Source organism: Schistocerca nitens, chromosome 1 (assembly GCF_023898315.1).
Source record: "Schistocerca nitens isolate TAMUIC-IGC-003100 chromosome 1, iqSchNite1.1, whole genome shotgun sequence".
Taxonomy (NCBI): domain Eukaryota; kingdom Metazoa; phylum Arthropoda; class Insecta; order Orthoptera; family Acrididae; genus Schistocerca; species Schistocerca nitens.
The window spans coordinates 261636782-261708870 of record NC_064614.1 but is presented as its reverse complement, the minus strand read 5'-3'; positions in this window follow the sequence as shown (position 1 = coordinate 261708870).

Below are 72089 nucleotides of genomic sequence, written 5' to 3'. Positions count from 1 at the left end.
CGAGCGGTTCTAGGCACTTCAGCCTGGAACCGCGCTGCTGCTACGGTCGCAGGTTCGAATCCTTCCGCTGGCATGGATGTGTGTGATGTCCTTAGGTTAGTTAGGTTTAAGTAGTTCTAAGTCTAGGGGATTGATGACCTCAGATGTTAAGTCCCATAGTGCTCAGAGCCATTTGAATTTTGAACATGGTTGTTACAGGTACAAACGAAGCTGGCAAATAGAGGACAATAAAATCATCAAACAGTCCTAGTACATTCAGACCCAGGAAACAAGATTTTTCCTACACAAAGGAATTAAAGTCATCAGCTACCAGTGGGCATTGATTTATACACTACTGGCCATTAAAACTGCTACACCAAGAAGAATGCAGATAAAGGGGTATTCATTGGACAAATATATTATACTAGAACTGACATGTGATTACATTTTCACGAAATTTGGGTGCATAGATCCTGAGAAACCAGTACCCAGAACAACCACCTCTGGCCGTAATAACGGCCTTGATACACCTGGGCATTGATTCAAACAGAGCTTGGATGGCGTGTACAGGTACAGCTGCACATGCAGCTTCAACACGATACCATAGTTCATCAAGAGTAGTGACTGGCGTATTGTGACGAGCCAGTTGCTCGGCCACCATTGAAAAGACGTTTTCAATTGCTGAGAGATCTGGAGAATGCGCTGGCCAGGGCCGCAGTCGAACATTTTCTGTATCCAGAAAGGCCCGTAAAGGACCTGCAACATGCGGTCGTGCATTATCCTGCTGAAATGTAGGGTTTCACAGGGTTCGAATGAAGGGTAGAGCCATGGGTCGTAACATATCTGAAATGTAGCGTAATATTTGTCCAAAGTGCCGTCAATGCTATCAAGAGATGACCGAGACGTGTAACCAGTGGCATCCGATACCCTCACGCCGGGTGATACGCCAGTATGGCGATGACGAATACACGCTTCCACTGTGCGTTCACCGAGCGAGGTGGCGCAGTGGTTAGCACAGTGGACTCGCATTCGGGAGGACGACGGTTCAATCCCGTCTCAGGCCATCCTGATTTAGGTTTTCTGTGATTTCCCTAAATCCCTTCAGGCAAATGCCGGGATGGTTCGTTTGAAAGGGCACGGCCGATTTCCTTCCCCGTCCTTCCCTAACCCGATCTTACGCTCCGTCTCTAATGACCTCGTTGTCGACGGGACGTTAAAACACTAATCTCCTCCTCCTCCACTGTGCGTTCACCACAATGTCGCCAAACACGGATGCGACCATCATGATGCTGTAAAGAGAACCTGGATTCATCCGAAAAAATGACGTTTTGCCATTCGTGCACCCAGGTTCGTCGTTGAGTACACCATCGCAGACACTCCTGTCTGTGATGCACCGTCAAGGGTAACCGCAGCCATGGTCTCCGAGCTGATAGTCCATGCTGCTGCAAACGTCGTCGAACTGTTCGTGCAGATGGTTGTTGTCTTGCAAACGTCCCCATCTGTTGACTCAGGGATCGAGATGTGGCTGCACGATCCGTTACAGCCATGCGGATAAGATGCCTGTCATTCTCGACTGCTAGTCATACGAGGCCGTTGGGATCCAGCACGGCTTTCCGTATTACCCTCCTGAACCCACCGATTCCTTATTCTGCTAACAGTCATTGGATCTCGACCAACGCGAGCAGCACTGTCGCGATACTATAACTGCAATCGCGATAGGCTACAACCCGACCTTTATCAAAGTCGGAAACGTGATGGTATGCATGTTTCCTCCTTACACGAGGCATCACAACAACGTTTCACCAGGCAACGCCGGTCAACTGCTGTTTGTGTATGAGAAATCGGTTGTAAACTTTCGTCATGTCAGCACGTTGTAGGTGTCGCCACCGGTGCCAACCTTGTGTGAATGCTCTGAAAAGCCAATCTTTGCATATCGCAGCATCTTCTTTTTGTCTGTTAAATTTCGCGTCTGTAGCACGTCATCTTCGTGGTGTACCAGTTTTAATGGCCAGTAGTGTATCAATGGCGAAAGTTGAAAATTTGTGCCGCATGGCATTCGATCTCGGGTCTCATGCTTTCAACTGGTCCCATTGCTACAAATTAGTGCCCACTGGCAGCTAATGTCTTTAATTTCATTGTGTCTTGATACATAAGCCGCAGGATCAAAGAGGTGTCTTTGCTTATGTACATGACCGAAAGAACAGATACCGTTATTAAGGCGATGAAGGCCAATGATGCCTTCAGTTCAGATGCACACCAAGCTCTAACTCTTACAGGAAACGGCGAGACGCTGCGTATGATGAGGCTAATGAGTAGGAACACTACATCAGATGAGAGGTACTCTTGGGTAGTCCGTGCGATTGTGGTGACCACTGTGTCCGGATGGTATAGTGGTCAGTGAAACTGCTTAGCAAGCAGAAGACGCTGGTTCGTATCCCAGTCCAGCACAAATTTTCAACTTGCCCCACTGACATAAAAATGCTCACTGACAGCTAATGGTTTTAATTCCTTTGTGTTGATTCATAGTGGCTGCAGAGTCAAAAGGTGTCTGTTCTTTCGGAAATGCTCTAAAAAACAGACATCACATATACAGGGTGAACATTAATAACACTGACAAACTGCAGGGTCTGATTTCTAGCTGGAGACGGGGCAAAAAAGGTTCTATGAACATGTGTCCAGAAATGCATCATTGCCACGATAGATGGTGCCGAAGAATGTATGTTCCTCTAACCACGTTCCGTCTGTTCCTTTTGTGTTGCAGGCTGTGTGATTGGAAGCAGCAAAATCGTTCGCTATTCTTGCAGGGAACAAGCCGAAATGATGTTTGTGTACGGCCATGCAGATGGAAACGGTCGAAAGGCGGCACGGCTATACCAAAACAAGAACCCTGGCGAAGATGAACGTTATCACATTTTAAGCCCATTTTGGGAGTTTGTGTAATCGTGGCTACTTTCAGACAGACGAATGTACAGGGAGGCGGCGGATTGTGCCAGATTTGGAGGACCGGGTTCTACGGGATATTGAGACGAACCCTGTCTGAGCGACTATGTGGAGAAGTAGCTAGTAGATGTAGCTAAATTTTGCAAATAAAACAATTTTTTTTCACTGCAATTTAGACTTCGAGACCGATCGGAGACTGAAATAAAAAGCAGCCCTCGTTTATTTCGCAAGCTGCCTTACGATGTGTGCTGGGGAGTAGTTTGTGTACTTCTCGTCCTCCTTTTCTGTTTCCAGTCTCGAACGATTCCGGAGAACAATGATTTTTTCGTAAGCCTGAGTTTGGCTACGAATCTCTTTGATGTTCCTTTCGTTTCTTTCCCACGAGATGTACTTGGAAGGAAGGAATATTTTGGTTGACTCTTCTAGGAACATTCGTTTTAATTGTAAATGTCACCGTCATACGCCTCTATTGCAGCACTCGAGTTGACTGAGCATGTCCGTGACACTTCCGCGCTTCCTAAATGAACATGCAACGAAACGTGCTGCTCTCTTTTGGATCTTCTCTGTTTTCCCTTTCAGTCCTATCTAGTACGGATCCCAGACTGACGAGCGGTATCCAACTATTGGAGGAGCGAGGGTATTATGAGGTACCTACTTCATAGGTGAACCGCATTTCCTTAGGATTCTCTCAATAAATCTCTGCCTGGTATCTGCCTTAGTGTGATTAGTTATCGGTGGTCTTTCCACTTTAAATCGATCTGCAAGCATGCTCCTAGCCATTGTGTGGATGTCACTGCTTCCAGCGATTGCCCTGCAATAGTGTAATCAAATGCTAACAGATCTTACCGTTCCTTTATGCGCAGTACGCTGTATTTATTTATGATAAGGATGAACCGTCAATCCCGGCACCAAGCATCGCCGCTCCGCAGATTCCATTCTACTTTCTCACAATGTTTTAGTGTTGTGACTACTCCGTATATAATGTCATCACCCACGAACAGCCTCAAGAAGCTTTCGATCTCGTCCACCAGGTCATTTGTACACCGACGGAAAAAAATCGCAACACCAAAAATAATTATTACACAGTAATGAAATTTCCCGAATACATTTATCTATGTAAAATATTTAAGTGATTAACATTGCGAGATCACAGGTTAATGAAAGTGTGAGATAAGGCATTGAAAATGTGAAATACTGTTACATTAATAACCGGCGCAATTGCCAGAATGTTGAACTCAGGCCTACAAACGCGCATGCATTGCATTGTACGGATGCCGGATGTCATGTTGTGCCTGTTGAACTTGATCGGTCAATAAAGGGACGGTTAATGCTGTTTCTGGATGACGCTGGAGCTGTCGTCCTATGATGTCCCATATGTCCTCGGATTTAGACGGATCTGGTGACTGACAGTCTGTAGAGCACGATGCCTTAAAAGAGCGCTATGTGGGTGACCGTTATCATGTTGATAAACCCTCCCTGGAATGTTGTTTATGAATAGGAACACAACAGGTCGAATCACCAGAGACTGACGTACAGATCCGCAGTCAGGGTGCGTCGGATAACCACGAGAGTGCACCAGCTGTCAGACGAAATCACAGCCCAGACCATAACTCCAGGTGCAGGTCCAGTGCGTCTAGCACATAGACCGGTGGTTGTAGATCCTCAACTGACCTCCTTCCAACCAACACAGCCGTCACTGGCACCGAGGCAAAACTAACTTTCATCAGAAAAAACTAACAGACCTCCATCCTGTCCTCTAATGAGCTCTCGCTCGGCACCACTCAACTCACAAATGCGGTGGTTTGGGGTCCGTGGAATGCACGGTACAGGCTGTCTGGCTCGGAGCTGTCCTTGAAGTAATGCAGTTGTAAGAGTTCGTTACGTCACTGGGGTGCCAACTGCTGCGTAATTGCTGTTGCAGACGCAGTACGAAGCGCCAGATCCATACACCGAACACAATAGTCTTCCCTCTCTGTAGTGGCACATGGGAGTCCAGAGCCCAGTCTTCTTGCGAGCGTGCATTCTCGTGACTACCGCTGCCAGCAATCATGTTCAATGGCTACAGTCCTGCAGTGTCTTTCTACGATATCGCAGAAGAAAAGAATGGTTCCAATGGCTCTAAGCACTATGGGACTTAACATCTGAGGTCATCAGTACCGTAGAACTTAGAACTACTGAAACCTAACTAACCTAAGGACAACACACATACACCCATACCCGAGCAGGATTCGAACCTGTGACCGTAGCAGCTGCGTGGTTCCGGACTGAAGCGCGTAGAACCGCTCGGCCACAGCGGCTGGCTATCGCAGAAGAAACATCCAGCTTCTCGCAGCCCTATTACACCACGTTGTTCACAGGGCGGTGTTGATAGTGGTATCTTTTTCCCCTTAAAGGTGTTCTTGACTAACATCAACTCACCACGTCTGATTTCAAAGGTAACTATCGCTCACGACCGTTACAACCTGATTTGCATCCCCATAATGGCGCTACTAGCTCTACTCTTGTGCGATTGGCGCGAAATCTGAATAGATATCATCTTTAAGGTGTAGAAACACACTTACCAACTTCCATTTACGTCGCACAATTCCATCTTTGTGCTGCGATTTTTTTCCGTCAATGTACTATTGTGTACTGTGATGAGCTTAGAACACTTCCTCGGTTTATGCAGCTACTCAATTTTCCCATCACTAACAATGAGGAGGATCTTGAGATGCCACTTGAAATTTGGCTCAAATACGAAATTGCCAAAACCTGAAACTTTTTGCTAATTTTTAATAACGGTAGGATTTCATGAACTTTAATTTACGTTTCTAAAATCGAGAAACATCATCTGAAAAATGTTTCTGGCTATTTCTGATGATAGATGTATTGAACGCTGATGCATTTGTAGTATCTCGACACCATTATAAGAAGCCGGTCTTCAATATGGGAGACATACAGAAGATTCAGGCTGCCAAAGCAGCATTATAATATTATTGGCCAATATCACCAATATTGAAACTTACTGGGAGATTGTACCAACAATTCATTTACAAAATGCTTTAGAGGCAAAATAATGCTTTCCCGGTATTTTCAATAAATTCCAGACATACTGAATTTAATTAACTTTGTCACTCATGCTGGATAAATTTTTCCAGTACAAGACATGCTGTAGTGAGATATCAACACGCTTCGTGTGATTAACCAATGTACAGGAAAGAACACAGAATGAAGGTATTCACTTACGTTTTCAAATGGTAACAGTGTGTTTTACGTATCTAACTAAATATCGGTCTTTTCGATGTAATTGTTCCAAGAAATATGTCGTAAACTTACTTACTGCCGTTTTATTAACAATATCTGACCATAGTTGTAGAATCTAACTGAAACTGTAAGTCAACAACAAGTGAACAATGATTCGATTAAGCAATAAACATTTTATAGTACTGATATAAACCTACATCCGTCATGTGGATGTCCAGAGCAACTAAAGAATGCTATGCAGAGACAGGAATTGGATAAAATATGGGAACACCGCCAAGCCTCCGGGTTGCACCATTGTATCTGACAACGAAAGGCACCTGTACAAAATCCACAGTAAGATGCAAATATCGTTCATAGTCAGAACAGTGTTCTGTGTAGTTGTGAGTGGATTATGTCATCATGATGGGTGCTTCCGTAACCAAGGTAGCCTAAGAGTTTAATGTTTAAAGGGGAATCGTATTGATGAAGATTTACACCGCGTACAGGGAACGCGCATAAAAATGACTCGTTAAGCCACAACGCGGACGAAAGTATGTTGAGTGTTCGTGACGGAAGGTCATTCAAGAGGACTGTGGCGAAAAATAATAGGACAACAGCTGCAAAAACTGTAGAATGGAATGTCGCACTCGCGAACCATGTCAGTATAAAGGCAATATGAAGGGAGCTCCATAAGAAGGGAATTTCAGGGCCAGCTGGAATTCAAACATCACTCATCTCTGGTGCAAATGCCGGGAACGGAAAAGGTGGTACTCAAGCCATGAAACCTGGGTTACGGAGCAATGGAAGAATATCATTTGGTAGGCTGAGTGTTGTTGCACACTGGTTCCAACTTCTGGCCGAGCTCAGATCCGAGAGTGAATCACGACGGTGGTTCGGCGATGGTTTGGGCAACCGATGGTTACTCTGCAAGTTCGCATTACTGGCAAAAAGTATGTGACTATTTTGGCTGATTAGAACCATCCCGTGGTACAACGTCTGTTCCCCAAGTGTGATGCTGTGTTCCAAGGCGACAAGACCCCTTTCACAAGGGTCGCACCGTGCAGTACTGGTTTTGTGAGCACGAGGATGAACTGCCGAATCTCTCCTGACCACCACAGTCACGAGATCTCAATACAATTCAGCCTTTGTGGTCACCTTTGGACAACGGTGCGTGATCGCTGTTCACCTCCAGCATCGTTACCGGAACATGGCACTACTTTTCAAGAAAAATGCCATAAGGTTAGGTAGTGATAAGCCACGCGGCTGCAGTTTGACATCTGTAGCCCTCGACACACAGAGAGATAGATATGGAACTATACTACGTCACAGTGAACAGCTTCAAAACTACAAGCCTTTAATGCTGATTTGTCAAACGCAAAATAAAATAAATTTTAAATCTCTGTATTATTCTTTACTAGATCCTTAGAATATTGTTAAATTGTTAAATAAAATAATAGAGTGTAAGTATATTAAAATGTTATGAGTGTTAACCATAGAGCAAACTGTAGCACTATGTACGACTGTGTTTTAGCATCTAAGCTGTTTATGAAACCAATCGTATACCTATTTAAAATCTGGTTTCGCAGGACAGAGCGGATCAGGTTGTGGAAAGGGGCCCAAATCAGTTGCTGTTTGTTGCACAAACATAGAAACTTTATTTTGCTAAAACATTTAATCACACATGCCCTTAAAGGGATTCAGAAACAATACGGCTGAAGGCCTTATCTTAAAATATTTCACATAAAGTTCGACTGAAGGCTGTATACTGAACATAGAACAACTCAAGGCTTAAGGCCTGGATAACAAAATTAAGAGAGAGAGGAAAATTTTCAAATCATTTTTCAAATTTTGATTTAGGACGGCTGAAGGCCTTATCTTAAAATATTTCACGTAGAAGTTCGGCTGAAGGCCACATACTGAACATTGAAACAAACTAAATTAATACACGGCTAAAGGACTCGCACAGTACTTAAGACTAAAAGAAAATCACAATCCAAAACAACAGAACAGTGGTGCTCAGAAGTGGTCCAAGGGTCGGCCTGGGGAGGAAACTCTAATATAAATTTAGATGAGACAGGCAACCAAGCGTAATACTAAATAATCGGATGGCAACCCGACCTAGGGACGGCTGAAGAACCAACCAACAACCTAATCAATTCCCTTCCACCCGACTAACGGCACAGCAACCAAAAATATCAGCGAGGATGTAGCAGCACTACGTCTTGACAACTGGCGTCTAAACACAGAAACACAGTCAAGGCACAATAACTACTCAAAAAAAATATGAACAACACCAAGGCTGTCGAACTACACGAGGTACGGATAGCAACAACACGGCGAGGAAAAACATACTGCGGAACACTACGCTAATGCCCTCGCCGCGGAGACTTCCTCGCTGCTCTGTCCCAACCGACCGACTGCCTACTCCAGTACGCAGACAGCATTAACACAACTGCTCAGTCGAAATTACACAAGCTAGACACAGTTCCAGGTAAACACTTCCACAAGAACTCGAACAATCGTAAAAGCAATCACTGTGGAACAACCGGGACGAAAGACAAGTCTACACACACAGAGAGCCGAATCGGTCGGCGACCAAATATACGTCGTCCGATGAGACGACCCACCGAACGACCAACCAAGGTCGTCCCCACTCAAGTCATGTGTGTCAGCAACAGTCGGGCGAGTCTTGGCTGTCCAGACTTCACTGCAGCTCCATCCCGACTCAACTCCATGTCCGTTCAGAACTCTGAGACACGGCGACCCGGGCACACAGGCTCGGACCCAACCATGCAGAGGTAACTCTTGCCCATTGGCCTCACGACATCTCTGCACAAGGAAGGAACCGACCCACGTCCGGCAAGATGACCAACTGACGAGGCCCAGAAACGGTCAAAAGACCAAATACACGTCGCCCGAGGAGACGACCAACCGAACGACCAACCCGCGATCGTTTCCGCTCCAGTCTACTTCCGTCGGACAGTGCATGTCTGTCGCAAGCGGTCAGCGAGTACTGGCTGCCCGGACCCCACTGGCGCTGCGTCCCGGCTGAATCCTCGAAACACGACGAGCCGGAAATACTAACGGTCTCTTCAAAGATAATACTCACGGGCAAGCAAGCCGGAAACTTAGTGACGCCAGTAAAAGAATAAGAAACGAGGCGACAGTTCCGTAAAGAGAAGCTGTTAAGCAAGAAACGGCATGAACACGAGCAGCGCACGGCTCAATATTATTACCTAATACAATGCTCCTAATTTTCGGATGAGGCGATTGCGAATTGGGGTTATGTATTCGTGGTCACATACTCTTTCAGAGGATACCTTTCAGTCATCGTTAAATATTAAGCACCGTCTAGGAAAACTAGTAAAACACAAAACACACTGAACGTGTCTTCTAGTAAGTTTTCTGTCGTAGCCGTTCTTTAAAACATCGACAGTACTGAAGTACCCATTTGGAAAACTTCGAACAACGACGACAGTAATCTGTTGTGGAGTGCATTTACGAATGGCTACGAGACATACCTTGGGTGCGTCAACATTACGTTAGCGTCTGTGGATTATTCCCCACCCACCGCTGTCTGCCCAACAGGAAGTACGCAGTTCATTCAACATTCTGCCAACTATCCTGAATTAATTTGTTTCAGAAGGTGTCATTGTTGTCCTAAAAGTAAAATGAAATTACAAGCATATAGAAATTCATTTTTTACATCTCTGTATAAGACTTTCATCGCCTGCGAAGGTCTTTCTCTCTTTTAGAATGGTCAGTTCGGGATTAATGCTGTTAAGAAAGTTGAATTTGAGATAGGTCACGGCCAGTGTCGGTTGGTCACAGTCAGTGTGCTCCCTGCCGCCGTTGGATAAGCAGCTGCAGCAGCAAGTCGTATACTCCTAGCTCACTCATTTCTTTAATTCTTAATTTCTTTGCGTGTTTTTGGTACTTGCATTGTTTGATACATAAGTTTCGGGCGTATTATAGTATTTCAGAGTTGTAGCATCGCTTTTTAGTACCTGAATAGTGTAAAATCGCGTAGTCTCCTTCCGCTGTCGAGCAGTGTGTCAGCAGTGCGCAAGTAGCAGCATTACTGCATTTACTAGGCAATCTTTCTATTTTAATAACCGTTTAAATTTTGTCGATTTGTTTGCGCTCTCTGTAGATCAGTTCAGACGTTCTTTGCAAAACAGTTTTTAGCATGGATAGGGACTGCAACTGCTGTGTTCGGATGCAGGCTGAGTTGGCATCCCTTCGCTCCCAGCTTCAGGCAGTGTTGGCTTCGGTCACACAGCTTGAGGCTGTTGCCAATGGGCATCACTGTGGGGGTCCGGATGGGGGTTTGTCGGGGACGGCCAGCTCGTCCCACGCAACCCCCGATCGGACTACGACTGTGGTTGCCCGGGATACTGCCCGCACTGAGGCTGATCCCTCACCTGTGGTAGAGTGGGAGGTCGCCTCAAGGTGTGGCAGGGGGCGAAAGACATTCCGGAGGGCTGAACGGAAGGCCTCTCCAGTTTGTCTGACGAACCGGTTTCAGGCTCTGTCTCAGGCTGATACTGATCTTCGGCCTGACATGGCTGCTTGTCCTGTTCCAGAGGTTGCCCCTCAGTCTGCAAGATCCGGGCGGTCGCAGAGGGTGGGCTTACTGGTAGTTGGGAGCTCCAACGTCAGGCGCGTAATGGAGCCCCTTAGGGAAATGGCAGCAAGAGAGGGGAAGAAAACCAATGTGCACTCCGTGTGCATACCGGGGGGAGTCATTCCAGATGTGGAAAGGGTCCTTCCGGATACCATGAAGGGTACAGGGTGCACCCATCTGCAGGTGGTCGCTCATGTCGGCACCAATGATGTGTGTCGCTATGGATCGGAGGAAATCCTCTCTGGCTTCCGGCGGCTATCTGATTTGGTGAAGACTGCCAGTCTCGCTAGCGGGATGAAAGCAGAGCTCACCATCTGCAGCATCGTCGACAGGACTGACTGCGGACCTTTGGTACAGAGCCGAGTGGAGGGTCTGAATCAGAGGCTGAGACGGTTCTGCGACCATGTGGGCTGCAGATTCCTCGACTTGCGCCATAGGGTGGTGGGGTTTCGGGTTCCGCTGGATAGGTCAGGAGTCCACTACACGCAACAAGCGGCTACACGGGTAGCAGGGGTTGTGTGGCGTGGGCTGGGCGGTTTTTTAGGTTAGATGGCCTTGGGCAAGTACAGAAAGGGCAACAGCCTCAACGGGTGCGGGGCAAAGTCAGGACATGCGGGGACCAAGCAGCAATCGGTATTGTAATTGTCAACTGTCGAAGCTGCGTTGGTAAAGTACCGGAACTTCAAGCGCTGATAGAAAGCACCGAAGCTGAAATCGTTATAGGTACAGAAAGCTGGCTTAAGCCAGAGATAAATTCTGCCGAAATTTTTACAAAGGTACAGACGGTGTTTAGGAAGGATAGATTGCATGCAACCTGTGGTGGAGTGTTCGTCGCTGTTAGTAGTAGTTTATCCTGTAGTGAAGTAGAAGTGGATAGTTCCTGTGAATTATTATGGGTGGAGGTTACACTCAACAACCGAGCTAGGTTAATAATTGGCTCCTTTTACCGACCTCCCGACTCAGCAGCGTTAGTGGCAGAACAACTGAGAGAAAATTTGGAATACATTTCACATAAATTTCCTCAGCATGTTATAGTCTTAGGTGGAGATTTCAATTTACCAGATATAGACTGGGACACTCCGATGTTTAGGACGGGTGGTAGGGACAGAGCATCGAGTGACATTATACTGAGTGCACTATCCGAAAATTACCTCGAGCAATCAAACAGAGAACCGACTCGCGGAGATAACATCTTGGACCTACTGATAACAAACAGACCCGAACTTTTCGACTCTGTAAGTGCAGAACAGGGAATCAGTGATCATAAGGCCGTTGCAGCATCCCTGAATATGGAAGTTAATAGGAATATAAAAAAAGGGAGGAAGGTTTATCTGTTTAGCAAGAGTAATAGAAGGCAGATTTCAGACTACCTAACAGATCAAAACGAAAATTTCTGTTCCGACACTGACAATGTTGAGTGTTTATGGAAAAAGTTCAAGGCAATCGTAAAATGCGTTTTAGACAGGCACGTGCCGAGTAAAACTGTGAGGGACGGGAAAAACCCACCGTGGTACAACAACGAAGTTAGGAAACTACTGCGAAAGCAAAGAGAGCTTCACTCCAAGTTTATACGCAGCCAAACCCTCTCAGACAAACAGAAGCTAAGCGATGTCAAAGTTAGCGTAAGGAGGGCTATGCGAGAAGCGTTCAGTGAATTCGAAAGTAAAATTCTATGTACCGACTTGACAGAAAATCCTAGGAAGTTCTGGTCTTACATCAAATCAGTAAGTGGCTCGAAACAGCATATTCAGACACTCCGGGATGATGATGGCATTGAAACAGAGGATGACACGCGTAAAGCTGAAATACTAAACACCTTTTTCCAAAGCTGTTTCACAGAGGAAGACCGCACTGCAGTTCCTTCTCTAAATCCTCGCACAAACGAAAAAATGGCTGACATCGAAATAAGTGTCCAAGGAATAGAAAAGCAACTGGAATCACTCAACAGAGGAAAGTCCACTGGACCTGACGGGATACCAATTCGATTCTACACAGAGTACGCGAAAGAACTCGCCCCCCTTCTAACAGCCGTGTACCGCAAGTCTCTAGAGGAACGGAGGGTTCCAAATGATTGGAAAAGAGCACAGGTAGTCCCAGTCTTTAAGAAGGGTCGTCGAGCAGATGCGCAAAACTATAGACCTATATCTCTGACGTCGATCTGTTGTAGAATTTTAGAACATGTTTTTTGCTCGAGTATCATGTCGTTTTTGGAAACCCAGAATCTGCTATGTAGGAATCAACATGGATTCCGGAAACAGCGATCGTGTGAGACCCAACTCGCGTTATTTGTTCATGAGACCCAGAAAATATTAGATACAGGCTCCCAGGTAGATGCTATTTTTCTTGACTTCCGGAAGGCGTTCGATACAGTTCCGCACTGTCGCCTGATCAACAAAGTAAGAGCCTACGGAATATCAGACCAGCTGTGTGGCTGGATTGAAGAGTTTTTAGCAAACAGAACGCAGCATGTTGTTATCAATGGAGAGACGTCTACAGACGTTAAAGTAACCTCTGGCGTGCCACAGGGGAGTGTTATGGGACTATTGCTTTTCACAATATATGTAAATGACCTAGTAGATAGTGTCGAAGTTCCATGCGGCTTTTCGCGGATGATGCTGTAGTATACAGAGAAGTTCCAGCATTAGAAAATTGTAGCGAAATGCAGGAAGATCTGCAGCGGATAGGCACTTGGTGCAGGGAGTGGCAACTGTCCCTTAACATAGACAAATGTAATGTATTGCGAATACATAGAAAGAAGGATCCTTTATTGTATGATTATATGATAGCGGAACAAACACTGGTAGCAGTTACTTCTGTAAAATATCTGGGAGTATGCGTGCGGAACGATTTGAAGTGGAATGATCATATAAAATTAATTGTTGGTAAGGCGGGTACCAGGTTGAGATTCATTGGGAGAGTGCTTAGAAAATGTAGTCCATCAACAAAGGAGGTGGCTTACAAAACACTCGTTCGACCTATACTTGAGTATTGCTCATCAGTGTGGGATCCGTACCAGATCGGGTTGACGAAGGAGATAGAGAAGATCCAAAGAAGAGCGGCGCGTTTCATCACAGGGTTATTTGGTAACCGTGATAGCGTTACGGAGATGTTTAATAAACTCAAGTGGCAGACTCTGCAAGAGAGGCGCTCTGCATCGCGGTGTAGCTTGCTCGCCAGGTTTCGAGAGGGTGCGTTTCTGGATGAGATATCGAATATATTGCTTCCACCTACTTATACCTCCCGAGGGGATCACGAATGTAAAATTAGAGAGATTAGAGCGCGCACGGAGGCTTTCAGACAGTCGTTCTTCCCGCGAACCATACGCGACTGGAACAGGAAAGGGAGGTAATGACAGTGGCACGTAAAGTGCCCTCCGCCACACACCGTTGGGTGGCTTGCGGAGTATAGATGTAGATGTAGATGCAGATGTATTTGAACTCAGTATGCAGAAATGTGTTACGGAAATGGTGGTCCTTGTCCTACACTTTTCAATATACCCTGAGCGACCCGTTGACGATGAGTGCAGTCTAGTAATACCTAAAAAGGTTACTATATTCTCCTAGTCTATCATTCACTATATTCTGAAACTAGCATAAATCATAACCTTGAATATGCGTCAGACTTCACTTACACTAGAGACAATGTAAGTGTCAATAGAGATACTTACGCTATGATAAGAACCTATAACTGCGGACAGATACGACGAACCACTCAGATATTCCTGACTAAATAGAAATTCATGTTATGGTTCTTCAGGGCAATACCTGCCCCTTTGTTTTTACTACAAAAGAAACGAAAACTTTACGCTTGCGGATTCAGAAACTTCGAGGGCGCAGTAATTACACTCCTGAAGGGTATTTCAGATAACGAGTGATAGTTATTAATCATCATCATCATCATTGTTGTTGTTGCATTAACAGGCCTTTAAGGCCTACAGCAGAGAAAGAAAAGAAATAACCACACTACAAAAAGAAATAAAATACGAAAAGAAATAAATATTGTGTAACAGGTAAACGGAATAAACAAAGAAAGCACTAGACCGATCATCTGCCACTTGGTGCCCAGCCGTGAGCTGTTGCCGGTGGACGCTTGGAGATGTTGACGAATTTGGAGGATATCAACTAAGGGCACTGTAACAGGTTACTTTGCGTATTCCCTTAGTTAATAATATTTATTATTATTACTGTTACAAATTCTATGAGAAAAAGAGCAACGGAGAGGAGGAAGAGAAGGAGGAGGAAGATGATAATGAAGAAGACGATGATTTTGAAGTGAAAAGATTATGGAATCTTACTTTCCTCAAATGAATTTACATGTCTGGATGATCCCTATTGTATAGAAATTGTGTTAATTCCTACCTCCCCCCCCCCTCCCCCAATTCCCTCTCATTGAGTTAATGTTGCCACTCAACTTACATCTGCGTCAACGAGGCGTTAAACCACAACCTACCAGAATTTTCTCATTTTGAGAATATCGAAGGAGCGATCTGTTTTACTTGCTAAAAACATTCGACAGCCTCAGCCAATATCGCATAAATATTTCTTTATTTAAGAGTTTGCTGTCATCTTCAGGTCTTAAAAATCTTTTTGTTGTGAAACGAGTTCATTTTACTTTGGGCCTCTCTCCAAGTTGTCTTGTGGATAAAAGTCAACACATTATAAAATGTTTTTCATAACTAAAATATTTAAAAATATGTAGAACCTTGTACAAATGGCTATGCAAATAGTATGTATGACTGAAGTACAACTTTGTACGGGAGTGAATCATGGACTTCAAATAAATCGGGAAATAACAGATTCGAAGCGTTTGAGGTGAGCCACAGAAGGATGCCTAAAATTAAGTGGACTGACAGAATAAGAGCTAGGAGGTACCTCGTATAGTCAACGAGGACAGGAACGTGTAGAAAACACTGACCTGAAGGAAGAACAAAATAACACTATATGTGTAAGGGGTCCGGGATTAGATTCAATGTTAGTATAGGAAGCAGTAGAGAACAAAACTTGTAGGTGATGACAGAAATCGAAATACATCAAGCACATCGAGAACGTTGGCCTACATGCTACTCTGTAGCGACTGGCACGGGATTGGAAATCATGGTGGCTCCCATCAAAGGAAAACATTGGCCAAGTGAGGGTAGGACATGCGCGCTGAGGGTTCTGTACAGTTTAACCATCCTGCGAATCCAGATTCTCTACGATTTTGCCTGTTATCGATATCGGTACTGACGAGAATTCGTACCGAGAATACCATGGCTGTATCAAAATCTCTACAGTAAGTCTTCAGACTATCCCGGACATACAAAAAGAAGCAAGCAGGCGCATTCAGTTTATATATGGAGAGACAGAGGGTTTCATAAAACATTTTATGTTTGCATGCAATAATTTTCGTCTGTTATGCTTTTGACGGATTATGAATGCAATGTATGTTCAAATGGCAAAATATATATTTTTATGTGATGTACTTACTACAAGTCAAAGAGCTACAGAGTTTTTACTTTGCTTGCTCTGTGGCACTTTACTTCTTACGGAATTCCGTGACTCTAGGGCAACGGAAAACACAGTATAGGTGTTCATGAATGAATTTGCGGGTATCAAAGTAAGCGACGTAAACGGCCGAACCTTTTATTCTACTTACTTAGAAGCTTAAATTTTTCACACCGCCAAGGGACGATAGACTTTAGTATGTGACATAAATTTGATCTAGGTACGCCAACCTGTTCTAGAAAAAAAGGGGTCGTGAAACACGAATAGATGGGTAAAGGGACCATAGATTTTGGTGTTACATGAATTTGAACTTGATACGCCAAACGTCCAGAGAAGAAGGGTCTTAACAGACGAACAGACAGACATATGGGTACAAAATATTATTTTCGTGTCATAATTACAAATTAGAAATTTTCCAACTTTTTTTCCTTTACTTGTACTGCGAAGCCTTGCTTCTTGCTTCTAAGTCAACGGAAAGAAACCTATAGGTTTCCATGAGTGATTTTTCCAGTACCAAAACATGTGACGTAAATGCCCGTATCATTTGAGAGCTTACATTTTTTTTACCTCCAAGAGACCACAGACCTTTGTATGTAACACAAATCTGAAACAGATACTTCTACTCCATTCTGCCACAAAGGGTTCTTAACAGACGAACAGACAGCTGGATAACAAAACGATCCTATAAGAATTCCGCTTTTATAGACTGATTCAAGGAACAATAAAAATAAACTGTAACTGTGAGAGGACTTCAAATATATCTCTTGAACAGAGTAAGACATCTCTGTACACGTTTTCCCCCGCCCCCTGTAACATTCCGTTCCAAATTCACTTCGTTGCTAACTACTTGATCTCGATGTTGTTAACTGGGAAATACTCTCGGATAATACCCTTCTGTATACTGACACGCAACCAGCAGATGTGTTCCGTGAGATACAGACCTTCGTAAGGTAATCGTGTAAAGGGCTCTGTAGCCCGCTCCGCCGTTTTGCTTCGTTACCTCCGGAATCTCGTGTTACCCGCCTTGGGGAGTCACATATTGCACTTACTTCTGGGGTCGCCCGTCAGGAGTTACCCACAACGCAATCCAGAGAGCCGCGGCACTCACAGGTCCTCAGATGCACACTTATATCGCTTTACAATACACTGTCAACTCACATTGTTACGAGTACCTCCTACAAGCGGGAGCTGCAACAGCAACATTCTCCACCATCTACTGGTTGTGTCATTTCGATGGAATATTATCGCGATATTACTCGGTACCAAGCTCCATGTGGACGCACACTAAAAACAGTTGCCTACTAATCCAGCTCACGTTAATATTCTCACAAAGATTTCCTCCTCTCAGGGGAGTGAGTATATGTTGAAGGGCGATTGAACAGTATCCTGTAGCAAATGAACGTGACTTGTTGCACAACAATAAGCATCTGAAAGATCTACTAGAAACCGTCACTAACTAACTGAAGGTGCATCCAAGTGTCCCAGAATCGTAGTTTATCCGAGTATCGGTGGAAACTCTTTGATCATAATGTGGAATAACACCGTACAGAAACTGCGGGAACACCTGGAGACAGCAGAGCTCCAGACAGCTACCATCATCAGTGTGAGACACTTTCAGTCTTAATGTGCTGTAGTTGTAGTAATCCCAGTCATAACAGTGAGAATCAACAACGTACGTGGTTCAAAACCGGTTTAGTGTGTTTAAAGTAAGGACTAACACGTCGAGTGTTCATTGTTTACTCCCTGCCCTCCACAAACACACACACACACACGCACACACACACAGACACACACACACACACAATTACTCGCGTAAGCGGGCCTCTTCCTATATAGAGTGAGGTATCATAGCTGTTAATGAATTTCTGTTAATGTATTGACTCGCTTTAGCAAGGAACGTAATTCTTATCCCTGTTCAATCTTCATTACATAAATTTTTCATGATTTCTTTAAATCGTTTAAGCCTTCCTTTGAGAAGACGCGGCCAGTCCCAATTCCTGCTCAGTCGCAGCTGATGCTTTGCTACGATACGCGTTAATACTATCACCCTTGCTATCGTGTTATTTTTTCTGAATTTTATGATACCGATACATCCTACGACCTGTCATGAAGCGGAATGATTATCATGTGCGATTTTAACGCATCAGATTTACGTAAAAATGGTCCATTAAGGCCACCAAGCGATGTTCAGAAACCTGGAGTCCAGATCGAAATATTAAGACGCTATCAACTTACAAACATGTACGTAGATATTTCTTCCAGTGTTGAGAGTTTTTAGTTCAGGGTCTGCCTACAAACCAGTCTCAATAAACAAGCGTATTGTTTCTGTGATACCAACACCATCAAGTTCCAAATTCAATATAACAGGTCGTCAAACATATTCAGCAACATACATAGAAAGCATGTTAGTGCTTGATGGTTCTAACGGATTTAAATTCGATACAAAATGCTTGAATGTACGACGCTTTTATTTATAGGAACGTCGCAACGCCAGATAATTGTAAGAAAATGCTAGAAAAGCTGCAGCGAATTAACACTTGTTGGTTAATGTTTAACACACTTCGGCCATGTGACTATCATTTCACATTCATTTTCACACAATTGCAGCTTCGGCTCTTCAGCCATTAATTAATTACCATCCCAATTAATTATTAACCTATCGTAATTAGTCAAAATGAATGCCATATCACACATGGTAAGACCACTGATATTTTCTATAGACATAAATGACCTGGCGGACAAGATAGGCAGCAATCTGAGGTTGTGTGCTGATTATGCAGTGGTGTATGGGAAGGTGTCGAAGTTGAGTGACTATAAAAGGATACAAGATGACCTAGACATGATTTCTATTTGGTCTGATGAATGGCAGTTACCTCTAAATGTAGAAAAATGTAAGGTAATGTGGATGAGTACGAAAACAAACTCTTAGTGCTCAGGTACAACATTAGTAGTGTCCTCCTTGGCACACTTCAGGTCGTCAGGTGCGGAGTCGCACAGTTTCTATCACGTCTTCTAATGAAGCATTTCTGTAACGATTGAATCCACGATCTCCAGTGATTTATGGCGGTATATGACAAATTTGTGTATTAGGATAGATATGTATGGGGCCAGAAGATGGCATAATGAAATGCCGAAACTGGTTGCCTTCACAATAAAATAAAATACCATCTAAAAGTGCACCGCTGTTGGTGAATTTTACTGAGACTGACAATTACAAACTACCGTATCAAATGTACAGATTTTTTTACTGATCTGGCCAACAGTGAAGAATCCAAAATAATGTAAATTTACCGCAATTTCATAAACTGACAGTAAAATTGTGTAGTATTTCCAAATCTACTCTATTTCGTAGTAACAGTGCAGTAACATAGGCAGAATCCCTAGATACACGAGCGCGCGTTTTGATTCTCCAAGAACGGAGTTTAAAACAAGACGAAAAGCTACAGAATTTGATGATTTTAGCAAAGGGTTAGAACGTAGAACTTCGTTATTACGACAGAGCAGAGTACACAACAGCAAGAAAAATACAGAGTGATCTCCCTGAAAATAAAATTAATTATTCTGGCTGAGATATAACCGCTGTTCTTCTTCTCCTCTCATTTGGTTTTTGATTCAGAAAGAGTAATGGTCGGTGAAATTTTTTAATGGAATGCAATCACACTACAGCAGTAAGAGCGAATTTTTTGTTGAAAATGCTGTTATTGCAGACTGATGGCAGTAGTTTTGTAAGATAATTCGATAATACTTCGGTTCCACAAAACCTTACGAACAAATATTTTGCTCTACTTCAACGGAAATAATATATGAAAGTACCTAAAGCTACTTTTGTACTGGAACAAAAATCATGGTAGCGGCATACAAGTATTGCGCTCCGTCGCGCGTGAAGTCTCTTGTAAATAAAATGTGTTGTAGGTCACACGATACAATGATAGTTCAGGTGTTATCAAAATTAATTTTATAATTTTCGTAGCAACTTTTTCGCTGGGGATTTCTACGAGGTCTAATAGAATGCAAATTCATCAGTGCCGACATTTTGTTTCACGCATGCGAAAAAGTTCCATACATTTTCGGCATTTATTTTTCATCTTGAAACACTTTTACGGTTTCACCATCAAGTATGTCACATGCGTCTATAAACGTTAAGAATGTTCATGCATTTTTCAGTTCATATGTGTTACTGCTTATGTTTTCTTTTTTTCCACAGGTTCAAAAAAAATTCTTGTTTCATTAGTGTTTATTTATTTATTTTTTCGTGACGACTGGAAAGAATTTTCTTTTGGAAAATACTCCATCGTATTCTACATTAAAAATAGAGAAGCGTTATTTCTTTCGGAATTTTTATTGGTACTTGAAATTGTCACTAACTGGCAATACTCTAAGAAGGTGAAATGATCTCGATCTGTCTTCTTTCGTGACGGCGACTACAGCCACCTTGGTTCTGCGCAAGGCATTGGTGTGTGGTGCTCCCCTCACTGCTTAAGAGCTCAGATAAACCCTCTTACTCTGCATAGCTGTGGTGTGTAATACTGTTCGTGTGAGAGCTTGTGTGCCTGCAGTGTGCCAGAGTCTTGGCTATGTAAAGCTGGGTAGCCTTGCTATTCCGGTCACACAAAGGAGATACTCATCGCGATATGTATCACCGACTCACATTTGAGCATGAGCAGATAGTGTGTCGCAATCAGCTTCTTCGTACTGAAGGACGGAACTCGGTTCGCGCCGGAAATAACTCGGGGCCGAGAGCGGCATTCGGTACACGAGTAACCCCCCGGAGCGCCGAGTGGTGGGAATCCCCTCCCCTTCCACTGCTGCTGCTGCTGCTCGAGTTATCTGCCCCAGTGAGCAGCTAATTAAAGCGAGTGCGGCGGTATTCTCGCGCTGCTAATGAATCAAGTTGCGTGATGCGCCCGCGTTGCGTTAATGCGCGCGCACTTGCCGACTCGCCGCGCCGTCTTCAGCGCCACAGCTCAGACGACAAGTGCCGACTGAGGAGCTCCGTGCGCATGCGTCGTGCCCAATGGAGTGCCGATACCACCCTCTTGGCGAGGCGCCTAAAATTTATCCAGCGGGTGTAAATATAGAGTGAGTCAAAACGGACTTTGGAATGATAGAGAAAATTATTAACATAACTTAGAGAATAGGTAGATATGTCATTTTGTAGCAAACAAGCTCAAGTTTCTCACAAAAGTGTGGTGTGATATTTTGGTTCCATTTGATTACAATTTTTGATGCGTCAAACATCCCATGGGTATCAATTTCTTCCCACACTCCTTGCTGCAAATCGGGTGTAATTTGTTCAAAGACAGCGTTGGTTCGATTAAATTGTTTGGTATGGGAGGAACATACACACGATTTTTAATGAAACCCTAGAGAAAGACATATAGTCGTGCCAAGTCTGGGGAGAGAGGTGGCTTTGCGACTGGGCCTTTACAGCCAAGCCACCGACCTGGGAAGCGATTACCAAGGAGACCTCGAACTTCCGTGAGGAAATGAGATGGTACACGGTCTTGCTGGTAGTGAGCCATCCCATCTGGATCATCGTCATCGATCTGTGCAATTAAAAAAATTTCAAACATATCCAGACAACGCAACATCAGTGACAGCTTTCTCTATGAAGAAGAAAGGGTCATACACTTTCAGCTTGCCAAGGACACAAAACATGTTAACTTTGGGGCTGTCAAGAGCGTGTTCCAGGGTTGCATGTGGATTTTCGCTCCCCCGTATTTTGGATATGAAATGTCGACTCATCGATGAAGATTATTGTGTTCAGGAATGTCTCGTCGTCCTGTGTCCGATGCAATATTTCTGCACAGAATTCCTCACGGGCGACCTAATCTGCATCACTGACGTGCTGTGCCATTATTGAACTGTATGATTTCAAGTGTAAACGTCTACGCAGTACTCTCCAATCTTCTGTGGAATAACACACAGCGAGCATGCTCCGCACCAGTGAAAGCAGCTACTTCAACTGTCCGCTACGCTGGCGCTCCTGGTGGCGGAACGAGGTACTGACGCACTACGTGAATTAAACTTGGATTGTTTGCTACAAAATGATACATCTACCGATTCTGAAAGTTATCTCAGTAAATTTCTATATCATTCCAAAGTTGTAAGACCCTTTCTCACTCACCCTGTGAACGGAAACAGATCGTTTTATTTTGGAGTTTGTGTTGCTGGTTTCCAGTATTTACTGGGTCACAAAGTCACGCCGACGTCCATTACGCGATGCCAAAGTCACTCGACAAGGCCAGTTTCGCAGTCATTATTTGGGAGTCTAGCTTGTGGTACAGTACGATCACTAGTGAACTGACAGGCTCACGAGAACATCGTTTGTCAGGACTACGTGGGACCAGATGTAATCAGAGTTACAGAAGATCCGAATAATCCGGAAATATTTGATTTGTAAACAACTGGCCAACAGGTCCGATTAACATGTTTCAATGCCCGCGGATGTTTTGATTTTCCTATCAACAGGTGAGGGGATTTGTGTCTTCCGGATACATTACTACAAGGTATAATTCGACTCGATCTCTACACCGCTCATAACCCCTTCAGACTCATCTAATTAGGAAGCCAGCGTGTCACTGGACAGCATTCGATAAAAAATAATGTCAAAATACATTAGCATCATAAATCTGGTGTGGGGTTAAGTGTTCGGAGGAAATTACTTCTTCAAAATCTTGTTTGGAATTTTATGCAGCCGTCGTATCCCTCGAGATACTTTCACTTGTCACTGAAAGCTGGCATATGTCATGGCGACCTTTCAATCTTTCCATCCAACCTTGGCTGGAACCTCATCGGATAGCTTGTTATATTAACTTTAGAGCCTTTCCCTATAGAACTGGACAGGGTAATGGAATATCATGCTCTTTTTTCTCGCTGAAACAAAAGAATACTGCTTCATCCAGTGTTTCATTTCTTGCTTTCTATAATGCACCGCAGTTCTGCAAACTTTCTATAGTCATCATTTTGAAGTAAAAGTTTTCAGGTTATTTTCGGTTTTTCCTCCAATCTCACAACATTGACGTTCCTACACGGGCTATCTTTAGCTACAGTTCTCGTTGTCTATTTTCAGTGCTTCCAACTTTTTATCCATCGGAACAACCACTTTCTTTTGTGTGGAAGTCCTTTCTCTCAAGCACACTCAAAACACGGAACCAAAAGTACAGTACCAGTACACCTTCCTAAATCTGTGAGGAACAAACCTTCGTTAGTAACGGTAACTGAAAGCTTCAGACCGGCGATCTCTATTGTATCTGCGCTGCCAACATGACAACTGTTTGTATACGTACTGCACCAACTGTATAACACATTTTCGTGTTAAAAAAGGGGAAATAAAACAAAAAATGAATACAGGTAAAACGGAAATAAGGATTAATGACGGCCATTTGAACGTGGTTCTTGTGTATCAGGAAACCGAAATTAAATGTGTCGCAGGAAAAGTATTTGTAAAACGTATTTATTACATGTTAGACGTCAAACAGCATAGGTATGAAAGAAAGTTGTAATTATTTTTGCACGCTGTTTAAAGTAAGTATCCCATATGCTTATGGGGTTTGGTACCGGTCCACCCAAGTTCTCTCCGAGCACATTTCCTCGCTGCTTCTGGAGAGCCGTTGTATGTTGTTCTGTCGTGGTGCGTCTCTTTGTCATGATGTATGGTCCCTTTTTAGTTGTCTCCTGGCGATGTCTGCTTGGAGCTTGCAAGCTCCTCATCCCCCATTATCTAACAGACTGACGTTCCATAATAGCCTACGAGGTTACAGAGGTGAACGTGGGAAGTCCCGAAAGTAAAATTGTAAAAAAACGTCACCAAAGACTAGCCACAGGGGCTAGTTAATGGTCCAGAATTGGAATTGGTCAATGACGTTGGCACACAGAAAATAAAATTAATAATAGCAGCACACAAAACACTGTGGTGCGTAGCGTGTCGTGTGGTGTAATGTCTGTATGAATCGTGTTATTGTATTAATGTATTGTAAAGACATACATACGCTGTAAAATGTATCGTACGACTCTGCTAAGGTTTGTTTGTGTAAAGTAAATCTTAGTATTTGGGTCCAGATTAATATAAATATTGTTTTCGTAATATAACTTTCAAGAATCATAAAAGAAGGTTGTATACATGGAAGAATCCTTGAGATACTAGAAGGTATCAGATAGATTATATAATGGTAAGACAGAGATTTAGGAACCAGGTTTTAAGTTGTAAGACATTTCCAGGGGCAGATGTGGACTCTAACCACAATCTATTGGTTATGAACTGTAGATTAAAACTGAAGAAACTGCAAAAAGGTGGGAATTTAAGGAGATGGGACCTGTATAAACTGACTAAACCAGAGGTTGTACAGAGTTTCAAGCAGAGCATACGGGAACAATTGACAGGAATGGGGGAAAGAAATACAGTAGAAGAAGAATGGGTAGCTTGCATGGGGGCTTAATTAAAATATAATGAAAATAATTTTAATTTTTTTGGTTTAGTAGCTGTCTGTCCGATTACGAAGTCTCGTAACGGTTGGCCCTGACTAGTATTATTACGCTATCTGACTGCATAGAACAATAACAAAGAATGAAATGGAAATTTTCATTAACACAATTAATTAATTAAGTCCCCAGCAACTATAAAACCTACAAAACCAAAGCACAAGTGTAACTGTTCTGTGTGTGGAAGTATGACTCAACGTACGCATCTGGCACGGTACTTCTTCAATAACACAAGAAATTTTAAATATCATTTATACTGAATTAATTAAAGGAAATAGAAATACCATAATTACTCAAGAAAACCAGAATTACACTCTAACACAAGAACACAAGCCAGATGCTTTGTTGACTGAACCTGTAATGAAGCATTATTTACGACATTAAATAATGAAAAATAAATCAAGTTTCGTTACCTTCATATATTGACCAAAATCACTCTAATCATTACAATATATCTCCACACCGACTTGCTATTACCACATCTCAACAAGAACTTTTCAGTATCACATCTCAGCAAGCACTCCCTACTAGCACATCTCAACACGAACTGACTACTACGAGTCCTCGACAAGCAGTGACCACTACGACATCTCAATAATCACTGCCAGTGGAGGCGGCGGAACAATGCTCTCTAGCGCGATCTCTGGCCTGTGGCTCAGTGTAGCCACCTTTCATATGCCCTTCCTCCACGGGCTAGAATTTGATGGTATTTTTGCCAGCATTGGTGGTGAAAATACCACCAAATTCGTCAAAAAAAATACAGACAGAAATAAAAGATAATATTCATGCGTAAATATCATATAACTAGATAAAATTTTGGCTTTGCACTGACCTTTCAATAACCTAATATATAAAATACAGTAAGCAATACAAATTCTTTCATACATGTGACTTTACATAACAGTTTACACAAGTATTATGTGGTTAAACAGTTCAATCAATAGCGTCAGCAATGACGAATATGTGCAGGTAAGAGTCTCATAACTTTTCACAAACAGTAATACACAAAAAATCTGTTTACACAAATATTCACATAAACGCTTTCCATAGCCCAAGAAACAAGTAGTTGACAGTTCCAGCAGTAGCACCCAGCAATGGTCAACAGGTGCAAATACCAACAAGTGACATTTTTTCAGTAGAAACAGTCCATCAGTGGCACCCAGTAATGTTGAATAGGTGCAGACGCCAACAAGTAACACCATTTCAGTATAAGCAGTTCCATTAGTGGCACCAGCAATGTTGAGCAGGTGCACACAGCAACAGGTGACATCTTTTCAGTAGAAGCAGTCCATCAGTGGCACCCAGCAATGTTGAGCAGGTGCCAACACCAACAAGTGACATCATTTCGGTAGAAGCAGTCCATCAGTGGCACCCAGCAATGTTGAGCAGATGCAGACACCAACAGGTGACATCTTTTCAGTAGAAGCAGTCCATCAGTGGCACCCAGCAATGTTGAGCAGGTGCAGACATCAACAAGTAACACCATTTCAGTATAAGCAGTTCCATTAGTGGCACCAGCAATGTTGAGCAGGTGCAGACACCAACAAGTGACATCATTTCAGTAGAAGCAGTCCATCAGTGGCACCCAGCAATGTTGAGCAGGTGCAGACAGCAACAGGTGACATTTTTTCAGTAGAAACAGTCCATCAGTGGCACCCAGCAATGTTGAACAGGTGCTGACCGCAGTCCATAATATTCACTTTCACTAATCACACTGTTCATCAGCAGAAATTAAACATGACTAAATGTCACACATCATGTTGAAAAGTGCAGCACCATCACTAATCAGACAGTTCAGGCATGAACAATAGTTTGAATACACATACAATGCTTTTACACTAAACATACAAATCATAATAAACACACAAATGATATCAGATAATTGTCATATTAAATATTACAAATACACAAATATCAGTAAACCTATAATTTTTATGGGTGTCAGTGCAAGCCACAACAACAAGTAAAATAATATTTAGGAGATAGGTTGGTACCAATTTGGGATAGGGAAAGGAAAACACACAAAAAACACTCACTCATCTTTCATCCACATTAGTGCTACTGTGTAATTGAATAGTGTTAACTGTGTAAATGCAATTCTGTCAAAATTTTATGTTCATCATGTGTATCAAGTAGTAGTGGCAGCAATGTATAACAGTCAATAATAGTTAGTCAGCGTCATAGTCATCATGTCAAGACCAATGTTTGCCAAGCCAGATCAAATTGTACGGTTGCTGAACAACTGTCAGTGAGCCAAGATATGCAATTACTTCCTCTCTCCAAAAAAAAAAGTATATACTGCTTAGTGATTTAACAAAGTGTGTGTGTAGACAATCTTCCTGCTACTTTAGTGTTCTAGTCTGCCATCTTTATCCCCCTTGTTCCATATAGACCAACAAAAAAAAAAATATGCTCCTCACTTACTTCACCTCTTATCCACCAAAACTCCAATAATCATCAGCATCACATAATCTCAATACTTCAATAATACCTCTTCAATACGTCGATCATCAATATCATTTACCTTACCTCTTGTCCACGAAAACTCCAATAATCATCAACTTCACATAATCTCAATACCTCAATCATACCTCTTCAATACGTCGATATATATAAACCTCAGCACCAATATCATTTCACTTCCATAACAACTCTTTCCTCTAGTCAGTCTCCTCGAACAAGTACAGACAAAATCCTAGTGCAAACTTCAATTCAGCATCCCATACAATCCGAAGACACAGTGTCCACACACAACCTCTGTGTAATCCATCTGACCCAAATCTTCTACTCATTATAAATTATAAGATACATTTTGGTTCCTTGTCCATCATTGAATAAAAGAAATGCATACATGACCTCTAACAGACTTAGTTCGAATAACTCTCAGTAATTAAGTACGATTACGAAGTGTTAATGATCGTGATTTTTCAGTGTGTACACCACTTCAAGAATTATGGCAAACAGAAGCAAACATGTGGAGTATTTCTTGTGTCAAGTGTCACTTCCTATTACAATTACTCACGAAAAATGCAGTGTAATAACTGTCAATGGTCTAACCTAGTGTTGGTATGTCATGTCGTTAGCTTCCTTCCTATTAGCATAAATTTATACAGCTTCCATAAAACCTCCAGCTCATGTGACTTCTATGCAGTTTCTTGTACCAATGTCGTTCGTAGCATTATAGCAGTTCATTTTCTTATCTTAAAAATATAAGGCACTGAGCGTAAGCAATACATGCAATATCGCGACAATATACCAGTAGCGAACAGAATGTCAACAAGTGGATGCAGCACAATCCCTATAACGAGGCTCTGCCAAGCGAACAATCTACAATTAATACAATAGTGTAACCTAATCTTCATGTTTGTACACTGTACATCAGCATTGCTATATTCTAAATTGAAGAGTAGTTATGACAACAAAAGGAAATGTGTTAATATACAATACATACGCAAAGCAGCAAATATGTATCTTACATAATAAACAGGCCATTATCATCATATCAGCATAAGCAAATAAATGTTCATACGTAATCTTAATAAGTAAACATGAAGGCGCAAGCAGATAAATCACAAAGTATAACTTACATACATAACCACAGTCAGCACAATTAATCAGGTGACAATTAAAATGTAAATAAATAAGCACAGAAGGCACATAATAAAAAAATATGACATCAGTGAAAAAGCATAGCAGCCAAGCGATGCATAATATACATAAGTAATAACACTGTTCATTAATCAATAATTGTCAAAATCAGCAAATGTACACAAGCACGTCGCTTCACAAGTAAATTCATAGAACATGAAATTAGCACAAAGTATGAATCACGTAATCGCGAGCAGCAAATTACATCTAAAATACGTACCTATTTGGAAATATGTTACCTGAAAAATGAACTCAATTAATAGTTACCCTTTTTTAGTTTATTACTTTTTTCTTCGAAATTACATTCTTCCTGAAATTTTCTCCAAAGCAAGTCGTCTTAACGTCGGACACGCACAGAATTAACCTGAAGGTCTTAAATATTTTACACAACCGTATCCTGAAAAATACTGAACGTTAATAACATAATTTATGAAGTCACCATAGCTTTATACAGAATTTATTAGGAGAATTTAGACTGTGTATTTGATTATGGCTGTCAGTGCATTCGCACTGAGCGCTCGATCAGCTGTAGACGCGTGACGTAGGAAGTAATTGTTTGCAGTCAACGACTGCCTTGTGCGGCGCGCAGACTTCACTGTTGCTTTGAGTATCTGCCGCCGCCGGAACACGGCGGGGTATCCTTGCATTCTCTGCATGTTTACATGTAGCTGTTAGTTTCTCTAAAGTATGTCATTCCACAAAAATTTTTACGTTCGATATATGATGTATTCCCTTAGAGCGTCGAGATTTAAGAGTTTCTACTTCAATAGTGTTATCATGAATAATTTTGCGAATTCTATATGGACCGTTATAAAGCAGAAAAAATTTGCGACATAAGCCTTTTCCTTTATGAGACAAACGATGAGATTTAATTAACACCTTCTGACCGACTGACAAAATTTTTAAACGACCAGGACGTTTAGCAGATTTCTCTCTTCTTGCAGCCGCAGACGCAATATTTTGTAGAGCCAGGTTGACAACTTCAGAATGCCGCAGTTTCCGTGAAGGCAGAAAAGGAACGATTTCAGAAATGCGATTTGTTGGTACTTTATTTTTTAATATCAATAGAGGCGGTAAAGAAGTTGAGTCATTAGGAAGTTCATTCAGAATGTTTTGAAAAATATGAAGATACTGATCCCAAGTTCTGTGATTCTGATGACAATAAAGACGGCACAATTTATTAATTTCTTTCATCCATCTTTCTGAAGCGTTAGACTGAGGGTGAAAAAGTGAAATAAAAATTGGTTTAATCTTACGACGCCGTAGAGTACGAAGCCAAACTTTAGAGCGAAACTGTGATCCATTATCTGATATAACCTTATCAACATGACCAACTTCTTTAAGAAAATGTTTGATGAAAGCGTTAGATACTGAACGAGCTGTTGCTTTGCGTAAAGGTGTAAAACACACATATTTTGATGTCAATTCCACTGCTACGAAAATGTACGCAAACCATTAGTAGAACGAACCACTGGACCGAACAAATCGACTGCAGCCATGTCCTTTAATTTCCCTGTAATGATAGGAGTCAACGGTGCTCTGTGAGGAACAGTTGGCGGCTTAGCCTGTTGACATAATTTGCATTTGGCAAGAACAGAACGAATACGTTTTTCCATATTACTGAAGTAGCAATTTTCTCGTAATTTATGAAAGCATTTTCTGGGACCAAAGTATGCATAACTGAAATGTGTAAACGAGGTGTGGCCAAATCATCCAATCTAACAAAGCGTCTAACAAAATTACAGACACCAAGGAAACTACGAACATCACGTTTTGTGGAAGGAACAGCATAATTACGAATAGCGTCTAGTTTCTCTGGATCAGGAAGAATACCTTCTGTAGAAATAATGTGACCGAGAAATTTCACCTGAGAACGACCAAATTCAGATTTTTCCAAGTTCACTGTCATGCCAACTCGTGCAAAAATACGTAATAATGAGTCCAAAATTTTGTTGTGCTCACTCCAAGAACGTTTAGCAATAAGAATGTCGTCAACGTAAGAAGTAATATTGTCACGAAGATAAACAGGTAAAATTTCATTTAAACTGCGAATAAATGCTGCAGAAAATATAGTAAGTCCAAACGGTAATTTCCAAAGTCACTTTTGGGTAAAACAGTCAAATCCGGTTATTTTTACCTACTGTCTAGATAGATGGATAGTAGAAGAATTGTTTTTATAGATGCAAAGAATAGTAAAAGAGTAGGCAGCGGTGCAGAAAACTAAAAGGGAAATAGCACCACTACAGCTCGGGGCCCTGTGAACGCTACGGCACATATTCACTTAGTGTAGTGAATCCCCTGAGGACATTAATAGCTGCACATAAATTTCAGTTTGTGACTTAGTGGCAAATTTGGCGGAAGTGCGTACGTAAATTGATCTAGCCATGAACATGGAAGTATGTCATTCTTAGAATTGCGAAAGATCTTAAGTTTCCGAACAGTCAAAAAGTGTTTATAGTCAAAGTTTTCTCCTCGTGGCGACAAAGACCTACCGCGTCTGTCCCTGTCCCAATGTCGATTATTGTCAAGTTCGCTCGCCTGGCGCTCTCTTGTTGCATCCCGTATATGAAACAAATTACTTTCTTGAAACCCCTCTGCTATCTGTGATTCTAAATTTCTTCTACTGTCTTTTCCTACGATTTCGCCTTCAGTTTGTTTGACTTGCATTCGTAATGCCTCAAATTCCTTTTTAACGCGTTCATTAAATTTTCCCTGATTTTCAACATGCTTATTTATGTTCTGGTACTCTTCGGTTTCTGCAAATGGTAATGGAGCTGTATCATCCGAATATCTGCCCCCATGTAAACTAAGACTTGTCAATTTATCTGAAATCTCCTCAACTCTTTCCGATAAGTCACCTATTTTTTTCTTTCTGTTTACCTACGTCTTCCGTAAGTGTCGCGACTCGGGTTTCAGTGTTGACACATTTGGTAGTTAACTGTTCATATTGTTGTGTTAGGTTATTTAATCTGTCATTTGGTACGGATTCCTCGATTCTCTCAAATATTTCTTCCTTATCGTGTGCACGTTGTAAATTTAACTCTGAAAATTTTTGTACTATCACGCGATCTCTTTCTTCCTGTTCTCTATCTTGTTCCCTTTGTCTAATCTCTACTGCAATTAATCTATTATTGTGAGAATTCAAAATCGGTTGTACTTCTTCTCTAATTTCTTTCTTTAATTCATCTTTCATGGTTTTGAAACATGTCCCTATTCGTGAATCTAACCGTGTTTCCAGTGTTCCCATATCAGTTTTTAATTCAGATCCCAAAGTTCCCATCTCAGTTGTAATTGTTCCTATCTCTGTTTTAAATTCAGATCGAAACTGCTCCATTGTTCCCATTTGTAAGTCTAACCGTGTTGCGATTGTTTCCCTATCTGTTTTTAATTCAGATCGTAACTGTGATCCCAAATTTAATATTGCACTCATTAACTGCTGCATCTCTTCTGTCGTTAATCTCGTATTCTGTGAATTTTCTGCTTGAGAAAAATTTTGAATTGGATCCTGACTATTTTCCCGACTTATTACATTGTTTTCCACTTCATTATTCATCACACTGTTTTCCTCTGTTGGCGAGTTCGCCATGTTAACAATCTCGTCATTCTCACTATCCATCATTTTTGCCTTTTTCATTGATCGCGTGATCATTCACAAAATATACAAAACTCGTCACTATAAAAAATTACACACAATGACACTATATCTCCAACAATATCATTCACACGAAATGCTTCCCTCAATCACGATCATCGAACAATTGAAATAATTGCACTAAATTGTCAAACCCATAGACAAGACAACAAAAATTAAATTTTAAAAAATACAATTAGAAAAATGCCAATTACCAATTCTACACATGCAATATAGACTACAATTACTAAACTACAAATTACTACAACAATACTACTGTCTACTATTTTTACAATCAGAAAAATTCCAAGGGACGATCCGAAGCAGCGGTCGCCACGTGCATGGGGGCTTAATTAAAATATAATGAAAATAATTTTAATTTTTTTGGTTTAGTAGCTGTCTGTCCGATTACGAAGTCTCGTAACAGTTGGCCCTGACTAGTATTATTACGCTATCTGACTGCATAGAACAATAACAAAGAAAGAAATGGAAATTTTCATTAACACAATTAATTAATTAAGTCCCCAGCAACTATAAAACCTACGAAACCAAAGCACAAGTGTAACTGTTCTGTGTGTGGAAGTATGACTCAACGTACGCATCTGGCACGCTTCTTCTTCAATAACACAAGAAATTTTAAATATCATTTATACTGAATTAATTAAAGGAAATAGAAATACCATAATTACTCAAGAAAACCAGAATTACACTCTAATACAAGAACACAAGCCAGATGCTTTGTTGACTGAACCTGTAATGAAGCATTATTTACGACATTAAATAATGAAAAATAAATCAAGTTTCGTTACCTTCATATATTGACCAAAATCACTCTAATCATTACAATATATCTCCACACCGACTCGCTATTACTACATCTCAACAAGAACTTTTCAGTATCACATCTCAGCAAGCACTCCCTACTAGCACATCTCAACACGAACTGACTACTACGAGTCCTCGACAAGCACTGACCACTACGACATCTCAATAATCACTGCCAGTGGAGGCGGCGGAACAATGCTCTCTAGCGCGATCTCTGGCGCTGTGGCTCAGTGTAGCCACCTTTCAAGCTCTGAGGGATGAAGTAGTGAAGGCAGCAGAGGATCAAGTAGGTAAAACGACGAGGGCAAGTAGAAATCCTTGGGCAACAGAAGAAATATTGAATTTAATTGATGAAAGGAGAAAATATAAAAACGCAGTAAATGAAGCAGGCAAAAGGGAATACAAACGTCTCAAAAATGAGATCGACAGGAAGTGCAAAATGGCTAAGCAGGGATGGCTAGAGGACAAATGTAAGGATGTAGAGGCTTATCTCACTAGGAGTCAGATAGATACTGCCTACAGGAAAATTAAAGAGACCTTTGGAGAAAAGAGAGCCACTTGTATGAATATCAAGAGCTCAGATAGAAACCCAGTTCTAAGCAAAGAAGGGAAAGCAGAAAGGTGGAAGGAGTATATAGAGGGTCTATACAAGGTCAATGTACTTGAGGACAATATTATGGAAATGGAAGAGGATGTAGATGAAGATGAAATGGGAGATACGATACTGCGTGAAGAGTTTGACAGAGCACTGAGAGACCTGAGTCGAAACAAGGCCCCGGGAGAAGACAACATTCCATTGGAACTACTGACGGCCTTGGAAGAGCCAGTCCTGACAAAACTCTTACCATCTGGTGAGCCAGATGTATGAGACAGGCGAAATACCCTCAGACTTCAAAAAATATATAATAATTCCAATCCCAAAGAAAGCAGGTGTTGACAGATGTGAAAATTACCGAACTATCAGTTTAATAAGTCACAGATGCAAAATACTAACGCGAATTCTTTACAGACGAATGGAAAAACTGGTAGTAGCCGACCTCGGCGAAGATCAGTTTGGGTTCCGTAGAAATATTGGTACACGTGAGGTAATACTGACCCTACGACTTATCTTAGAAGCTAGATTAAGGAAAGGCAAACGTACGTTCCTAGCATTTGTAGACCTAGAGAAAGCTTTTGACAATGTTGACTAGAATACTATCTTTCAAATTCTAAAGGTGGCAGGGCTAAAATACAGGGAGCGAAAGGCTATTTTCAATTTGTACAGAAACCAGATGGCAGTTATAAGAGTCGAGGGGCATGAAAGGGAAGCAGTGGTTGGGAAGGAAGTGAGACAGGTTTGTAGCCTATCCCCGATGTTATTCAATCTGTATATTGAGCAAGCAGTAAAGAAAACAAAAGAAAAATTCGGAGTAGGTATTAAAGTCCATGGAGAAGAAATAAAAACGTTGAGGTTCGCCGATAACATTGTAATTCTGGCAGAGACAGCAAAGGACTTGGAAGAGCAGTTGAACAGTGTCTTGAAAGGAGGATATAAGATGAACATCAACAAAAGCAAAACGAGGATCATCGAATGTAGTCGAATTAAGTCGGGTGATGCTGAGGAAATTAGATTGGGATATGAGACACTTAATGTAGTAAAGGAGTTTTGCTATTTGGGGAGCAAAATAACTGATGATGGTTGAAGTAGAGAGGATATAAAATGTAGACTGGCAATGGCAAGGAAAGCATTTCTGAAGAAGAGAAATTTGTTAACATCGAGTATAGATTTAAGTGTCAGGAAGTCGTTTCTGAAAGTATTTGTATGGAGTGTAGCCATGTATGGAAGTGAAACATGGACGATAAATAGTTTAGACAAGAAGAGAATAGAAGCTTTCGAAATGTGGTGCTACAGAAGAATGCTGAAGATTAGATGGGTAGATCACATAACTAATGAGGAGGTATTGCATAGGATTGGGGAGAAGAGGAGTTTGTGGCACAACTTGACAAGAAGAAGGGACCGGTTGGCCGGACATGTTCTGAGGCACCAACGGATAATAAATTTAGCATTGGAGGGCATCGTGGAGGGTAAAAATCGTAGAGGAAGACCAAGAGATGAATACACTGATTCAGAAGGAAGTAGGTTGCAGTAAGTACTGGGAGATGAAGAAGCTTGCACAGGATAGAGTAGCATGGAGAGCTGCATCAAACCAGTCTCGGGGCTGAAGACGACAACAGCAACAATATTTTAAATGAAACTTTCAAAATATAAACTGAAAACAATCTGCGAGGATCTGGAATGTATTAAAATGCAGGTAGCTAGCTTTATCTCTGAAACATCCTTTAAATTGAAGCAGCATGCGAATACGTAATATCAGTTCTCTTTGATGGTATGATTCTGTTACCTGTTCATCTGCTTTATCAGAAAATACATCGCACCTATACCCACAAAGTACAACCACACCTAGCGAGGTGGCGCAGTGGTTGGCACACTGGACTCGCATTCGGGAGAACGATTGTTCAATCTCGCGTCCAGCCATCCTGGTATAGGTTTTCCGTGATTTCCCTAAATCGCTCCAGGCAAATGCCAGGATGGTTCCTTTGAATTGGTACGGCCGACTTCCTTCCCCATCCTTCCCTAATCCGATTAGACCGATGACATCGCTGTTTGGTCTCCTCCCCCAAACAACTCAATCCAACCCTTACAACCGCATGGTATTAAACTGCCTTTCGTCGCTAGTGCTATAAGTTCAGACTAGTAAGGTCTGAGAGCTATCTTTTTATTAAATATCAATATAGTTGTTTAATAAAATAGCCAGTATCATTCGTAACGTCCTAGCATGAACAACTGTATGTACCATCTCGTAATATTTGAAACTTCTCTCAGTAAATATTTGTGTTCTTTTCAATTGATAAAACGTCGTCTTTGCCACAGATTCTATCAGCACACACAAGCACGATGTTTTCACGTAAACATTGAAATTAAGCAAAATACCTATCCACTCTGAAGGAGTATTATAAGTATTTTTTTAAAAAGAAGCTGGACTTGAGTATTATTAAGTTCAGAAATATAGTGAAATAACGTTATAGGTGTTAAGATGGCCGACAACAATATGAATAGCATCTGCGCCTGTCGCGCGTTATTTAAAATATTCATAGACACTTCTTAAAGAGTAGGCTGGTGCGGTTAGCAAATACTACAATAAGAGAGTACAAAAGTAGGTAAAATTTCATCTGTTGCTTGAAATTACCAAATGACGCTTAACAGCAATCACGTCTGGCCTCCAGCACACTCAAGATAAAACATCAGAAATCGAAGAAGAAGAAGCAGTCAGAACGAAAAAAATCATCAGATTATTTGTTCTAAGAATGACAATGATCATAGATATTATTGTCTCATATAACAGTTCTTTGTAGGTCATGACACATTTAATAAATATTTTTCGTAATATTTGTGTAAAGAAAGTTCGTCTTCATCATTTTTTGTCACTTTATAACTCGTAACGAAGTCTTTCGTGGTAAATAAAGTTCACTTTCACTAAAGTTTATCGCACAAGTGTCTGCTGCAGGAGGCAAGCGGTACAACACGTTATATGCTAAGAAAATGAACGTTATCAACATTGAGAAACCACACAATCAGAATAAACAACTCACCTCTGAAGAGAAAAGATGTATATTGGTGTCTTGATGTAAACATTGATAAAAAAAGAAAACTTTCATAAACACCTCGAAACAGTTTGCGTAAGAGGCATTAAAGTTCTGAACAAAATATCATCAATTGCCCAATGAACCTTTCAACTGCCTCTAAGTGCAATAAGATAGAATCTTAATCGCTATTGTGGGCTGCGGGTCGTGCGTATGGGTCTTATAGCCAGAAAGATAAAGACAAAACTGGCTCTCTGGCGAGCACAGAGAAATGTACTCCTGCGCGTGAAAGCCACGTCCGGAATAACACTAACTGAAGCGCACCTGCTGATACTACAATAAAGACGGCGAAAGAAGTTCTTTGACAGATGGCAGCGCTGCTGCTACAGCGGAAACGATGGTTCTGTACAGAGGTGTGACAACACTGAGACGTTGCCCTGCAGACGTATTAAAGCATTGAGGCGTGTACACGTTTGGCCCAAGAAGGCCTCGGACGACAGAGGCTGGATTCGGCCGGACGTTGGTCGCGAATGCATTGACGTTCGGCTTCTCATCCACACCAAACGAAGGGCTTGGGGTCAAGGAATCGCAGTTGGCTCTGATAACTTGTCGACTTTGCTCCTGTTCTGTTGTTGTTATAAAATAGCGTTTAATCACAGTTTCACCGGTCGATACTGTGACGGAGGAAGAGAATTAAATGTTGTCACATGTGTAGTATTTATTGCACTGTAAAAAGGTAATCTCCAGAAAATAAAGAAGAAATGACGCTGGTGGACAACGCCTCTTTTGAAAAGTAGGGAGAAGTGCGTTGGGACAAAAATAACGTTTACCTGAAAGTTGAACTGGAATATGGGCTATTCATTTCTTTTTTTTTTTTTTTTTTTTTTTTTTTTTGCGAAAAAAACTACAGACTTCGAACTGTTACTGAATTGTGTAGGTCCTAAGATTTTCAAAGAAAACACTTCTATTAGGAGAGCTGCTCCTGCAGCGGAACCCAGTTTTGTTTGTTTCTCTTTGTCGTTCACGGCGAAATGCTGTAATAAAGACACCATTTTTCTATTCACTCGTGCATATCACTCTCCAATAGCTGAGTTAATTCCCTCCAGGCGCCTAGTCTTTTCACTTTCTTTTTACAACTGCAGACCTTAAGGGCCCATAAGCATTCCCATTCACGATAAAACTCCTTACTAGCTTTAATTTTCTCTCCGTACTCCACTCCATACTCCAGTATTTTTAAACACAATGAATACACATCCTTAGCGAGAGAAGGAACTGCCTGCAAAGGAAACAGCGATTGTTGAAATTAAGTTTTTCAAGACATTCACAAGTCACAATCATTATGTTTTGTTAGCTGATTCGCTACATAATTTAACACCCAATTACAGTAGATTCCGTGGTTTCTGACGATGCTCCTGTGAAATTAAAGAGCGAAACCAATAAAACATACCAAGAGCGATTTGTGGCTTTCCTGAAAAACTTAAATACACAAGTGTTCCAGAAACACACCTAATCGTTACTGAACGAAGAAGCGTTCGACCCGACGTCCACACTGGGAGAGTGGCTCCAATGCCAACCTACCGCCAAGCCGTAGGTGTTACCGTTAGCAGACCGAACGGCCACCGACGGCTTTCTTGGCTCCGATTTGCCGTCCGTACACACTAAGAAAATCTCGGCTAACGAAACGGTTGGCTGTCGTACATTCGCCTTCCTTGACCTAGTGTGTACGCGCCTCTGTGTGGCCGGTCGAAGCAGATGCGCGAAGCGTCCACGCTGAGTCCACTGTAGCTGTCAGGGAAGTTCTTTCACTGACTCTACTACAGCATTCTACTAATGTACACATCCATAAGAAAGAGAGGTACACCATATTGGCTTAAAGAGCACGAAGATGATGAAGAAGATACCGGGCACAAAAACCACATTCTTTGACAAAGAATGGCAAGAAATCTGGTGCGACGGAAGCGGAGGGGGGGGGGGGGGGGGGGGAAGGAGGAAAACTTATCAGCTCGTAACACGAAAGAAAGATAAGAAATGTCATACTTCATACGGAATAATGGAATAAGTGGGCTGTACAGGTCGTCTCAGATCTCCTGTGTCAAATTGAAACAAGTGATAATGGGTCCACTACCGATTATACTGAGCTTACGGTATAGTGATTCAAAAATGGCTCTGAGCACTATGGGACTTAACATCTGAGGTCATCAGTCCCCTAGAACTTAGAACTACTTAAACCTAACTAACCTAAGGACATCACACTCATCCATGCCTGAGCAGGATTCGAACCTGCGACCGTAGTGGTCGCGCGGTTCCAGACTGAAGCGCCTAGAACCGCTTTGCCACCCCGGCCGGCACGGTATAGTGGAAAAGATTGTTAGTGGTGGTAAGTTCGTATGGGATCAAACTGCTGAGGTCATCGTATCGGTCCCTAGGCTGTACTTAAACTTACTCTAAGGACAACACGCACACCCATGCCGGGGGAGGACTCGAACCTCCAACGGGGTGGGGGGTGGGGGTTGGGGGAGAGCCATGCGAACCGTGACTAGACGCCTCAGACCACGGGGCTACTCCGCGTGGCGGGTGGAAAAAAGAGGATAATGACAGAGAGGGGCTTAGGTGGCTATGATGAATCCCTTCCTTCGAAAATTTCTCTCCGTCATACCTCTGTGCGTCACTGATGGCATTTGTACTAAGACTGCAGTACATCCGAGGTGCCTATTTGCTTCCACCGCCCTGGGGAATGCATAAGTTCTGATTAATGTTCACCAACATGCAATCTTCTGCAGTTGTTGTCCTCTGCGCATAAAACAGAACGTAGGTCATGAATCTATTATCTTGAAGCTGTAACAGACTCTTAGATACGAACTGATATTGTATAAATAATAAAATTTTCGATTAATTTGTTTATACGGGATGCCATTCGCTTTTTATTAGCAGAATACGAGAAACTGCACAATTAGATTCCACTTTATGAATCACAAATAATTTCCATTCTTCACACTTTCACAGAAAATAAAACAATGAACTGCGTATTTGGGTAATTACTATTAAGCTGTTTTCAATTACATATCCAAATAATCAGAGATTGCTAATAAAGTACTTAGCCAATACCGATCAAGGCAGACAACATGTCTATCCACCGAGATTCTCGAACCAGCTCTGATCTTACAGCCGAACCACTTGGCCCGCCATCCAAGATAGGCGCCATCCGAAGATCCCAGAAGTGCTTCGTCTGCCTTTTCGTTTAGTAATTGTTTATTATTCTGCTGGTAATTAACACTTTTGAAATAATGAAATGGTAGTCTGCTATTGAGAGACTTTTTGTATGAAATGCAAGTAATTAACTGATTAGATTTTTATATATTAGTATCAGAAGATTATTATTTTGGTGCGCTACTTCCGAACGCAGCAGTCAGTCGCAGAGGTGGACCAAAATTTAGGCGGTACCCGTGCTGAACAAACCATCTGTCATCGGTACCTCACTTCACATTACATCATCTTCCCGCTGCTCCCTTCTCAACTGCTCTAACAAGGGAACCTCCCCATCGCACCCCCCTCAGATTTAGTTATAAGTTGGCACAATGGATAGGCCTTGAAAAACTGAACACAGATCAATCGAGAAAACAGGAAGAAGTTGTGTGGAACTATGAAAAAAATACGCAAAATATACAAACTGAGTAGTCCATGCCCAAGATAAGTAACTTCACGGACAATAAGCTCAGGAGCGCCGTGGTCCCGTGGTTAGCGTGAGCAGCTGCAAAACGAGAGGTCTAAGTTCAAGTCCTCCCTCGAGTGAAAAATTTAATTTTTTATTTTCAGACAATTGTTATCTGTCCGTCCACCGTAGTATGAGGACACACAATCAACTTCGCTCTCCAAAATTCCAGGACATGTTCAGATATGTAGGATTTGACTGTCTACACACGGAAAAATTTGAAAACGTTAAAAACATATGTTTTGACAGGGCACAGGGAAAACTGTGCGACTGTGAAACCGTTGCATTCATTTGTTGCAGTTTATGTGACAAACTCTTATGTTTTCATCACTTTTTTGGGAGTGATTATGACATCCACAAGAAAACCTAAATCGGGCAAGGTAGAAGAATCTTTTTACCCATTCGCCAAGTGTACAAGTTAGGTGGGTCGACAACATATTCCTGTCATGTGACACACATGCCGTCACCAGTGTCGTATAGAATATATCAGACGTGTTTTCCTGTGGAGGAATCGGTTGACCTATGACCTTGCGATCAAATGTTTTCGGTTCCCATTGGAGAGGCATGTCCTTCCGTCTACTAATCGCACGGTTTTGCGGTGCGGTCGCAAAACACAGACACCAAACTTATTACAGTGAACAGAGACGTCAATGAACGAACGGACAGATCATAACTTTGCGAAAATAAAGGAAGTAAACTTTTCACTCGAGGGAAGATTTGAACCAAGGCCCTCTCGTTCCGTAGCTGCTCAAGCTAACCACAGGACCACGGCGCTCCTCAGCTCAGACTCTCCTTGATGTTGCCTATCTTGCGCATGGACTACTCAGTTTGTATATTTTGCTTATATTTTTTTCATAGTTCCACACAACTTCTTCCTGTTTTCTCGATTGATCTGTGTTCAGTTTTTCAAGACCTATCCATTGTGCCAATTTATAACTAAATATGAAAGGGGTGCGATGGGGAGGTTCCCTTGTAAGACGAGCGTGTTGTGTCTGAATATGACGGCTGTAAAGCCAGACGCTGCAGTCTGGAACCGCGAGACCACTACGGTCGCAGGTTCGAATCCTGCCTGGGGCATGGATGTGTGTGATGTCCTTGGGTTAGTTAGGTTTAACTAGTTCTAAGTTCCAGGGGACTAATGACCGCAGAAGTTGAGTCCCATAGTGCTCAGAGCCATTTTTTTGTAAAGCCAGAAATATTACGAGGTACGGAATCAATGGACGGAAATGCATATTTATTGTATTGTGGATATAAGAAGCGTACTCCGCATAACAACAACGTAGTTCATAGTAATTATTCAGAGTGACGATCGCCAGTTTCAGTTCACGCATGGCAACGGAGTATGGAGGTCTGCCACACTCTCTCATAGGTCTCTGACGTCTGTTTTACCACGAGATAGAGAGCTTGGAACCTATCAATCATGTATTCGATCTTTCTTTTTTCATACACCGACGTCTTGACGTAAGCCGGCCATTGTGGCCGAGCGGTTCTAGGCGCTTCAGTCTGGAACCGCGCGACCACTACGGTCGCAGGTTCGAATCCTGCCTCGGGCATGGATGTGTGTGATGTCTTTAGGTTAGTTAGGTTTAAGTAGTTCTAAGTTCTAGGGGACTGATGACCTCAGATGTTAAGTCCCATAGTGCTCAGAGCCATTTGAACGTCTTGACGTAACCCAAGAGTAAAAAGTCAAGACGCGAGATCCTGCGATCGCACTGGCTACGGGACAGGACATCAACTTGCAATCCAACGATGCGGTTACGTGTTGTTCAGGTGCTAGTGGACATGTACATCGAAGTGGGCTGGTGTAATGTCTTATTGAAAGCAAATCACTTCACAGACAGCAAGCGATACGGTCTCCAAGAACTCTGCTAGTACGTTTCGCAGAAACAGCAGGTAATGTGGAACGATAAAACAGGCGAGCAGCAACTAAGGTCCTAGTGACGACGGCCATCCGTACGTTGACAGAGAATCGTCGCCAGTGGCCACCGATGTGGGTGGAGTGGGAACTGTCCTCCATCCACACATGCTGTTATAGCTGTTGAAAACATCATCATACGTGAATGAGGTACAAACTGATCAGGCGTCTGTGCTGTTTATCACCAGCTGCATGTTTCAGTGTACAACAGACACCAGAGATCTTTGCGAGACTGCGGCAAAACTGCGAAGGTCCTGCAATGCATGCACTGAGACTGGCGGTCATCGCTTTGACCAGTCCTATGAGCTACGTCGTCGTTATGAATTGCATGCTTTGTATGTCCAAACACAAGAAATTTGCATTTCCGACAATTAGTTCCCTATCTAAATATAATCGTTCGTGGTCCTTCTATCACCTGTGAAAATTTTACCTGAAAGGTTTGAGACACCCTGTATACTAAATGTCGCGACATGGTACATGTCCCAGCTACACTACTGGCCATTAAAATTGCTACACCACGAAGATGAGGTGCTACAGACGCGAAATTTAACCGACAGGAAGAAGATGCTGTGATATGCAAATTATTAGCTTTTCAGAGCATTCACACAAGATTGGCACCGTTGGCGGCACCTACAACGTTCTGACATGAGGAAGGTTTCCAACCGATTTCTCATAAACATGCAGCAGTTGACCGGCGTTGCCTGGTGAAACGTTGTTGTGATGCCTCAGGTAAGGAGGCGAAATGCGTACCATCACGTTTCCGACTTTGATAAAGGTCGGATTGTAGCCTATCGCGATTGCGGTTTATCGTATCGCAACATTGCTGCTCGCGTTGGCCGAGAGCCAATGACAGTTAGCAGAATATGGAATCGGTGGTTTCAGGAGGGTAATACGGAACGCCGTGCTGGATCCCGACGGCCTCGTATCACTAGCAGTCGAGATGACAGGCATCTTATCCGCATGGCTGTAACGGATCGTGCAGCCACGTCTCGATCCCTGAGTCAACAGATGGGGACGACTGCAAGACAATAACCATCTGGACGAACAGTTCGACGACGTTTGCAGCAGCATGGACAAACAGCTCGGAGACCATGTCGGCGGTTACCCTTGACGCTGAATCACACACAGGAGCGCCTGCGATGGTGTACTCAACGATGGACCTGGGTGCACGAATGGCAAAACGTAATTTTTTCGGATGAATCCAGGTTCGTTTTACAGCGTCATGATGGTCGCAGCCATGTTTAGCAACATCGCGGTGAACGCACATTGGAAGCGTGTATTCGTCATCGCCATACTGGCGTATCATCCGGCGTGATGGTATGGGGTGACATTGGTTACACGTCTCGGTTACCTCTTGTTCGCATTGATGGCACTTTGAACAGTGGACATTTCACATGTGTCACGACCCGTGGCTCTACCCTTTATTCCGTCCCTGCAAAACCCTACATTTCAGCAGGATAATGCACGACAGCATGTTGCAGGTTCTGTGCGGGCCTTTCTGGATACAGAAAATGTTCCACTGCTGCCGTGGCCAGCACATTCTCCAGATCTCTCACCGGAAGTGGTTGTTCTGGGTACTGAGTTCTCAGGATCTATGCACTCAAATTGCGTGAAAATGTAATTATATGTCAGTTCTAGTATAATATATTTGTGCAATGAATACCCGTTTATTACCTGAATTTCTTCTTCTTGTAGCAATTTTAATGGCCAGTAGTGTACTTACTGAAGACAATCAGTCGCATCACAGGCACTTGTCAATGTGCAGCAGCCGGTATCCCGGATTACATCTGTGCGAGTGTGCACATTAGACAAGACGTTACAGACCATGGTAGGAACGTCTCTGGCAAAATGGAGGTATGCCTCGGGAGGGCAGAAAGTGAGTAGTCAGCTCTAGCGATATCCACGTACACGGATGGCTGTAGTGTTGCGTACACAAGGTATAAAAGGTCAGTACATTGACGGAGCTGTCATTTGTACTCGGGAGATTCGTGTGAAAAGGAGTCGGGCGCGATTAAGGCCCGACGACGGGAATCAACAAACTCTGAACACTTCGAAAATCGTGAAGGAATTCAATATTCCGAGATCCATAGTGGCAAGAGTCTTAGAGACCGAAAGCAGCCGTTTCCAGTGCTAACAGATAAGCAACATTGCGTGAAATAACAGCAGAAATCAGCGTGGGACTTACGGTGAGCGTATCTGTTAGGACACTGAGGTGAAATATGGCTTTAAAGGGCTATGGCAGCAGACGAATGCATTTGCTAGCACCACTACACCGCCTGCAGCGTCCCTCCTGGGCTAGTGATGACAGCGGTTGAATCTTAGACCATCAACAAACCGTGGCCTGGTCAGATGAGTCCCAATTGGTGAAAGCTGATGGTAGGGTTCAAATGTGGTGCAGACACCACAAAGCCGTGGGCCAAGATCGTCAACAAGCCACTGTGCAAGCTGGTTGTGGCTCTATAATGGTGTGGGTTGTATTTACACGGAAGAGACTGGGTCCTCTGGTGAAACTGAAGCAGTCATTGACTGGAAATGGTTTTGCTGGACTATCTGGCGCCATTTGCAGCCAGTCATGGATTTCATGTTCCCAAACAACTATGTAATTTTTATGGACACCAATGCTTCATGTTACCGGAACACAATTGTTCGCGATTGGTTAGAAGAACATTCTGGACAATTCGAGCGAATGACTTGGCCACCCAGATCGATGTGAATTCCGTCGAACAACTGTGGGATATAATCGAAAGGTCACAAAATTATACAACGGCTACACGTTCGCAATTATGGACGGCAATAGAGGCAGCATGGCTCATTATTTCTTCACGGGATTTCCAACTACTTGCTGAGTCCAAGCCATGTAGAGTTGTTCCACTACGCCGGACGCCGGAGGTCTACACGGTATTCGGAGGTATTCCACTCCTTTTCTCACCTCCGTGTAAAGCGCAATGGCACACATTCTGCCAGGTACCATCTTAAATGACAGAGTGCAAGAATGATCATTTAGCACAGAAAAATAAATCACAAAATATGTAAGTAAGAAGAAATTTTAGTACCACTGGAATCTGCGTTATAGGAATCTTCTGTGCCATGAACGTGTGAATGCTGTTTGTATAATTTGCCACATGCATGAGAATTTCTTTAGCGCACAGATAGAATAAGTTCCCGTTTACAGATTTGGGGCTGTTATATTAATTATTTGATGAGAGAAGATCTGTAAACAGTGATGATTGTGGTGCTGCTGTTGCTACCTGTTTTATAATTCCACAACTCGCCTTTTACCGACGAAATTCACTTAGTATGAAACAGGAGAAAGCAGCAGCACTGCTCATTGTGTGAAACATTTGTAGTGGCTGACTCAGTTAAATGAAGAAAGGGTGCTTATTGCATGTCATGACTGCAATTAAGAAAGTGGTGAAAGCAAAAGATATGTCGGAAGGAAAGAGTCGTACAACCACAATATTTGTTAGTAATTCACTCAGTTCATAGAAAGTACTTTCACGGGACAAACAAGTCTGCAATGAGGGTCATTACTCGACACCATGCGAACATGTTAAGTGAAATACAAGATAAGTACAAAATTGGTTTCATTGTGGAAAAGATTTTAAATTGTGACTTCCAGCAGTCGGAGAGGCTTGCTACCAATTGAGAGAGGGCACGTTATGACGCAGAGTTTCGTCCTAAGTAATTGATATGTGTCAGTGTAACAGTACACTCTCCTTTCTTAATTGTGTATGCTTTCAGTGGTGAGTTGTTACTTTTGCTATTTTCTTAATACAAAGGCTAAACATACATATCTGTTTTGGAATGTTTAAAATTGTATTTGCTAAAGTATTAATTTTTGTACTTTTCTGTAGCACTAACATAAATTATGTGGCTTATGTATCTTAGTACTATGCCGAGCATAGTTTGATGGAGCACACGTTAGTGAGAAAAGGTTTAAGTAACATTCAAAGAAGTATTTAGAAGCGGTATTCCTATTTTGACTTGCGTAGAATTATTCAGGACGAAGTACTGTAGTGGAAAGGGGTTAAAACGAAGCTATTTGGAGAACTTTTCAAACTAATGAATTGCCGTGCAGCGAACAGTACTGAAGCTGCGCTAGAAAGGGTCGACGAATTGTAGACTGAGGCATCTCATACACAAGAATTATTTAATTCACTGTAGAGTTAAGTCGTGAAAAGCAGAGAAGGGGATCTAAGATAGAAGAGGAATGGCATTAATTTTCTGGTGACGCTTTAAAAGAGATTAATGACAGACGGAGATTCATTGTATGTAAAGGACTGAGTAGCTAAAGGGACTCTTATTTATATCTGGTGAGCAAGACAGGAGAATGAACTATGATTATGGAGCGTGAACTTAAAGAAACCTGGAAAACTGTTGTGTCGGCTACGGATTGTGTAGTGCAGACGGGCTGTGGCAAATGAACGAAATTTCTTTTAATTTTTTTTATTATTTGTTGTAGTTGTTGAGTGTTACATAGACTCTCATCCTGTTCGACGGATAATTGAGAGCTGCTTTAGCTATCTGTGAAAGATCTGCAAAAATTAAGTTTTCGATAAAAGTGCACCCCACTCATACAAATACGTGTAAAGTGAGACTGCGTTCAAATGGTTCAAATGGCTCTGAGCACTATGGGACTCAACTGCTGAGGTCATTAGTCCCCTAGAACTTAGAACTAGTTAAACCTAACTAACGACATCACAAACATCCATGCCCGAGGCAGGATTCGAACCTGCGACCGTAGCGGTCTTGCGGTTCCAGACTGCAGCGCCTTTAACCGCACGGCCACTTTTTTTTTTTTTTTTTTTTTTTAATCTCATTTTGTTCTCTTTTGTTCGTTGCATCTGCTCGGTGCGGACGTCGTAAGACATCCGTTTAAGTTCGTTATTGATCGATTAGCTCAGTTTTTTTATTGCAGAGGGCTGCTAACCCTCTGACCGAACACGCTGAGCTACCGTGCCGGCTATATGATTATGGAGCGGCCACTTCGGCCGGCAGTGAGACTGCGTATTGTAACCATTGTTTTCGCACAAATATGTCATCTGAATCTCATCCACATGTTGCCGATGGGTAAGTTTTCCAGAGTTGCGTGTTTGACAAAATAATCTTAAGAGTATTATTCAAATTCGAAGCGGGACAGCCATCTTAAGAGAACACGCAATGCAGCAGCCATCGCTAAATCAATGCAGTTCAGTAAATTATTAAAACATTGAAACATTCCTCTACAGGAAAGTATTAAATAATAATAGTTAAATTGAATATTCAATACCAAACCAAGTTTTCGGTAGCCAGCATAACTGTAGTTGAGTACACAAGCATAGTAGTTTCACTCGCAGTCAAATGACGTGAAGCTTTTGTATATATTTGGTTACATGTTTGCTGTTTCTGTGTTCGGTTATCCAATCAGGGGAGGCGAAGATATGGGGATCGAAATAGTTACAGGATGTGTTCGTGTAATTGATTTGGTAGTGCTGGAAAATGATTGGCGTTCCAATAAGCTTTTCATGTGTCACGTATTGGACAATAACAGCCCCTGTCAGTCTTTAATCTAAAGTAAGAAATGGATTACGTAGATGCAATCAATGACACCCTAATGAAAAGGCTGAAACGGAATGGAACTGCCTTAACAGTCAAGCTAGATCAGAGATTTCGCCAGTTCAGAGCAAACAGATGGGAATGTGAGTGACAAGGACTTGACCCACGTAACCTCACTCTCCTAGATCAGAGATTCGCCAGTTCAGAGCAAACGGATGGGAAAGTGAGTGAGAAGAACTCGACCCACGCAACCCCACTCTCTTCCGGAATAAATTCAAGAGTATCATGGGCAAAACCGTCACTGAAGAACTGGCTTCGCAAATCGATGATCACATCACGGCGGACGAAAGTTAGAAGACTAAAATATTCCGCCATTTACTCGAAAAAATACACGATCATCCACAGGATCTCAAATTTGGCGATAACCACGAGGAAATTATTACTAGAGAACTTCATTCACTTCTATACAAAAGTACCATAGCAGCCGATCATCAACTATTGAAAGAAAATATCAGAGTATGAGATGGTCTCTGTCATACTGACCGGCAAAAATACCACTCATGGAAATGACGGCATTGCACTTCTACCACAGGGACTTGTTCAAAAACTAAAACCCTTATTTATTGCAGACTTAACTCAAAAAAACTGTACGATCATAATGGAAACACGCACATATTATGATTCCGAAACCTGGAAAACCCAAAAGCAACCGTAACTCATACAGACCTATCAGATTACTTCCAATAACTGTCAAAATCTTTGAAGTAACAATTAACAACAATTTGCAGAAGACTACAGCATCGTACCACATTAACAAGCTGGTTTCATAAACGGTCACAGTACGCTGATCCATTATTAACTCTTAACTTGTAAAGTAGCCGAACAAACTGCCTGTTGGCTTCTGTCTCGGCTGACGTTCGTCTGATGATTTTACTGACATTTCGCCAGCACGAGTGGCTGGCATTGTCAAAGCTTCACCCTCCGCTGCCGGTGGTGAACTGGCAACGGAGGGTGAAGCTTTGAAACTGCCAGCCTCTCGTGCTGGCGAAACATCAGTAAAATCATCAGACGAACGTCGGCCGAAGAACCCGTTACAGAAGACAACAGGCAGTTTGTCAACAAGTGGCCACGAAAGCAAAGTAGCAGAAGCTTGAAGCTTAACAGATGTAACTGTTGCCCGTTTTCTGAACACACTCCCCGCCTTCGATAACGCATAGCGTACAGGGCTTCTTCAAAAAATGCTAAAATACTGCTTTCCACCTGAAACAGTACAATTAATAGAAAACCACATAGGAAATAGAAAAGTACGATTTGGGGGTCAAAAATCGTCCTACTTCACACCCGGAGTGTGAGTCCCTCAGGGTGCTGTCATCTCTCAGTTACTATATACGACATATATTTGACATCCTAAGACCCAGGGGGCCGAATGAGGACATAGCTCTGTACGCAGATGTCACCACTTACTGGTGTCATGTGGGCATCTACAATGCACTCAATGAACAAGCCAAGTTCCATCAGCAAACATGAAACTGGCTCAGTAAATGGGGAATCATACCTAATGCAACCAAAAATCTTACTAATAGGCAATAACAAGGCCCCAAAAACTCAACATTCGACTTTGGAGACAAGAAATTACTCACAATCAAACGTAAAATCTCTTGGAATCTATCTAGATGAACTCTTAAACTGGCAGAAAGTTAGTTCGCCTTACAAAATACCACAGTCCTGGAGTGGAACAACCGGAAACCAGTTACCCTTCTTACATACATAATATTTGTCCAACTCTTTCTCGAATATGAATCTCAAGCATGGATCACGTAATATAACCCAACGGGAAAAAAATCTGTCTCGTGACTAGGGGACACTTCGAATAGCTGGAGATCTACTCATGATTTCCCAATACATTCTCTTTATGAAACATTTAAAACCAAAAACATACTAGATAGACTGAAACAACAAATCAGCACTTCTGGGCTTACAAAATCATTTTTGCAGTACGATGCCACAACGTTCAGTTTTCCGCAGTTCAAATATGCATTTTTTCCCTACATTATTCTCGAAGAGGTATCGAATTCACACCAACAGAGTCCTCTGGAAAATGGAGAAATGAATGAAACTGTCAACAGACCAAGTACACCTACAAGGATTGGGATGATTAAGCAACATATATAGAAAGAGCAACTTATTGAGCAGAATTACTTCATTCAACTCCTGTAGAACAAGACAATATTTTTTTACAACGACTAGATTTTCAAGTTTTTCATTTTATAAAAAATTTGACGGAAATTTTCTACATCAACAAAATTCCAGGATCACAGTACAACATCATCAAGACCGCTGAGATAATGTGAAGATGCATAAACCAAACAACAGGCAACCAGTCCCAGCTGGGATTTACTCGACCGAGAGATTTTCTCTCAGCCGTAAAGCAAATGTCGGGATTGGGAATGAAGGAAACATAATGAAGAACATCTGGCCCCAACTGCCATCCATATGCAGTTAAAAATCCCACAAAATTAAATAAACGCCCAATTGTCATAAATAAATGGTGTCACAATAGCACAAACTACAACCATTGCCTGAAAAAGGCTGTGCTCTCCTACAGCCCACCATCTACTTCAGAGATGGAATGAGAGATTAAAAATTTTTTTTTCCATTCTTTCTGCAAAATAATGGTAAGTTCAGGTAACAATAGTGACAGTTAGCGAATATTCACCGTCCTCTTAGGCCACAAACTCTCAATAATGTTGGTATCTGGTGCCTGGTGGCCAGGTAAGATGCGATTGTTCATTCCAGGTCTCACAGAATCAGTCTTGGACGATGTGAGCTGTGAGGATAGGGGCGCTGTCGTTGTGAGCTGTTAGCCTAGAAGCAGAAAACTTAATGGGCATTATTGGTATGGATAATGCCTATGAGTTGGTTGAACGAAATAACGGCCTATTTACGAAATTGAAAGAATAGGTACCTGACTTGCTTTTGGTACGTTGCTTGCGCCATTCCTTGCAACTGGCTGTTTCACCTGCTGCAAAAGGATTTTTACCGAGAAATTTGAAGTATGGTTGGTTCAGTTCCTCCTCTTCCAGACATTCTCTTTATAAAGAGCTATACAAAACCATCAACTATGGACAGAAGCCGTTAAAAATAGTTCAAGCGTGCCGGTAAAGGTGGTTATCAATAGAATCCACTATATCAAGAATACACATGCAATGGCCAGAGTTAAAAACACATTTTTCCGTAGCTAAAATGCGCGAAAGGTGTCACACGGCAGAGTTATTGTACGTTTTGTATGCGAACGAGATTAATTACACATGTATTTCACTTTTATATCCAATATTAACTGAAATAAATAGAGTCAACAAAATGTTCGAGTAGAAAGATACAGATCAAACGAAGCTCTTTGATGAGTTGACCAACGTGATAGATATGCTTGTCAGCATAGATACCTTACCTGCTCATAAAGTTAACATTTTTACTCAAAATATTCGTGTTTTCTTCGATCGAAAATGTTATCTGGGATTCCGCTTTGAGGATTACCATGGAAAGACGAATAAATGTTGCGGAATCGATGGATAAAAATTATAGTAAGTTTGATTAAAGAAATAAAAAATTGATTACCATACAATTTGTCGTTGATGAAGAAGTTTCCAAAATATTACAAGCACTTAATCACAACAAAGAAAATCTACTTGATGTAATGGCTCAGTTCAATAAAAGCGCAGAATTTATATCAAGAGTGGATGATCGGTGACGACAATTCGGAACGAGAGCAAAGATACAAAAAAATTTTGGAATGAAGAATTGCATTTTCTAGATGCTCAAGGGGAAACGAGGTTTGACGAATTAGCGACTTTTGCGATTACTCTCGTAATACTGCCTCATTCCAATGCCAATGTTGAGAGCCTATTTAGCAAAGCAGAGGAACAGAATGAAGTTAAGTCTTTTAACTGCTGTATTAAGAATACGCTGTGGTTTGAGGTTGGAAGGAAAATTCTGCAACGAATATGAAATTCAACTAAACGTTGTAAAACAAATCTGTACCGAAGAATCGTATTAATCTGTATCCGACGATGATGATGATGCAGACAAAAACGATTCATCTCAAGGACGATATCATTGAAATAATTAGCTGTTGTTGTAGAACTTATTGTATGTTCCTGACATTGACTTGCTGATTTATTTATTGTATGTTGATTTAATTATCGTGAATATTTTATTACTTAATTATAAAGGAAATTATTACTAATATACTTATTGTTTTCTTTCATGATAATTTTTAAAAATTGTAGTGGAAATCTTAGCGATTATGAGAGTAGGGACAATTTTGTTAGTGGTTTTCTGGTAATTTTGCACTTGAAACGGGTGGGGACCTCGCTTTAACTATTGGCAACACTGGTGACAAGGCCACCCCTTCGGCAGCAAACGCGACTTTGTACACTGACTGACTGTAGGTGCAACGTCTCACAATGTTGTTTGTTATTCAGTGATCGTGAATGATTGTCACGATAGCCATTAGAGAAGATCGAGTTAGCTGCTGCGTAGACAGGCCTTGTCTCCTATGAATGTCATGCTCTGTTGCCTTGGTGGATGACGGTTTCAGGCATAAGTTTCCATCTGCAATTTATTTTTTGCTGTATACCGAAAACCATTGGATTTTAGAGGGTTCCAGTAGAAAAATAAACTGCAGATGGAAACCTACCTGACAAACCGTCATCTTTAGAGGCAAAAGAGTGTCGCATTCATAGGAGACAAGGCCTTTTTCTCCACTGGTGATCATGGCAATCAGTCGCGAACAATGAATAACAAAAAACATTGCGAGACATTCCGCCTAGGGTCCCTCAGCATCCGAACTCCCGTTTGCTGGCGAAGGGATAGCGTACTGGCGGGAGCCGGCGCCTGTGACTTCGGTGTTCCGTAGCGTCGTTAGATTTAGTTTCTGAACGTGGGTTCCTATCCACGATTGTTTCCTCAACATACGTTCTAGAAGCACTCGAAGGTTGTCGCAACATTTCTGGGACATTATGATAACATTAAAATGAAATGTTTGTGTGGCCCATTTAGATTATCGTTTTGTGTCGTATTGTGTACCATTGTAGCATTGTGACAGTTACAGACTCTGAAAACATGCATTCCAGTTATAGTTTTGCTAAAGTTGCTTGTAAATTGCCTGCCAAGTGTGACAATATTTTGCCTACGTTTCCTAGTTTGGCATTACTTCCAGTGGCTGGTCGCTGGCTAGTGACGTGTCTCTCTGACAGAGGTTGGGTTGGGTTGTTTGGGGGAAGAGACCAAACAGCGAGGTCATCGGTCTCATCGGATTAGGGAAGGACGGGGAAGGAAGTCGGCCGTGCCCTTTCAAAGGAACCATCCCGAAATTTGCCTGGAGCGATTTAGGGAAATCACGAAAAAGTCAAGTCGGCATGGTCGGACACGGGATTGAACCGTCGTCCTCCCGAACGTGAGTCAAGTGTGTTAACCACTGCGCCACCTTGCTCGGTCAGGCGTCGGAAGTGCCTATCGGCTGGCGCTGAGAGCAGAGGGAGTGGACTGTGATCAGGCACGAGTGTTGACGGTGCTGGTCGGCCACTGGCAGAAGTTTGGCTGTAAGTCTAGAGCCGACTTTTATTCCGCATTTTATAAGCCCGGGATTCAGCAACCGGAAAGGCACGATCATTCGCTGCCAGCATATCTCCCAAGTCACAGGTTTCACTTAGGTTGCTGCAGACCAAAAATTGTTCATAGTCCTGCCTTACACAACATTAACAATTAGCATCATCAAATTAGTCTTACACCTCGTCACCCCTGTTCTCAAACTTTTAATGGTTTTCCAGGTCCCCTATTTGATATGGCAGCCTCATAGTAGCTTCTCTTTTGCTGTGCATAATTTCCCAGGAGACGATGATCTCCACAGCTCGGTTTGGTGGGCTTCTGCTGAGCTTGTAATTGGTCCTGTTGTAAGTAGGAAACTTCTTCTGGGTTTCAGTCATAATGGGTAAATGTAGTTTCCAAAACTAAAGGTGCCTGGAATCTGTTTCTTGCTCCTTCTTTTCATTCTGTGTTGCTGTCTTCTTACATCTGGAGGTAATACTCCCATGAGTGGAAAGATCTTGTTGACTGGCGTTGGTCTTAAGCAGCTTGTGATTATGCAGCCTGTCTCATGAAGACGCACATCAACTTTGTTAGCATGCGCAGAGTTCCTCCAGACTGGTGCGGTGGATTCTGCAGCGGAGAGACACAGTGTAAGTGAACATAAGCGGAGAAACCTGCGCTGCACTCCCCACATGGAGTTTGTCAGCTTGCGGATAAGAGTGATCCTGGTGCATGCCCTCTGTCTGATAATATACATTGTTGTTCGTAGGTTTGACCCTAGATTTTTAGGCTGGTCACAGTGATTTAGAGTGCATGCTTTTCAGGTGATGTCCAACTTTCTCCTTAATGGGTAGGTAGAGCCTACTGGACTGTGTTAATAACTGATGATGTGAGGTGGAATACAGTATTATTTTTAATCATTATAGCATATATGGTAAACTTTTGATCTTTTAGACTCAGTATTTTTCTTAAGATGCCTTGCGCTGGCTCATTTTCGTAAGCTGTGGTTGTTATAATTATGGCGTAGATTAATTTCAATTTTATTTAATCTGAGTCTCTTTTGAATAATTTGTTGCTGTTGCTAATATTTTATTTTCGAAGCACTTTCTTTATGATTCTGATGTTCATAGCTGGTTGTTCATGTAAATTTTGTTTCATCTCATTCTTTGTTAATAATATATTGCTGCATCCATATTTGGTCTTGGAAATAGTTTGTTTATGAAACTGGTGGTTATAGCCAGTTGTTCCCATCGAATCATATATGTATGTAAGTGATGTTATTTTACCACTAAACATATAAATATTGCATTGGTAACCCAAACTCAATCAGTATATTCCATCCTTTCGCCCTAAGCGCCCAGCTGCACGTAACAGCTGCCACAGCACTCATTGGAGGTAAGTGTCATCATCATGCGCGAGCTGACACACGATGTCAGTGTTAGACAGCAAAGCGTCGGTTCGCTTTCAGTGGTAAAGTAACGCAGCAGCCGATCATTCGGAACGAACTTCATTTGAGAGCTGGATGATTAAGCCCTGCTCGCGGTCTGTTTGACCGTTGCCGCCTGCAGCGACAACAACGCGATTTGTCCGCACGAGTTGCTCGCTACCGGTTTGACCGAGCCTGTGCCCTGGGGCAGCTGACGGTCGCGGTAACGTTGTAGTCATGGAACGTAACAGACATCGGTTGACGAGCAAATTGTCACTGGCTTGTACTAATTTTTGCCTTACTGTTGCTATTAGAATCGATGGAAATGTGGGCAAATGGGAAGTGTGTTGTTTGCAGTCGAGAGGGGAGGAAACTGACAACACTTTCATTGCAAAATATAATCCATTTCTTTAACGTGAAATTACTGTACGTTTAACCTAAAAATGGAGTAAAGGAAGACAGTTGTCATAATTTAATTACGGAGAATGGAAATTAAATTATCTGTTAAAATTTACGAAATGTGAATAATGGTTAATATCATGAAATTTGTTAGGCAATAGTATGGTTAACGTACTGTTCTAGCATTTTGGTTAATAATTCTGAGAGTTCGTTTAATTTTCATAATTAATCCGGAAACAAACTGTATGAGTTATTTATATGTATAAAACAGAGCGAGTAAAGGTTCTGGTGATGCCGATTACGGCCGGTATGGCCGTGCGGTTATAGGCGCTTCAGTCTGGAACCGCGTGACCGCTACGGTCGCAGGTTCGAATCCTGCCTCGGGCATGGATGTGTGTGACGTCCTTAGGTTAGTTAGGTTTAAGTAGTTCTAAGTTCTAGGGGACTGATGACCATAGATGTTAAGTCCCATAGTGCTCAGAGCCATTTGAACCATTTTTGATGCCGATTAATTTATGTTATTCAGTTTATACATTTCGATTCTATTGAGAAATGTGTGGTTATCCGTGGATACACTGAGCCATTTGCAAGTATCTGCGCACCTATGTCATTTTTCTATTACTTTTTCGCTATCAAAATGCAGCCTGTTTGATAATCGATCAATTTTACAAGCCTGAATAATATCATTTTGCGTTATTTTTTATTGTCTATTCTAACTCCATGCTACAATTCAGCACTGTCACATTTGTCTTTAGAGATGGTTTGTTATGAGCAAAACAATTTTTAATTTTATTTTTATTTTTATTCCTCAGACATGTTTCGCTGAAGTTTCAGTATCATCTCTGACTTTTTTTGTTATCATCTACAAAACAGGAAAAATGCGTGTTACTACTTTTACATACGAGTTTGAGTTTTTATGACAATATTTACACATTGAAAAATAGACAATTTTGTATACACTTCCTGGATTTTTATACAACTTAAATCGATTGTTTAGTTTCACGGCTTGTCATCTGGAACCGTACAGAACTTAAAGTAGAACAGTTATGTACTTCGAAAATTTATCAGTGGGCATGTTGCGTTTTGCCTACTATTAACTAATATTATGTCGAAGGTGTGTGTGTGTGTGTGTGTGTGTGTTGTGTGTGTGTGTTTGTGTGTTTGCAATATGTTTCACTTACTTTTGCTGGTTTCCCCATTATATTCATTTTGAAGATCTGCACTAAGTTACTTATCAAGTAACTACTTACAAACTACGGAAACACGATGGCAGACAGCTGAACAGTTGAATGTTTTCAGGGAGGGAGTTTTGAATCTTTGCGGGGTGTATTTGTAGTTATTGCCTGTTGGTGTGTGTGTGTGTGTGTGTGTGTGTGTGTGTGTGTGTGTGTGAGTGAGTGTGTTTTTCGAATGGAGGTTTGGGATGCTTATGGGTTGGTGGTGTCTGATAATTCTTTGAGGGTAAAGAACAGAGTTCCATTGCAGAGGACTGTCTATTCATTTATTATTTGTTTTCCTTCAGTTATGGCTTTCGTATTTGATAGTTTTCTTTTGTGATTTGTTTTTGTGGGGGGCATTGCTGCGTTTGAAAATTTTCAAGTCAGCGTTGATGTCTGTTGGTCTGCGTTCCATGTCCAAAATGTGTTCAGAAAATGTCGAATGAGAGCTATGTTCTGTGAACCTGGTGTTTAAGTATATGCTTGTCTGACCTATACAAATCGATTTGTTGTCTTGACATATCAGTTGGTAAATACCAGCTGTGATGTGTTTGTCTGTGCTTTTGTTGGTTGCTCTTAGTTTTCTCTGAACTGAATTGCATGCCCTGTAGGGTATTTCCAATTGTTGTTTTTTGAATGTGCTGCCTATTTTATGGTGGTGTGTTATTAATGTAAGTGAGAGTATATCATTTGCTCGTCATTACGGGTGTCTCTTGTTCATGTGTGCATGTATGTATGTTCTGTGTGGCTGTGTTTGTAAGTTGGTGAAAGTTTGTTTGTTTTTGTATGCTGTGGGTCCAATTTATTTTTGTTTTAATTTTGTGATTCAGTTTCCTTGTAGTTTTTGTATCATATCCATTCTTAATAGCTATTTGTTTGATTGTCTGTAACTCATTTTTGTAGTTGTCTTCTCTGAGTGGAGTTTTGTTGAGTCTATGCAGCATATATTGGAAACCAGCTAGTCTGTCTAAAATCGGATGATTAGTGTATTTGGGCATGGCTGTGCTGGTGGTGGTAAGTTTCGTGAATATGGAGAATTGATATTGGTTGTTGTTTCTGTGTATTGAGAGGTCGAGGAAATTAAACGTTTTGTCATTTTCTGTTTATTTTGGATTGAACAAAGTTTTTATCATTGTGGAGTTGTTGGATGTTACTGAGTATTTCAGCTAAAAGATATATGATACGATACCAATATGGCGATACTAATATACTACCCTTGTCTAGGTCTTAATATTGTTTAAAATATTTTTTCAACATGATTGAGGGACATGTTGGCTGGGAGTCCAGTGATCAGTGACCCCAAGGGATGTCAATCCTACTATGAATAGAACTGGCTGTCAAACGAGAAATGGTTTTACTCTGCGATTAGTTTTAGAATACTAGGTATTTCTTTTATCTTATGTACATGGATGAGATGTCAAATGATGTGGGTATGGTTGTTGTGAGTATTTTGATGTCTTTGATATTTTCTGTCAGCTCTTCGGTGTTGTGTATGCTGCTGTTTTTGAGTATACATAATGTTTCTGTAAGTATGTGTGTATTTCTCTTGCTATGTGATATGTGAGTGCTCTTCTGAAATTTACCACTGGACATATTGGAGAATCCTTCTTGTGGAGCTTTAGAAGGGTGTTCACTGTAGGTGCCTTGGGCTTCTGTTGCTTTAGCCATTTTACTTTCTGTTTTGTGGATATGGGTGAGATATTGTTCAGAATTGTCTGTGTATTTGTATGGTATCTTTGTGGCATGTCACTGATTAGCTTTGTTATAGTGTTGTCTTTACGATATTTTGATAGAAACAGAAAATGACAAAATGTTAAACTCTCTTGACCTCACACTAGACAGAAACAACAACCTACACAAATTCTCCAGATTCAGGAACCTCTTCACCACCAGCACAGCCACACACAAATACACTAATCATCCGATTTCACACAGACTAAATGGTTTCCAATATATGATGCACAGACTAAACAAAACTCCACTCAGTGAAGACAGCTACAGAAATGAATTACAGAGAATCACACAATCAGCTAGATAGAATGGATATAATGCAAAAAAATATAAAGAAACTGACTCACTAAACTCAAACAAAAATAAAGTTTACATGCAGCACATGAAAACAACCTGTCACCAATATACAAACACAGGCATATGGAACATAAGCACACAAAACACAAGTACACAGGAAACACACACATGTGAACACATGAACAAATGGTTCAAATGGCTCTGAGCACTATGGGACTCAACTTCTGAGGTAATTAGTCCCCTAGAACTTAGAACTAGTTAAACCTAACTAACCTAAGGACATCACACACATCCATGCCCGAGGCAGGATTCGAACCTGCGACCGTAGCGGTCTTGCAGTTCCAGGCTGCAGCACCTAGAACCGCACGGCCACTTCGGCCGGCACACATGAACAAGAAACACGTATAACAACAAGCAAATGATACACTCTCGCTTACAACAACAACAAGAAAAACACAAAACAGGTAACATATTAAAAAAATAGGGTCTAAAAATAGCCTACATAACAGACAATTCAATTCAGAGAAAACTAGGAGCAACCAATACAAGCACAGACAAACACAACACATCTGGTATTTACTAACTGACATTCAGAGACACCAAGTCAATTTATATAGGACAGACAAGAAGAAACTTTAATACCAGATACACATAACACAGAAAAGCATCAAAAAGTAACTGGTGTCATTCTACATTTGCTGAACACCTTATGGACGTGAAACACAGCCCAACAAAAATCAACACTGACTTGAAAATTCTCAACTACAGAAGCATCCTCTCACAAAAACTAATAACTGAAGAAAACTATCAAATACAAAAACGCATAACTGAAGGGAAACAAGTAATAAATGTAGACACAGTTCTCAGCAAATATAGAATGTCAGCTGTTACTTTTTAATGCTGTTATGGGTTCTGTGTACTTTGTGTTCAAATTTCTGCTGGCCTGTAATGGAACTCTCTGCCCTCAAAGAACTATCAGACAACACAAACCCATAAACTCCCTCCCAAACGCAAACACAAATACAAAGAATATTCCAAGTAGTATTCATTAATGGTAGGCGTAACATAAAATGATCAGTGATACATTTTCCAAGTAAATATTCTACATTTAATTATATATGGTTGCTGATGACAAACTGTGGAACAAACCAACTGCATTAAATTACATAAAAGTCCAGGAAATCCACTGTTTGCGGTAACAAGGTAGATATATAAAATTCTGTCTATTTTTCAAATGTGTAAATACTGACTTAAAACCTCAAATTTTATAGAAGATAACAAATGATGCTGAAACTTCAGCGAAACATGTCTGGGGAATAAAAAGAAAAATTGTGTTTCGCTGAACCTCTCCAAAAACACACCGATTTGTGAGCAGATGTGGACTGAAGAGCTTCAACCTCAAGATGAGCACCGTCACTTTGTTTGCTGCAGCAAATCTTTTTATTTTTACAACCTAATGTTTTAGCATGCTACGCTTTTTGATAGACATAAGATATACCACTCCCCCCTTTCATTCCTCCTTGTTAGCTGCTAGTAGCACTTTAAATAAGACGTTCCTAGATCATGATACGAGAATAAACTGTTTGTTTAGGTATTATACATTTTACTGTCATGTGTTATAATACCCTGTCACTTATTTTACTCCAGCAAACTACCTTCGTTTATATTTTAAATATTGCTAATCATATATTCTAGACTATTATATATTCCTTACTTGATGCATGATTTGCCATATTAGCTGCTGGTAGCCCCATTTACGTAAGATGACCTTAGGTCATGATGCTTTTTTCTTCTCAAGTTGTCCTTCATTTGCTAAAGAAAGCGATTCTTGTCACTTTTTCAGAATCTATCTCTACGTTTGCATTTTGTAAAGTGAAAACCATCCTTTTGTCATTTGGTGAGCCATGTATAAGAATAACAATTCTGATTCTGAACGTAAGCTATCGTCAGTTATTGAGCCATTGAGGTTCTCTAGTTATCCATTCTTCTCCTAGTGCGTGGTTTGTCCACGAGGACGTGGTAGACGGGTGTTGCCGCGCTCTGGCGGCTGTTGGGGGAAGCCAAAAGCTAGGCCCAGGCCCCTTCACGATGAAGACGAGATCTGGCAGTCAGCACGGAGTGGAAGCGGATCGTTCCTGGTTGAAACAGGAGAGAGTGGAAGGGGAGCTCCTTCTTTGCAGCGACTCCTGTTTGTGCAGTTGACACCTTAAGTCATTGAAGGACTACTGTTGATTTCAGTAAGATTGCCACATGTTTGGGTGACGTTGACTGCTTTCGTTTTTAGTGACGCATGATTTCGCCTCTGTACTTTCAACCGCAGTGGACTTGTCTCTAACGTAACAGCAACATTCTGAATGGACCGTTAATTGTATGTTGGAACGGATAAAGGAAGTGATTGGTCCGATAGCCTGTCCCTAGCTGTGATGTCAAGTGATTTGTAAGCTATTAAATTTCTGCTTGTTACATGCTGTCATTTATATGCTGTATTTTACGAATTTGTTTGTCAGCACAGTTTGTTCTAAAGTCTTGAATTAATCTATTGCTGGCTATTTTTGTGCTCCGGGAAGCAGGTGGTATATTTGTTCTCCTGTTCAGAAGCTTAAAATATTTTACTAAGGTTTCTCCCGTTGTGGAAAATTGTTTTAGTAACATTTAATATACCAGGTTAAGCACTTTATGCATTCAGTTACTGCAAGTTCATAACTCTTGACATTCATGTGGCTCTGTAGTAAGCTGGAGTAATAATCAAACGTGGTCATTTACTCGTTTTCAAAGTTTGGTTTTAAATTTATATTTGTATTTTTAAATGACTCCTAATTTGTACTGTACTAGGTCAAGTAATCTCACCTGGCATTGTATTTAATTTTTTGTGCCGTTCACCTTGGTGCGGAAGTGGGCCTTGTTGTCAATTATAATATCATTCTTCTGTGTTCATGCGTAAATACATATTTTTCTCACGTTTCGGTTTAAATTTGTGGTCGGTTTTAAGTCAAAGGGTCAGGGTAGTCGAAATTGCTGAATCCTATGATAAACTGTGTAGTGGGTTCATGTTTGTTACGCCTGATCCTTGTGTGGTATGTTTAAGCTTGTTATTTCAATGTACTGATCTCTGGTTTGTGTGTTTATTAGTCCTAGTCCGGGCTGGTTGCTGCGCATCGCGTCACCAACTTTCTCCCTGCACTTTCGTTCCTGTTTGGTCTTTCGTAGCCGGCCGAATGGAATCTGACTACGACGTGGACGATTTGTGACCGTGCTAGTGGTTCCGTGGTCCTGTGTTCGGTTGTGGAACTTAAGCTTAAGCCACGCCATATCGTTCGGCAGTTCCAGTCAGAAATTAAGTTACATGCCAGATCTTTTTAAGAGTCCACTACTCCTAATGTATCAACAGATCAGTTAGTAACTTGAATATTGTTTTGTATACCTTTATTGGGGGCCATTATTTACCTTGCTCTTCCTGTGTTAAAGTTTCCTTTGTGGGAACGGCATTGGCGATCTTATTACCCTCTTCGTTAATGGCAATGTAATATTCATGTTCTGAATGTTTGTAAACAGGATATTGTTCCGTCTTGCTGCTTATGCTATCGTAAGTTTAGACCTTGCTTCGTTCTGAAATGGGGTTGAAGCTTTTTCTTTTTATGATAATATTCTGCTCCAGGTTCTTACCGAAGGTTAAATTAATATTCTGATTATAGTTTATTAATTGGGTTTGTTTTCATTGGGATATAAGTGTCTTCCTCATTAACTTATTGTTTCGTATCTTACGGCACGCAAAATCTCTGTTCATGTTTATTAGTATTAGAAATTGTTTTGGTGACCATTTTGCCAGAGATATTTAATCACTGAGTATATTGCTCACTTTAATGGTCATTAAAACTGTGTAATAAAAAGGTGGATGAAGGTTTGTAAACCTCTGGTCCAGTCCTTCTCGAAATTCCCGGCAGTCACAATTCAGTCATGAATGTCGCTTTCGTTTACATTTCTAAATGTGAGTTACATTTATGTGTAGCTATTTTAACAAAGGTTGTATTTCTAATGATGTACCGTATGGCAGAGTGTATTTCTACGTTTCTTTTTTTAGTTCAGAACTTATTAAAGACTTGCCCCCCTCTTTTCCTGGATTTCATCGCACTCTGCAGACGTGTCTGATGCCTTGGCACACTATTCGTCCTAGATTTGGTTTCACGATTTCGACCTTTTAATATATGCTTATAATAGCATAAAGTACGTTACGTCTTTGATTCAAATATCGATCTGTGAACACACTGATTCAAATTTCTGTATCTTTGCTCTAACTGTTTCCTAGGTGGACAGAAGTGACAGTCCGTGTTCGACAACGAAAATGAGCAAGTATAGTGTCCTATAACGCAGTATTATCTATATAGAAGACTATTACTGCAAGCAGTAAGCTCTCCAGTTCTGATTCCGACGCTTGCACGTTATGTGATCGTTTTCAGTTCGGCTATATCGCCGGTTATTTACAGAATAATAATTGTATAACACATTGATACCTACAAGTAGAAGTTCATGCTGTTCGTAGTAAAATATAATTTTTGTAAGTCAGTAAGGCAAACATACTCGTATATTTGTGTCTTTGATATGTTCCTTTGTAGACTTCGCGTGAAAATAGCCTGTAAGGACGAAATTGGCTAACAGTGTGAGGTATAATAAAATACTTAGTTGTGATCTTCGCGTGACAGGGAAGAGGGAACAGGTATTTTAAGCTGGCAGCCTGTGTTTCACGTTCTTCAAAATTCTGAGGACTAAAACGTCAGTGACTTCGTTATCTTTTCACTGTAAACTTGTCATAACCTTCTTGAACTTCGTCAGCCATCTATGACGGACGTCCTGTGCGTTCTATAGTCTGAACAGTTTCTTGTTCTGAATAAACTACTAAAATAGACTGCTTTAGAAGTTTAACTTTCCCATCTAGTTTCTCTTTCTCTTAAAATTTTACCAAAACTTTTTTATACCGTACCTAATGTAAAATTTTAGGTTACAGAATGTCAATTGTCATATAAATATACGTACAGCGAATTAACCGAGAGCGTTTCAGTCATTCAGTGATTATTATCGTATGATACTTTAAGTGCCAACTGAAATACTGAGCTAAAGGTAAGAAAACAGCCAACAGCTTCAACACGACAGATGATCTTTCAGTTCACAATACAATCTCCAATTAAAGTTCTATGTAACAAAGCGCCTCACGCAGAGACAGAAAACACACTTTTTCGTCACAGATTATATGAATTGAATGGCGAGTGTCTGACATGAAGAGGAGATGTCAGACCATCTCATGGAGTTGCATTGTGAGCAGCGGACAGCTATAACAAAAGAGAGAATGTGATACGCGCGCACAACATATTCATCCGTTCGTGTCGGCTGACGTACATCTGCTTTGCAGAACCGCTGTGAATATCATAACTAAGAGTGTTAAAATATGAAAAAATAGTAGAGGATCCCGACGGAGCAGCAAAGCTGACCATAAGTGGTCTTCGTAACTTAGTACTCAAAATGAAAATTCAGTAAAACTTTTTCTTATTGTTTTTAAATTATTCATAGCTATTAACACGTCATAAACTAAATATCATCCAGTACGTTCACCACGAAAGCACTTCGTTCCAACATTCTTTTAGGAAGTCGTCCAAGAATAATTCCTGCTGGCAAAGTAAGGTGCTGGACACAGCGACCTATTTTAATAAGACATACGAGGAATAATCTGTCCCAGCTGTACGTAAGGATACAAAGTACACTGATTAGTAATTGATGAACGGGTATGTGACATGAAGCATGTCAGTAATTGCTAACTATGTTGACAAAATCCGATAGTGTTGAAAGCGTTTTTGAATTTGACATAGGTAGTATGGAGGAAGAGTGTCATCTCACAGCACATTACTGCTGACATTTCTGTGTTGAGTAATACTCAATAAGTTACGCCGCGTATCCTGACTCCACTATTGATATATTGTAACAGGTAAAACTAGTCGACCTTTTTACAAATTGACTACGTCCCTGCTAATATGAAATGATGTATCTAGTGTGCCTAAAATGGTCAGTAAATGGAACTGATATCTCAATACATTACTCACAGCTGAAGAACTAAGTTCGGCTACTATTGCTTATCATATAATTCCTGGTTTGTTAAGAACAAACGATGTATTGTGACTTATTACTATCTTAAGTCATAATTTGCCGGCTGACAGATAATATATAACGAAAGTACTGACTGCACACAAGCCAGCAGTTTCCACCCACTAACAGCTTGCGGACGCATCTTCAAAAAATTAAGTATTGTAACCAACCCTTTACAAAATGTATATTTGCTAATGTGATTCGTCATAAACAATCCGTTTCAATTCGAGAAGAATAGTTGCCCTCAGCCAAAGCATTAGAAAATAAAAGGATTACTTAAGCTGTCAATGGATCAGAAACGAGTTTAATACGCATTTTCAAAAATCTTCTTTAATTTCCCAAATGACCCACATGTAGTAAAGTTAAAAATGAATCTGGCTTAAAATAATTTCGCCTTGACAATCCCTTTTATTCTCTAGACGAACTGTACATTGAGGTACATCGAGGTGACAGAAGGGCAGCAACTCGACGCGGCATGGGCTCAACAAGTCGTCAGAAGTCTCCTGCAGAAATACTGAGTCATTCTTCCTCTACAGTAGTCCATAATTGCTAAAGTGTTGCCGGTGCATGATTTTGTGCAGGATACGATTTCTCGATTATGTCCCGTAAATATTCCATGGGATGGGTGAATAATTCGCTCTAATTGTCTATAATGTTCTTCAACCAAAATGCGAACAATTGCGACCTGCATGGCGCATGACGCATTGTCATTCATAACAATAACCATTTCGAGTCAGTTATTGGTTCAGCTGGACCGGCCCACACTATTATGGGGCCTTGATGACAACTTTGGTCCATGGCGCCACCCTCGAGTCCTATCATCCGCAACTGAATGAACTCAGGACTCATCTGATCAGGACACGGTTTTCCAGTCGTCTACGGTTCATCCGATATGCTGTACTCACAAGCCCAAGAGAGACGCTGCAGACGATGTCGTGCTGTTAGCAAAGGCAATAGCGTCGTCATCTCCTGCCATAGACAATTAACGCCAGATTTCGCCGCACTGTCCTAACGGATACATTCAAAAAATGGTTCAAATGGATCTGAGCACTGTGGGACTTAACATCTGAGGTCATCAGTCCCCTAGAACTTAGAACTACTTAAACCTAACTAAGGACATCACACACATCCATTTCCGAGGCAGGATTTGAACCTGCGACCGTAGCAGTCTCGCGGTTCCGGACTGAAGCGTCTATAACCGCAAGACCACCGCGGCCGGCTAACGGATACATTAATCGTACGCCACATCACAGGGTTATTTCACGCAGTGTTGCTTGTCTGTTAGCACCGACAACTGTACGCAATCGCCGTTTCTCTCGGACGTTAAGAGCAGGCCGTCGGACACTGCGTTGTCAATGGTGGGAGTAAATGCATGAAATTTGGTATTCTCAGCACACTTTTGACACTGGGGTCCTGGAATACTGAATTCATCAAGGATTTCCGAAATGGAATATTCCATGCGTAAAACTCAATCATTCCGCCTTCTAAGCCTGTTAAATGCACTAATTCTATGATAATTATGTCCGACATCTTTTAACGTCAACCACCTGAGTACAAATGACAGTTGCGCCAGTGAAATGTCCTTTTATACCTTCTGTATGCGATGCTACCGGAATCTGAAGAGGCATGCATATCGCTATGCGATGACTTCTGTCACAGTGTATTTGGTCTTCACTGCGGCACACTTCGGATTACAGACAAAGCTGGTCATACCTGGTTAAACTAAAACTGGGTGTTCGGGTTCTAAAATAACCATTACAACATGCGTTTCTTAAGTAGACATGACGTAAATTAGCACTGAGACTAAAATAGAAGGTTATTGTAATCCACGTTATAACATTCAGTAAGTCAAATAATCGTGATCTAAGTACGTATTAATAAATTATATATATATATATATATATATATATATATATATATATATATATATATATATATATATATATAGGGTCTTTCAAAAATGACCGGTATATTTGAAACGGCAATAAAAACTAAACGAGCAGCGATAGAAATACACCGTTTGTAGCAATATGCTTGGGACAACAGTACATTTTCAGGCAGACAAACTTTCGAAATTACAGTTGTTACAATTTTCAACAACAGATGGCGCTGCGGTCTGGGAAACTCTATAGTACGATATTTTCCACATATCCACCATGCGTAGCAATAATATGGCGTAGTCTCTGAATGAAATTACCCGAAACCTTTGACAACGTGTCTGGCGGAATGGCTTCACATGCAGATGAGATGTACTGCTTCAGCTGTTCAATTGTTTCTGGATTCTGGCGGTACACCTGGTCTTTCAAGTGTCCCCACAGAAAGAAGTCACAGGGGTTCATGTCTGGCGAATAGGGAGGCCAATCCACGCCGCCTCCTGTATGTTTCGGATAGCCCAAAGCAATCACACGATCATCGAAATATTCATTCAGGAAATTAAAGACGTCGGCCGTGCGATGTGGCCGGGCACCATCTTGCATAAACCACGAGGTGTTCACAGTGTCGTCTAAGGCAGTTTGTACCGCCACAAATTCACGAAGAATGTCCAGATAGCGTGATGCAGTAATCGTTTCGGATCTGAAAAATGGGCCAATGATTCCTTTGGAAGAAATGGCGGCCCAGACCAGTACTTTTTGAGGATGCAGGGACGATGGGACTGCAACATGGGGCTTTTCGGTTCCCCATATGCGCCAGTTCTGTTTATTGACGAAGCCGTCCAGGTAAAAATAAGCTTCGTCAGTAAACCAAATGCTGCCCACATGCATATCGCCATCATCAATCCTGTGCACTATATCGTTAGCGAATGTCTCTCGTGCAGCAATAGTAGCGGCGCTGAGGGGTTGCCGCGTTTGAATTTTGTATGGATAGAGGTGTAAACTCTGGCGCATGAGACGATACGTGGACGTTGGCGTCATTTGGACCGCAGCTGCAACACGGCGAACGGAAACCCGAGGCCGCTGTTGGATCACCTGCTGCACTAGCTGCGCGTTGCCCTCTGTGGTTGCCGTACGCGGTCGCCCTACCTTTCCAGCACGTTCATCCGTCACGTTCCCAGTCCGTTGAAATTTTTCAAACAGATCCTTTATTGTATCGCTTTTCGGTCCTTTGGTTACATTAAACCTCCGTTGAAAACTTCGTCTTGTTGCAACAACACTGTGTTCTAGGCGGTGGAATTCCAACTCCAGAAAAATCCTCTATTCTAAGGAATAAACCATGTTGTCTACAGCACACTTGCACGTTGTGAACAGCACACGCTTACAGCAGAAAGACGACGTACAGAATGGCGCACCCACAGACTGCGTTGTCTTCTATATCTTTCACATCACTTGCAGCGCCATCTGTTGTTGAAAATTTTAACTACTGTAATTTCGAAAGTTTGTCCGCCTGAAAATGTACTGTTGTCCCAAGCATATTGCAACAAACGGTGTATTTCTATCGCTGCTCGTTTAGTTTTTATTGCCGTTTCAAATATACCGGTCATTTTTGAAACACCATATATATATATATATATATATATATATATATATATATATATAGAGAGAGAGAGAGAGAGAGAGAGAGAGAGAGAGAGAGAGAGATTAAATAAGGCAGAAGGGCTCGACGAATTTCCAATAGAATTTTTAAAGTCGTTGGGGGAAGTGGAGACTATTCAGTTATTCACCTTGGTACGTACGATGTATGAGACTGGCGATATACCATCAGACTTTCAGAGAAACGTCATCCGCATAATTCAGAAGGCAGGAAGAGCCGTCAAGTGCGAGAATTATCGCATATTCAAGCTAACAGCTCATGCATCCCAGCTCCCGGCAAGAATGATGTACAAGTGAACGGAAAAGAAAATTGAGGACCTGTTAGATGAGATCAGTTTGACTTTATGAAAGGTAACGACATCAGAGAGGCAGTTCTGTCGTTGCAGTTGGTAATAGAATCAATACTGAAGGAAATCAAGATACGTTCAGAGGACTATTGACCTCTAAAATGCGTTCGACAATATCAAGCACTGTTCAGTATCGTGAGAAAAATAGGGATAACCTGTAGGGAAAGACGGGTAATACACAATATGTGCAAGAACCATGAGGGAACAATAAGACAGGAAAACGAAGAAAGAAATGCTCGAATTAAAAAGCGTGTAAGACTGGGATGTTGTCTTTCGCCCCTACTGTTCAATCTATATGTCCAATGACGAAAATCAAAGAATGGTTTTTAGAGTGGGATTTAAATTCAAGGTGAGAGGATATCAATGATAAGATTCGTTGATGAGATTGCTATTCTCAGTGAAAGTAAAGAAGAATTACAAGACATGGAATTAACAGTCTAATGAGTACAGAATATGAACTCAAAGTAAATCGTAGAACGACAGAAGCAATGAGAATTAGCAGAAATGAGAACAGAGAGAAACTTTACATCAGTATTGGGGACCATGAAGTAAATAAAGTTAACGAATTATGTTAACTAGGCAGTAAAATAACCCAAGACGACGGAGCCAGAAGGACGTAAAAAGCAGAGTAGCCCTGGTAAAAAGGGCATTCCCGGTCAAGAGTAGTGTGCTAGTTTCAAACATAGGCCCTAATTTGAGGAAGAATTTTCTGAGAATGTACGTTTCGAACACATCTCTGTATTATAGTGAAATATGGACTGCGGAGAAACCCAACCAGAAAAGAATTGAAGCATTTCTGATGTGGTGCTGCAGAAGAGGCTAATATTGTTGGTGGACTGATAAAGGAATGAGGAAACTCTCCACCGAATCGGCGAGGAGATGAATATTTGGAAAAGACTGTCAAAAAGAAAGGGCAGGATGGTAGGACTTCTGCTAAGACACCAGGTCCTAAACGGAGCTGTAGAGGATAATAAGTGTATAGGAAGACAAGGACTGGAACACATCCAGTAAATAATTGAGGAAATAATTTGCAAGTGGTCTTTTACGTACAACTGTTCAATAAGGATACTGTTTGGATCCCACTTACAGCTATCTTTAAACGGATGACACTCGTCTGAACACTCTTTGTGGAACTTATTTTTATTAGGTACCGTTCGTGCCATTAACGCACGCAAGTCTGTTTTCTTTAGAGGAACGGGGCTTTCAGGGTTTTCTTTAGAGGAACACGCTGTGAAAAGTTAAGATCTCTGATCAGTGTGTTTAGCTCATTTTGGTCAATTTAAATGCAGAGGTTATCACAAAGAATAACCTCATAACAGGCATAATGCAGGATGAAACTGAAAATGAACCCTGCTGAATAATGACATCATTTTGTACAGTTCTTAAGAAATTAGCTCCTGGATGAAGAACGGTCTTGTTGAGTGCATAGACTAGGCCAAAAATATGATGTCAAAATGGGTGAAAGTAATAAAGGTAAAATCATAGCAAAAGTAGAGTTCATTCTTATGGTGATCATTATTCAGTGTCTGCAGAAGAATCTTTCAAGATATCTTTTCATCTACTCTCAGTCCTAAGAATTTAAAAATGTCTACTTCGCGGATCAGTTGATTACTTGAGAGAATAAGGTTTCACTTTTGAGAGAATTTTCTATCAGGAACGGAATCCTCTGTAGTGTACTGTTGTATTTACATTGTTGTAGTTCTTTTCTGTTGCCTGTATGCCACAAACTAATTGAGCCGTGCGTGGGGCTATGTCAACTCCTGTGCTTGCAGAAACTCTTCGCCTAGCGTTGCTTACGTACCGTTTCCTTGCATCTCGAGTGGTTGCGTCTTGTCGGCTCGGCAAGGGATTCAAGCGCTTGCACAGCTGACACGTAGTCTGCTGAGGTTTGGCTGTCTCTGTGGAGCCGTGCATGGTATCACGGTTTGTAAGTGAGAGCCATGTTGGTCGCTCATCATGTCTTTATGGCTGATTTTACGGAGTGGGCCGAGCCTTAGCCTACTGGAGAGTTTCAACTTCGTCCTACTCGTGTGGCGACGAACCATATTCTAGAGTTACACTTTGAGCGCGTTTCCGCTGCCTTGACTGGTGGGTGTAGCCACATACATCATCCATGATTCGTTCTAGCCTGATACAAGAAAGAATGCAGCGGCGTGTGGGTGTTAAGTGTTGGTCTTGATTCATGAGACAACGCCCCCTACCCCCTTGTGCAGTCACTTCTGAGTGTCGTTTGTTATTTATTTATTTATTGTTCCATGGGACCAAATTAAGGAGAAGTCTCCATGGTCATGGAACGAGTCAATACATGAAATTATAACACGATATTAGAAACAGATAAAATGAAATATAAAAAAAAAACATATTCAGGTGACAAGTCGTAAATTTAAATAAAGAAAATCAACAATGTAACACTGGAATTTGCTTAATTTTTTAGCTCTTCCAGGAGCTCCTCGACAGAATAGAAGGGAGTGAGCCATGAGGAAACCAGTTTGGACTTAAAAGAGTTTGGGCTACTGCTAAGATTTTTGAGTTCTTGTGGTAGCTTATTGAAAATGGATGCAGCAGAATACCAGAATACTGCACTCCTTTCTGCACAAGAGTCAAGGAAGTGCATTCCACATACAGATTGGATTTCTGCCTAGTATTAACTGAGTGAAAGCTGCTAACTCTTGGGAATAGGCTAATATTGCTAACAACAAACGACATTAAAGAAAATATATACTGTGAGGGCAATGTCAGAATTCCCAGACTATTGAATAGGGGTCGACAAGAGGTTCTCGAACTTACATCACATATAGCTCGAACAGCCCGTTTTTGAGCCAAAAATACCCTTTTTGAATCAGAAGAATCACCCCAAAAAATAATACCATACGACAGAAGCGTATGAAAATATGCGAAGTAGACTACTTTTCGTGTTGAAGGGTCACTTATTTCAGATACTATTCTAATCGTAAATAAAGCAGCATTTAGTTTCTAAACAAGATCCTGAACATGGGCTTTCCACAACAGCTTACTATCTATCCGAACGCCTAGGAACTTGGCTTATAATATGCCCATTCTGTCTGATCAAAATGTCAGTTCTTGTTGAATTGTGAGTTAGGAACTGTAAAAACTGAGTCTTACTGTGATTTAGCATCAAATTATTTTCCACAAGCCACGAACTTATTTCATGAACTACGTTATTTGATACTGTTTCAATATTACACACAAGATCCTTCACTATCAAGCTGGTGTCATCAGCAAACAGAAGTATTTTTGAATCACCTGTAATACTAGAAGGCATATCATTTATATAAATAAGAAACAGCAGTGGCCCCAGCACCAACCCTTGGGGAATGCCCCACTTAACAGTGCCCCATTGGGACTGAACATCACTACCACTCTCAATATTGCGGAGGATTACCTTCTGCTTTCTGTTCTTAAAGTAATAGGCGAACCAATTGTAAGCTACTCCCCTTACTCCATAATGGTCCAACTTCTGCAGTAATATTTTGTGGTCAACACAGTCAAAAGCCTTCGTTAAATCAAAGAAAACACCTGCCGTTCGCAACCTTTTATTTAATCCGTCCAAAACCTCACAGAGAAAAGAGAATATAGCATTTTCAGTTGTTAAACCATTTCTAAAACCAAACTGAACATTTGACAGCAAATTATGTGAATTTAAATGCTCCAGTAACCTTGTATATACAACCTTCTCGATAACTTTAGCAAACACCGATGGCATAGAAATAAGTCTATAATTGTCAACATTATCCCTGTCTCCCTTTTTATAAAGTGGCTTCACTACCGAGTACTTTAATCGGTCAGGAAACCG